This window comes from Acartia tonsa, chromosome 1 (genome assembly GCF_053477335.1).
Source record: "Acartia tonsa isolate MP-2025a chromosome 1, ASM5347733v1, whole genome shotgun sequence".
NCBI classification, from domain to species: Eukaryota; Metazoa; Arthropoda; class Copepoda; order Calanoida; family Acartiidae; genus Acartia; species Acartia tonsa.
The window spans coordinates 43,806,427-43,878,515 of NC_137260.1; the positions used below are offsets into that span (position 1 = coordinate 43,806,427).

The window sequence follows — 72,089 nt, forward strand, 5'->3', positions numbered from 1 at the left end:
ATTCAATAGAAATTCCCAAAGTTGTTACGGATAAGAAAACGTTATTATAAAACTTTGGGGAAGTGTAGTAAACAGCCTAATGTCCTTCCATCCTTGGAATTTAAGCTTAAAAGATTTTAAGTTCTAAAAAGTAATAATGACATTTATAGAGTGTCCTGGACTATGCCCCCTAGAGACCTCTAATGACACTTTAGGTGGGGAGGGGGGGGGGGGGGAGAAGAAGAGTGGTTCAACTACAACTTTAAATTTCCTAGAATCCTGCTATAAATAGATAAAAAAATTCCTTGGACCCATCAGAAACCTAACTGTAAAGGAGAGTTATATCCAGCGAATAGAAAGTTACACACGGACATACACACAGACATCCATCCTAGATTTTAGAAATACGTTGCTTCCAATTATGTAGAACAACCCAGGGAAGAAGGGGAAATTATACTGGTACCCAAAGATATATAAACATTAATAAACATGCTCTCTCATTCAAGGGTTTAACAATTTTGGGAACTTTTATATTACTTTAATTGATTAATTCCAACTTGAATTTTAATCTAAAGAAGGAGTAATTTTGACAATCATCATTAAGGATGTTTATAATTTTATCGTTCATTGTCTTATCCCTTAAGATCCCTGAGGAGAACCACAAGTAAATCAACAATGATTAATTACAATGAAAAGGAATTATGCTGATTCAGAATATGTCATCATAGTCACGGATACAGGGATAAATCAATGAAAGACTAATATTTCTTTATATAAGGGAATAAATGTACATAAGATGAATAACCTAGTCAATTACCTGGCCCAAGTAAAGGGGACCTTTTTAGTCTTCTAGGAAATTGCTTTCTGCTCTTTTGTGCTCCCTCTATTCTTTTACTTTAATTTTAAGGGATTGTTGCATACTCATAATTGGGGAAAGGGGATTGGAAAGAAATGGCTGTAGATTAATTAACGAGTCATTGTTCCTAAAAATGGAAAATTATGTACATTATTTATATACGAGGAAAAGATTTTTAATCTTTAATTGACCTGTCTCTACAGCCCTGTATCATATATATGTTTATTTAATGTTATATCTTTTTATTTTGGTTTTATATATTTAGTATATTTAATAGCTTGACGTGAAAAAGTTTAACATTATATAAATACTAGAGTTGGCTCGATATAATTATCTCCCTATTGGCTAGTTTTCTATATGCATATCTATTTCTCAATAAATCTATTTTCCTCACCCGGCATGACTATCTAAAAGAAAGTAAATATTTAATAATTTAAATGATTTTTAAAAGATTTTTTTAAATTATATTTTTTTCTTTACATTACCATCACCAAAGGGTTAATGATGATGATTACAATTTTAGTTTAATATTTGAACACACAAAATGTCGCCACAATCGAATTCTTTTAAAACATAGTTTTCTTAAATTTATCATATTATAAATTTAAATTTTCTTTTTTATGATTAGAAATTAAATACATCAATATAAGGTAAATAGCAACATGAAATGAAAAAAATGAATTTATTTTTAATAAAGTAAAATAATGGGTCTTATCGTTCTGGGCAATGAGAGTTTATTATGGATTATTGGAGCACTATGAGTTTTAATCATATATTCCTTGGAAAACTTGAGCTCGTTTATAGACATTTATTTCCTATATAGATCTGACATGGATCTTGAAGCAATTAAGCAGGCCGTTTTGTACATGTTAAAAATTGGAAGATTTCATTAAATAAAAGTAATCGCAAATATACTTAGTAAATAACAGGATGATGTCTGACCAATCATCCCAAGAGAAATCAAACCTATAAAAACCCCACCCTCTTTATAATTAGCCGCTAGTTTTAATGAAAGGAATAATTCCCCATACAATGTTTAAACAAAATGCTGCGTCTTTATATTTGTCACGGCATTCCAAAACCTTAACATGATAAAACAGTTTTATCAATAGAAGAAATTATATTGGGTAGTAAAGGGCTGAAAAATACCTTTTAAAACAACGCAACATTTAAATTTAGAAATTAAAATAAAGAAAACACCATCACGGGACTGGCGTGAAGTTTCCCAAAAAATGAGAACTCTTTGATTAAGAGGTTCAGTCAATACTTTAACGAAAAAACAAACAAAACTTTACAACTTTATATAATAAAATTTTACATATTTCAGATGATATAAAATGTTACGGCAAAAGCTGCTCTGGTGCCTAACTTTCATAAGCTTTGTACAAACAGAAATTATATCAGTTATCAAAACGGAAGCCGGCGAATATCAGGTAAAGACTTAATCAAGAACGATATGTTAGCAAGTGGCGAAGTATGATAGATAAAATTAGCTAAAATAACATATTTGATATTCTTATTATAGAAAGTATCAAGTTTTTTTCAACTTTTTGGTTTCAGGCTGTTTTATTTTTCAGCATAACTGTTGTAATTTTTTTACTCCTTCCTTCCTATTGCGAATACAGAGCCCAAATAGGATAGAGGCGAAGCTTCTAATCTTAAAAATAGTACTATTGATAAATGAGAAATAGTTATATATAAAGCTTGTTATCAAAGAAAAATATTTTTTTGATTAATTAATAATTATAGTGAATAATTATTTACCTTATTAATATAACAGCTTTTCCATGAATAGGGCTTGTCCGTTCATAAGTCCGTACATCTGTCTTATATGAAGGAATAGGTATCCAATAATTAAACTTTTATTTTGTCATTAAAGTTCATTCAGCTTGCTGGACAATGGCCTTTACTATTTGTGGACATGGGTATTTTTCTTAGAACAAAATTACCTACACCATTTGTTTGCTGAATCATGAGATATTATTCTTGCTGCGCTACTTAGATACAGTCTTCTTCTTGTTTATATACATTTTAATAATACTAATTAGGTGAAAAAAGGTGTAGTAGATAATTGGATTGTCAGAGCTAATTTTACTGAAGAATTTCCAACTACTGGATGGAATTTTTTAGGTAAGATATTCTAATACATAATATACATGTGCTTGTGTCGGCTCTAAAAAATCATGGATAGGAATACGGAAAGGGAGATTTAAAGATCATTTGTTAAATTCAAGAATCACGAAACCTTTCACACATATTATAATTTTTTTAATATTTATATTTTGTACTGACAGACTGAAATAGAAAGTAAATTCTAGAGTAACTTCACTACTAAAAATATCTGCATGAAATAATGATTGTATTGAAAATCAACAAAAATTTTCATGGACTTAATTTTTCTAAAAATAAACAGAGCTTCAGCTTTAAATCAAGACTCCAAGTCACTAATATGACGCCGAAAGGCCGCTTTTAAGCACCAAAACGCGAGACTGCCAGGTTTAAATTATATTTATTACAGATATAGAGAGCAATGAGTACAAGGACGACACAGACCAAGCACTATCTGCTGGTATAGCTGAGGGTTATCTCACTTCTACATTTATACTTCAGTATCATAGAGGTAGGTAATCCTATATACTAAAGTAACAGGATGTGTGTCTGTGTAATTGCACGACTGATATTGAACCAAGTTTTCAGTAAAGATCTTAAATTTCTATGCAGATTTTTAATGTATATTTTAGGAAGGGGATCATTCAGAAATAGCCTTTAGAAAAAAAATCGCCCACCCCATCCCACCTTTCAACCTTTTCTTTTAAATAAATTTAAAGGGGGGTAGGGGCGATTAATACAGTAAACCTCTCCTCTATAAAGAGACCCTATAATGATAATATCAATTATTTTCGCGAAAACATATTTTTCTTTAATTATCCTTCTTATACAAAAATTTAAAATACACCCAATTAAATCAAAATAGTGTCTGGGGTCATTAAAATTTATCTTTCAAATATCATCTTCAAAATATAGAGAAAAACCATTGTAAAATTTTAATTATGTCAAATATTGAATTAGTTTATTTTAATTGTACTATTTTCTTATAAATTATATAATATCATCTTTTTCCTTAACCATTTTGTTTTATAAGAATACGTGAAATATTTTGAAGTCATAAAATATAATTTTTAGAGTTTTTGGAGAAACCATTTTGTTGGGTAGATCCTACTTTCTGTGAGTGGGCTAAAGACATGCTTGGGACAAATAAGAAATGGGTTGATGATATGATTAATCTGCATCCTAACAGCGACTACTGGCGAATGGTCAGGTGTGAAATTTGGTGGATTCAAAACATTATAGTATGCATGATGTACTTGAACGTAAAGCTTGATAGCCCTAGTGGCCAAAACAAAAGTATCTATTACTTCTCCATGACTAGTTAGGTCCAAACACTAAGAAACAAACACACACTCACACACACTCACACACACTGGTGGTTTCGCCCATTTACTCTAGGGTCGAAGCGATGGAAAGTGTCATGTATGACGTCATAAAATTGCCTAAATCCATATCTTTTTTTAGGGCCGGGTTTCCTTTCCAACTCATTCTCTAATCCCTCCTTTTACACTCTTTTATGACGTCACTCGTGACTACTTCCAGCGCTTCTCTAGGTTCTTTTTTCTCTATGTGCTAAGATAAATTTGACCACCCTAATAAAAAATCAATTTTGCTCTAAAACAAAAAAAATCTTTACGTGATTTGGACAAATAGATAGATAGACTGACAGACAGATGGACAGTTATATGGACAGATGACAGATGGACAGACGAAAAACAGACAGAAATCTATATTTAAAATCTATTAATATTTGCAAGTATTAATGGGGGAGGGGTAACAAGAACACAAAAAAAGACGACAATTAAAAATTTAAATAGATTTTTAGTTATTGCATTGTTTATATTTAGATTATTTTACAAACAGCTTGAAGGTTTAGAGATGGGAATCAAGCAAAAGATGGATTTCGGTCTACCAAAATTTACAAGTATTTATTTTTGTAGACAAGTTCATATGTAGGTTAATTTGTGTCGTTTTTCATATTGGAGAGTTGGTTAGGGACTAACTGAGAATCTGATTTTGTACATGTAGTTTCTTTCTCAACTTTACTGGACAAAAATCATAAAATAGTGTATACAATAAAATGTAAAAAACAAAGATATCCTAAAAATTTAACTTTTAGAAGCAATATTTTATTGGTTATTTGCCACGAAACCTTTAAGTATTAAGCAAATTAAGCCTTCTACAATACGTTCGTTAAATAAGACGTTCTGGTGATTCGAAATAATTATAATAATCATACTCTGCTTTGAATATGTATTTTCTTGTTGAATATGTACAAGTATATCTAAATACTAAATGTTCTTGTCCTACTTTGATAAAACTTTTTCTCTTGATCTTGAAAACTTTAATATAAGAGAAAAAAGGCTCATTAATCATTATAATTAGCAATCAATTCATTTTTACATAAGAGTATTCTCATTTTAAAAACGAAATAATTGTTGATTGATTACTAGAATTTTATATTCAAAACACAATTCTGTACATCACATATGAGATTTTAAAAATATTTTTAAAAAGCTTTAGTTACCAAATGTTCATAATTTATTAGACTTTAATTTTAATTAACATTAAACATTTGGTCTCATTATCACTTTTTTATTTTTTTAATTGCAGAATAATAACGTGACAAGTGCATTATATAATTATAAATATACAAATTCACAATACAAAACTATTTGGATCAAGTAAACAAAGATTTTGTTTTTAGATAAATTAGATCTTCATGCTGTTGTTATGATGTCCAACTTTTATCCAGACTTAGGTACAAAATTATTAATATAACAAGGATGACAACATCCATAAAAGCGAAGCACTGAAACGGTAGGACAAACGGACATTAACATTTGTATAGTATCTGAACTGAATAATCAGAATTTAAAAGTATAAGAGTCGAAGCAAAATTGTAAGTAAATTTGTTGAAAAACTGCTTGAAGCAGAATAATGTTTATGGACATACTTACATTTTTGGACTTGATTATAGAGTTGCTTCGCTTATAATATTGTTCTTTGTTGTCCCAGGAATCAATATACCAAAAATCAGATCAAACAGATAATTAGAACACTTAAAAATTTGTTGTTAAAAAAGTAGAAAAATCAACATGTTTAAAATGGACGTATTGACATTCTGGTAATGATTATAGAGCTGCTACGCTTTCTAAATCGTACCCAACTACTACAGGAATCATCATGCAAAGTTTGAAATCGATAGGACAATTCTAACATGCCTAAATTAACGAATAAAAGCTATCTATCTCGGACGGACGTACGGACCGACGTACGGACCGACCCTAATTATAGAAAAGCTTCGCTTTTAAAAATGAAAGTAAGAGAATAGAGTTGGCACTAGCTTTATCTAACTCTGCCCACAGGGCGGGGACCATTTATTATTTAACCCTAAACTTAAAGTTGAAAATTCATTATCAAACAGGGAAATACATAAAGATTTTAGATTATGGAACGAAAACGAAGTAGCGGGTTCCGTCGTTTTTTTCACAGTGGCTTTTGTTATATTAGGTTAGGTTAGGTAAATATTAATGATTGCCCCCGGGGTTAGAGCCCCCGCTGAAAAAAAACGGCGATACCCGCTACTTCTTTTTCTTTCCATGAAAAAATATTTATTTCGAGGATAAATATTGCATAACAATATATTATTTTAGGTGATTATATTTACAAGTATAAATCAGAAAATATACAGGTAAACATTCATACATAAATTCAATTCTATGATAAGTAGTAAGCTTTTTTGTCTGTAGCGAAGAATATCGCTAACGGCGGAATCGATATGGTTTTCCTTTAAATTAAAGGTTCTTTTAAGTAAAGAGAAGGTTTTTAACTAAGGTTTCACAACCACGACATCCCCTATAGGCAACCAGTAGATACATGATATATGGATGCAATTATACTTTAAATAAAACTTATAAACTTTACTGTAAATTGTAATAGTATTTTTTGTAAACGGATAGACTAACAATACGCACAGTGTTTTTACTCGATCCGTATAGCCACATGGCTATTTTCCATTGTAATCATTGTATTCTTCTGTTTTTCCGAAATAAAATTATTATTATTATTATTATTAACTACTGTTTGGGAGGGTTTTTTCGTCCTCCCGATAGAAACGACTCCCCTTACCAAAAAAAATATTTCATTTTTAAAACTCAAATTGAAAATGTGGGTGGGTCGACTTTTACCCCTTCACCTTAAATACCCCTAGAGAGTTTGTATCAAGGAGACAAAAGTAAACTTTTAAAACTTTGGTAGGTTTCCTGTTGAACCTATTTAAAAAGGTTACGTAGATTAACAAATAACGTTTCTACAAAGTATAATAAGCAATATTTTTGATAGGTTTCGCGACCTTCATGCTCTGTGTTAATAAAGCAAACAGTAAACAATCTAATAACCAGTCATTCTACTTGGCATGAATATAAAGCTATACCATTCAGGTAATTATTAATATGTTCAAACAGATTCAAAACTATTCGAAAAGTTTTAATGTTGGTTAGTATGTCATGTATATTCTAATATTATTTATATGTACATATTAAACAGAATAACAATATCCATAAGGTGTGTTTAATTATAGACTAGATGTTTAGTTGTCATAAAAAGAAAAAGAAAGAGAAAATTAGATAATTCATAAAAATCATAAGTTTTTCGGTCTTTAAGCATGAACGACTGACCAAAGTAAATTTTCTTACTGGATGTTTATAGATAAAAGAGTCTTCACCAAAAATTCCAGCTGTCTGTCTTAAATAGAAGCCGAAAATATAACTTTCTCCCAAAGCATGGTAATGGATGAGCGAACTGACGAGAGTTCAATGTTAGCAAATTAAATTTACGACAATCTTTCCCCTGTCATAATATCCACGTATATTTTATATCCATTTGTAAACTTTATTTAGAATGATGAAAAGATATTCCTTGAAGTATGTAAGAAATGAACGTGGTATAATTCCCGGTCATACAATATCCATGTCAAGTTATTCAGGTACAGAAAAACATTGTGTTGAGAAGCTTTGCTTCTGAATTCATGCATTAAATGCAGGGATCTTAAGAGAAAAGACAATAGACGATACATTGATTAATGATTATACACAAAATTACCCCTTCTGTAGATTACAATTGGAGGTTGAAACGTTTTGTCACTCAAATTAATGAACCAATCAAAATTCAATAATAGTTACAGAATTGTAGAGCTAATGAATAAGAATACGTTCTAAAATAGCCAAATGTCTCCTCCCTCCCTGATTAAATGAAAGTTTAAATGAAATATTTGTTTGAATATATCTGATTTAAGTGACAAGTTTGAGTAGCATAGCTACTCTTTAATCAATTTGTCCGTCTGTATTTCTCTCTTTGTATATCTGTCTATCTGTATTAATATTTATATGTGTATGTTCTTAGTTTATAAATCTATCTGCCTTTCCGTCTTTTTGATTGTTAGTCTTCCTTGTATATCTACTAAGAAAATCAGCAAAAATGCATTAAACTTTTACTGGATATTTATAAAGCTTCTCTAAAAAGTTCAAATTATTCGGACCTAGCATCTAGGAGTAAAAAAACACCTAAATCATCCTGGGACATTTTTGTGTTCATCGAAAACTTAAGCTTCAGATGAAAAACCTTACTACTTTATATAAAAGGATTATTAAATTTTTGAAAAAATCTAGAAAATAAAAACTATATTTTTTAGTATAAATCTATAGCTACGCTACTTGTGAATATAACCATTCCTGTTTGTAAAGGTTTAATCTACAGCCTGGATGATTTGTATCAGATCTCCTCTGGTCTATCTGTTATGGAGACAACACTTCCTGTTTATAATACCCAACTATTCTCATTTCTTGGCCCATCAAAACAGTTATTCACTCCTGTACGGTAGGTCACATGCATGGATAGATAAATGGAGCAAAACAAATGTTTTAAATTTTCTTCAAAACGTTTCAAAAGGGGAATGAGAGACTATCTGCTTAAAATTAATTTATTTGTTATTTTAAAGTTATTAGCTTGATATATATAGCTACATTAGTCATTACGTATTCATTTTTTTTCTTATCCTTATACTAAAGTAACAGGATGTTTGTCTGTTTGTGTATCTGTGTGTCTGTGTGTACCGAAGGATCTTGCTAACCGCTGAACCGATCGGGTTCTCCTTAACAGGGTAGCTTCTCATAGGTGCCATGAAGGTTTATAACTATTTTCTTGGGAGGTGGGACAACCCAAACCCCCCAAAAGATAAAAAATACCCCCCCCCCCCAAAAAAAAAAAAAAAAAAAAAATATTTTTTTTACTTTTTCTTTTTAAATCTAACATAAGAAATTGGGGTATCAAATTCGACTACCCCTCCTCAAGTGCCCCTAGAGGCCTCTAGGGGCGTAGCTGTTAGTAATTTATATATTAATTGGTTAAGAAGCCATACTGGAGAAAGTTTAAGTTACAATATTCACTAAATCTAGCCATCTCAGAAAACATTGGTCAGTCAGTCGAACAAACCTTAGTTAAAAAGCACATAATCATCTAAAACTATATGTTTATTTACTTGTTTAGAGCAATGGTAGCTAACAGGCTGTCTACAAGCGGCAGAGATTGGTGTCAGCTTTTCAAGGTAAAGCTGTCCATCTGTATTATGGACCGGACGAACCTGGGACATTATACTGCAAATAATCAGCCTATAATATATAAAATAGGGAAAGGAAAGATATCTCTTCGATTTGCCTGACCAAATGTGATTTCAATATTAAATGGAAAAAAATCAAAATAGTTATCACAGAATCAATTCTATGTGTGCTTAGTAACATACTATAGTATGTTGTTGATATTAACCGATCAAGAAAGTAATGAAAAAACAAACAAATAAGCACGGTTGTATTTGGGTAAGATAGTTCCCTGTCCCTAGAAAGTGAGCAGCTATAATTCTTTTCGTACTTGTTTCTATCTTATTCATTTTCATATTCAGGATTTTAACAGTGGCACTTATAACAACCAATGGATGGTGGTAGATTATAAAAAGGTGTGCAATTAAAGCTAACGCGCGACTGTTACACATTCGCATCCGCTCGTTGTACAGGAAGGTGAACAGTTCGAATCTCGGCCTAAAACTGCTTCATAACAAAGGACGTTAAACTTGGTTTCTACTTCTGTTATGTCAGGTGCACGACATTAAAAGTTAGAGTAGTAGGAATGGCTTGGCCCAAAACAGACGCAACTCTATTTTATGTCTTACTATCGATTACCTTATAGGGACTGACTGGGGAAGGGGTCCACCTTACACTTTAAATTTTAGTTTTCCTTTGCTACAAACACAAATACACACACATACACATCTTGCTACTTTTATATAAGAATTGCATTTATTTACATTTAGAAAAATGCAGAGTTGGGGTTACTGTATGTTCTAGAGCAACTACCAAGACAGATTCTTTACGAGGATGTTACAGACACACTTACGCGCTCAGGTATGGTGATCGTTCTTGTTTTACAAGGTGCTTTTTTGAAAGCAAAGCTTTTCTATAAGAAGCTACATTCTAGAGGAAAACTATATCGGTTAAGCAGTTAGCGAGATTCTTCGGTACAGACAGACAGACACACACAGATCGTCTTACTTTTATATAAGGATTAATTTGCATGTTGATAATATGCCAGGCCATAGAATTGACAGGCTACCTGGCCTTATAACTATAAATATATCTTTAGGTTATTGGGCCTCGTATAATCGTGCTTTCTTTCCCTCAGTATTCCAAGATTCAGGAGCACAAGTAAGTAAACACATTCTTAAAGCTACGTGTATGTTTGTCCTTCTGTAACGCCTGAGAAATTTTTGCCAGGAAAGGTTTATTTTGGGGGAGGGTTCCTATTACCTGCTTAGAGAAATCGCCCCCAGGAAAAAATCTCCTATTTAACAACAAAAATTAAAAGGGAAGATTGGACCCCCCCCCCTTCAAGTGCCTCTAGAGGCCCATTGGGGGGGGGGGGGTAAAGTAGCAGGGTGTTTTAGGCTATTTCTACATGTAAGTCTTGAGTTAGTTTTATGCTATTCTTCTAGAAAGTTACTAGTTATACATAAAGTGTTATATTTATCTATACAATTAAATAATTGTGTTTGAGTTAAATATTATTTTACTTTAAACATTATTTAGTTAATACGTAGGTATAAATCCATATATCAATATATCTCTTTGATTTATCAGTATATGTTGTCATCCTTGTAATTCAGGAGATGTATGACCGATGGGGTGACTGGTTCTCCCATGACAAGACTGCCCGAGCTAAATTATTTGAATCTGGCCATATGACAGTTACAGAGAAAACTAGCATGTACGCTCTTTTTAGGTACATATATACATTTTTTCGGATCAGAAAGAAAACAAAGTAGCGGATTTCGTTGTATTTTCACAGAGCTTTTCTTCTTATTTCATGCCCCTGCGGGGAAGGGGGGGGGGGTACTCTAACTCTGCAAGGCAATCATTAACATTTACCTAACCTAACCTAAAATAACCTATTAAAAGCTACTGTGACAAAACCCTCTACTTTGATTTCTTTCCATGATTCCATTTTTCTTGTTAATGTTAAATATTTCTAGTTTATTGAATTTTTGTGCTACTTAAGTAAAAACAAGCGGCTCCTTCACTGGAGGCCTCTTGATGGAAAGGGGGGAGGGTCTATCAACCCTGCGTATTACATTTAAGTTTTCGAAAGAAAAAGAGTGTTTTATTCAGGGATGGTTTCACTAGAAGCCCTCAACATAAATATGAATTTTCCCTGGAAGTATGAGAAGCTTTACTGTATAGTAAAACCCTTTTGATACATAGGGTAGCAAGATCCTTTAGTACAAACACAAAGATAGACATTCTGCTACGGTATAAAGATCATTATCTAATTATAAATTTTAGGTTTAACGATTATTTGAATTCATCTGAAGGAAAACCGCAGGGATGTAATGGTTCTATTCCTGTAGCTGCTATCAATGCACGGTAAAATTATATTCAGGGCTCATAAGAGATATGACTATGGTCGATAAATTGGGAGTTGGGTAAGGTCATAAGAGGTGTGGGAAATAAGGGGTATCGTTATATTAACCAGCTGGAATAATCCATTTATTCGAGTAAAAGAAACGGAGACCATATTTTTGTAGGATTAGGTAAAAAGTCTAATAATATTTTCTACCATTTGTAGAAGTGACTTACAAGATGCACGTATTGGGTGTACCTGGAGCCAGCTGGATCCTATGGAGGGCAGGAGGGACTATGGAGCCATTGATATAAAAATTATTGAAAGGTTATTTTTAATATGTTCAATTTATTTGTTTTGAAACCCAAAGTTTTTGAGTTTATCTACTGTTGTATATATTTTTCTTTTTTAATTCTGGTCCTGACTGTGTTGTACTAAAGAAGTTAAAAAGATAAACACTACAGTTATGATATATTTATACAACTTTCATTTTAGATTTCATTTTAGTTATGAAGTGTATGTTTTCCGGAGCGATTTAATTTGGGAGGGTAGAGGTACCCTCCCTCCAAATCGTTATTAGTTAAAGATACATACATAGCTTCAAAGGAGAACCACAATAGTTGAGCAGTTTTGAGGCCGTAAATTACAGCCAGACAAACACAAAGACATCCTGTAACTTTTATTCTAAATCGTTTTTTAATGTAGGGATGACATGGATAAAGGTCGGATGTATATAGAATCAGGACCAACTCATTTCAACCTGAAACCATTTTCTTGGATACGTACAGGTAAAGAAATTATTTTGTTATTTAGGATAGGGGTTTCTTATGCAAAACCCCTATCGGGGGCTCAACCATTCCCTGTCTATATATGCGGTGCCCTAAGTCTAACCCCCCTGGGCTACCAACTATTCAAAATAACCTAAACTTTTCTGACCATAAGTAACACACAAACAAAATTACCCTCCATTATAGTCATTTTAAAAAAAGTGGTTGGGGTTATGCTCAACAAGTTACTTTGTGTGAAAGCGAAAAAAAATAAATATAAAAAAAAATTATTCAGATGGAACCGGCCAAGGCCCACCTTCAATGTACAGTGAAGTCACCACATACAACTTTAGTGCTCTTCATCTATCCTGGGACACTTGGCAAGCTTTTGGTCCTACTGCTCAAAATCAAAAGTCGTCATCCAATACTGTTTCATTTGATATTTTGTTAATATTTGTATTATTTTTAGTTTCTGGATTATAAATTAGTACTTATATCCACGTGACGAAATAAGTTAGTTATTTACATAATTCACCCTTTTACTTAGATAGGTTAACCTATGATATAGATTAGCACACCCAAAAAACAGCGTGCGTGTAGAGAAAAGTATGAAGTAGTCATCTATCGCATTGTATTATAGACAGCTCTTTGCGGATATTAATATTGAAAAAAAATTAAAATATAAACCAGTTTTGTTAGAACCAAAGGGCTTTTTTAAAATTTATTTTTTAACATGATTTTTCAGTATGTCTAAAAACTGTTTCTTGTCCAGCGGATTTTAATCTGTTTCGAAGCCATGCTGGAAAACAACTTAAATTTTTCAAAAAAAGCTTAGACATAGGAATGTTATAATTAAAAAGCTTAAAAATATGCTTGAAGCTTTATTGCACTTACTTTGGTTAAAATAGCTTTGCTACATAATGTTTGTATTTTAAGCATATTTTTGATTAAATGCACTCATTCAAATTCTGTGATATGTTGTAATTAGGCAAAAGAGATAAAGATTCTGTTGAAGTTGCATTATATTCTTATTAATTACCACAGATAGTGTATATCTACAGAAGACAATTCTTAAACTTTCCATCTTAATAAATATTTATCTGTAATTTAAAGGACATTTTAATTGACCTAAATATAATTTACATAATCAAATATTTTTTGTTATTGATGTGATTAAAAAATGATTTACTTTGTACATTTTTCTGTCTTATCTATGACTAAAAAATACTAGTAATGAGATATAAATAAAATAAATATTAATATTAAATCCTGTATTAGTTTAAAAATGAAGTGTTTCATGTTATTGTTTTTGTTTGATATTGTATTTGGATTGTTTCCAGATTTGCCCTCAGATTGTAATAAATTTATTGTTGGGCATTGTGAACCTAATAATGAAGAAATTATAAGTAAGTGTTCATAAAAAGCGTAGTTTTTCTATAATAAGGATCGGTTCTTCCTTACGTTACGGTTAGCTTGTTCAAATTGTCCTGTCGTTTCCGATGTTGATTCCTGAAGGCAAGGTTTGGAAATTATAGCAATTCTATAATCGTTTTCTGAACGCGCATTTAAATTTTAAACATCCTGATTTAGATTTTTTGACAAAATGTTATCCTATTCACCTGTTTTCTGAAATAATGACTCCTGGGACAACACGGTTTAGCTCATGAACAAATTACAAATTACAGATTCATTTTAACATCCGCGAAAATCTGTCTATATTAAAATACGACAAATACCTATTTTAGGTGTAATTGAAATTGGTAATCTTGATATCTCCTTGACAATCTGTCAGGGACTTTGCAATGCGCAAGAAAACTGTAATACCTTCAGGTAATATTTGATTATTTAAGTACAAAGTAGTTTCGTTTAAAGGCGTTCACAGGATTTTAACTTAAAAGTGACATAAAATTAGGCCTTTGTTGTTTTGCTAAGGTATTGTTATTTTCAACTCCTCTTAAGAGCACCATTCAAATAATTGATATACATTCATAATAAATGATTTATTCTTTGGATACAATATTATTATTCAGATTTGATTCAGAAACAGGAGAATGTACTCTTCTACACTACAGGTAAGAAATTTAATATCATTATTTACTACATCAAAATTTAAAGATCTATGATGCTTCTTTAGATCAGCGTAATGGAAAGATGACCAGTAGTAACAATTGTCTCTTTTTGCAGGGATCTAAAGGGATAAGATAATGGCCGATAAATTGAAGTACATCCCCAATAATGATACACAGAATTACCCTTTCTGTAGATCAAAAAAAGTGGTTCGTGCACTCAACTTAATGAACCAACCAATCATGTCCCCAAAGTTGTTAAGTTATCCCAACAAATAAAGAGTTATTATAAAACTTTGGGGAATTGTGTAATAAACAGCCCAATGTCCTGTCCCTCCCTGTTTTTTTGTGTATAAAAACAAGTTAACTTATTGTTTAGATAACTTTTTTTTGGATAAATTATATTTAGATACACCTCTAGCTGTGATCAGGTTGGAGGATTGGAATCTCCAGACCTGGACACCTGTCTACATTTCTTTGATCAGGATCCACCCGGTTGTGATGGTTTTATACAGGAGGATTGCGTTATCAGGTATCACAGAGTTTTTACCCTAACTTTTTGCTAGTGAAAATTCTAGATAGTCAAGTCAAAATTAAATTAATTGTAAGCCCAATATCCTATATTATTACTTAGTTATTAATTAAGATAACAATATTCAAAAGAAATTTGTATACCTGAATGATGAGAAGGTTGTGTAATTTTGGGGTAAAGGAGTTGTGCTTCAGATGACCTATCCATTTTTTAATATGATAGATTAAGTTACCTGGATTAAAGTTATTTAAGGTTAGGTTTTCCCAACTAGATATGTAGATAGTGAGTAGAATACATTAATGAGTTAATTTCAAATAAAACTGTGACTTAAATTTAAATTCCTTGTCAATGACATTTTAATTTTAGTTCAGCGATGGTATTTAGCTTAGACTCTGTGAATAATATGCACTCTTGTCAAGTTTATCTTCAACTATTGGCAGCAACTTCAGGAAAACTAAAAATTAAATAGACAAAAGAGGGGTTATACCTTAAAGTGTCTTGTTGAGCAAAAATTCCCCTATCCTTTTATTTGTAAGAAATGCAACATAATAAGGGGAGGGATGGTTTACTTTCGTTTGTTTTTTTTTACTTTAGGTCAGGATAGGTTTGGTTATATTGGGTACTGTTTTCCCCTCAGGGGTAGGGCACTCCGCAGGAGTTAGGCATAGGGAAAAAAACGTCCCCCCTTATTTTCAGTTTATTTAAAAATAATGAAGTAGGTTATTAGTGCCATCATGATCTTTGTAAGAAACTGAGTTCAAATATACTATTTTTGCGTATTTACCGTCTAGTAAAGTTCAAAATCTAATTTTGAGTTTTTTGAATAGGGGCAAAATTTTTCACTTTTGATGTAGCCGAACACAGGTCAGCATACATTATATACACTTTCCAATAATCAAGGACAATTTTGTTTATAAGAAGCGCAGCTAGGCAAATAAATAGAGCCACTGTAGAGTAAGACTTGTATTTGTCATCAATATGTAAAAAGTATCTGACTCTGATTATGACGTAAAAAAAAATTAGCCAATGAGAGGCCAGTTTACACTGTTATTAACCAATCGTAAAATTTATAGTGGCCTCTCATTGGCTAATTTTGTTTACGGCATAATCAGAGTCAGACACTAGGTTGCATATTGCTTTATACTTTTTATATTTTCCTGACTTATTTTTTTATTTTCTTAATGTTAGAGTAAATTGTCACTCTTTCACAAGCCCCTGAAAAAAAATGACAGACTAAGAAACAAAGCATGTAAAGTACCATTATATGAAGTAGAAAGATTTTAGGTAGAAAGATCTACCTAACCACAAAACTGATTGTGTTATAACTTTTAGGCTATTTATCTCCCTACTCACCTTTTCCCCATAGAATCGAGATACAGATGCTAGGGGCGCATCCGCTATTGTACTTATTTTACCAAAATTAGTTTTGACATATTTGCATGTCATTAGTAAGTCATAAGCATAGATATGCAAGACTAAGCATCAATTAAAACTTAAGAGTAACAATAGATATATTATTACTTGGATCTTACACAAAAATTTTAATTTTTCTAATAAAATGAATGACGCAGCGGGCTAAAATAAAGATTCCTCCATTCGACACCCTCTACCCCATCTCCTTCCTTCCTACTGGATGAACGAACTGACCAATAAAAGACAAGGGAAATAGCAACCTAAATTGACTCCAATTTTTCCCAAATCATAATATCCATGTATATTCTACATCCATTATTAGTGACCTATATCTAATACAATGAAACCTTGTTCATTAAATCTAATTGCAAATCTTTAATAAAACTCTAGTCTATATGTTGCAACGTAAGTCTTAATTATCTTTTACAAGTAAGAGGGACAGTAATTGTCTAATTTAAAGAATTATATATAAGTGCAAAAGTGAGTATGGAATAGATCAATAGAAGAAAACTTTTAAATTTATCCTTTCACTATTTAAAAGAGGCATATTTTTTTATGTAGAATGAAATAGATATTTGTCATTTTTATCAAATCGTTTCCAATCTTTTCAACCAATAACTTCATTGTACTGAAGAAATAACAATGCTTATTATCATTGTAGATGAATATCAATCATCTTCCATTGTCTTATCCCCTAAGATTCCTGAAAGAAACCGCTGAAACCAGAGCTCGATCTTTAAATCGTTTATAGGTGATTTAAACCGGGGCGATTCATTTGGCGCACCATCAAATTATTAATATCAATCTTTAAATCGAATTTGCATGGGTGATTTGAATCGGGCAGTGGCGCGGGCCCGGCGCGCCAATGCCACTCACCGAGTGGCATTGGCGGTTTAAATCGGGGTGATTTATTTAATAGATAAATTTTTTTTTTTAATTACTTTAATATTTTATTGCAAAACTATCGTGAAAACATTTTTATAGTTATTTTTAAAATAAATTATATATTAATGTTTTATATAAAATACTATACTGACACGGTATTTTATATAAAATACCTTACTGACACTGCTTAAGTAATAAAGTTGTACTGGCGCGGATCGATATTTTAGTGAGTGCGCAAGCGATTTAACAACACCGCACCGAAAATCTTTTAAAAATCAGGTGCGCTGTGGCTTACCACCAGCGCGCCTACGGTTTACCTCTGAATCGCCCCGATTCAGCGCGGCATAAAAACGATTTAAAGATCAAGCTCAGAACAAAATGACGGAGTTCATTTATTTTGCAGTTACCTATCCACCTTTTATCTGTTCAATATACATTTTCCTGTATATCAAAATGATGAATATATTCAAATTAGTATTTTAACACTTATAGCAAAAGACAGATCATTAAAAATAAGCAAGGATGAACAAATATTGAAATTCAGCGATTTTAATTGTTTTGCTCAGAAAATGTTTATTGCTCAATTTGCTTCTAAAATTCTTAATAACACTGGAATTAATAGTAACTTAATTGATAAATTTATTGATTATTTGATGCTCAGTAAAAATAATGTCCACTTATTTCGCATTAGTTAGATATTATAATTTACAATATTGTATTATCATAACATGATAATTATACCAAATATTAAATGTGTTTAATTTGTTTCATTGAAATAAATTTTAAAACAACAACCTATCCACGTATAATTATACGCACAAATCGATATATTATTACTTGGATGTTGCATCATATTTTCATGTTCTGTGATAGGGACACTTGCAGATGGTTAATATAACTATACCCCACATCCATCCCCTCTATCCCAGCATATCCCTTTTATTTTATAAACGAACTGACCAATAAATGAGGGCCATATAAGCAAGCTAAATTGACGAAAACTTTTCCCATGTCAATATATTCACGTATAATATATCCTAAATTCATTTACGCACATTTATAAGTGTAAGAATTCACTAATTGCCTACAAATATTCCTCACACAAAATTAGGAAATTTTTAATGAGCACTTAAACGAACAATTAACATTGTTTCTCACATAATAATTGAAAAATTTATCTAGGTACAAATTCATTAAAGAAAAGGCTTACTTATTATAATGAATTTAGTATTACTTGGATCTCACACCAGATTATCATGTACTCTAATAAAGTCAAACTTGCAGATGGCTAAAAAAGACTCCCCTCCCCCCCATCCACGCCCTTTACACCATCCCCTGGATGTACGAACTGATCAAAAACGAGTTTCACCAACCAATCACAATTCTATAAAAGTGCCCGACGTTTTTGAGCCAATGAAAAAAGATAATGTGTTTATGAAACTTTGGGTAACAGTGTAATTTACAGCCCATTGTTCACCCCCACACTGAATTAAATAGCAATATACAATCTCAAAAAAGATGAACTCTAAGTGATAATATCTACTTTTAGATGTAATCTGTACGATGGTTTGGAAAAATCATGTACAAAATTTCTTGGACCAAAAACCCCTACTCTTCAATCCTGTATGTCTGTAGGTAATAAGATAAAAAATAACTATAGCTATTTCAATTATAACATTTAAACAAGAAACAATTTTTTTCCGAGAGTAGCAATTCTAACAATGAACAAAATAGTTTAATTTTCTAATGATTGTTTTTCTAAAACACTTGATCTTAAATTATATCTAGAATATGAAAAAATCTCTGAATAAAATCGATTTAATTGTCTACAAATAATTTATTAGGATCAACAACAACCATTTCAACATCAATTGCAACATCAACAATAATAACATCCACATCTGCAGCAACAACTACCACAGCTGTGGGATCAACAGATGGAAGCTCTACACAGTCACCGTCCTGTTCTGTACCTGAAGACATTACTAATGGTCATTGGGACTGTTCTGTTCAGGTAGTTATTAGACTATTCATTACATTATTAAGCAATAGGATGTTTGTTTGTCTGCCTTTGTGTGTACTGAATAACCTGTTAGCCACTGAACTGATATGATTCTCTTGTACAGTGAAGCTTCATTTAGGTTTAGGTCCAGGAAAGGTTTATGAGGTTTATGAATATTTTGGCGAAGGATACCTACTCTACACCAATCCAAGAGAAATTTCCCATAGAACTCCCATCTTTTTCAATCCTTTCCAATCCAATGCCCCTAGAAGCTTCTAGTGCCGTAGTGCACTAAAAGTTTATTGAAATTAAAGCTAATAACCAGATATATCTGGAAAATTCTAGTATTCTAGTACTTTAGTTAGGATCTTATTACCAAATTATCTCTGTATTCATCGTTTAGGAAAATGAAGAGGTTGAGACAAACGGAGTGTGCCAACTTTTTTGTAATCCTGGTTACATTGCCCCAGAAGGTTCCCAAATCATCTGCACTGCTGATCAAACCTGGGATACAGATCCTGGAACTTTAACTTGTGTTGATACAGTCCTAGCTGTAATTGGTGGAGATGTCAGTGCTATCAAAACTATGGAGATACTTGATCTTGATGCAAGTTGTGGAGATTCCTTGCTTAAATTGACTATCCTGCTGCTACCAGTGTTGCTCAATTATTTGGTACTGATGTTATCATGTGTGGAGGCAGTGTTGACTACATGAAGAACCATTGCCTATTGTTTGATACGCAAACATTAACATGGTCCCCTCACTCAACTCTTCTTAAAGATAGAACAAGTTCAGCAGGTGTAAGGGTTGGTAATAAATTCTTTATCATTGGCGGACTCCTACAGAGATCCAGTGAAGTTTTAGACCTGGATATGGACAAAACATGGAGGCTGATGGATACCCCCTTGCCAGGCAATGCCCAGTCAATTATATCACATTGTGTTGTGCCCTATGGAACCGATGCCTTCCTTCTAATTGGAGGATTGTATGATCTTACAGAGTCAAGAGCTGATGTTTATATGTTTAATGTCACAGAAAATGCTTGGTCATACTATGCTAATTTAAATAATGCCAGGTAAACATTGCTCCATTGAATGGCAAAGTTATAAAAAAAGTACTTAATATAACTATATCAAATCTTAAACTATATTGATGGCTATGATCCCTAAGAGATAAATAATATTAAGAAATAAAAAAATAATGAAAAATATTATTTACTCTGCTCCTTTCAATCCCCCCCCCCCTGTATCGCTACATAAATATTCATTTTGCTCTAGCTTAAAATTGAAAGTGAATTATATTTTAGATCAAACCATGCTTGTATCCACGTTGATGGAATGGTCATAGTAGCTGGAGGACAAGATGGAAATGAACCTACTGAAATACTAGATGCTGATTCTGATACCTTTAGAGTCATTAGCCCTCTGAATGTGGGTAGACAATCTGGACAAATGGGAGTTCTGCCAGGAAACAGGATTATAATTACTGGTGGCATAGCACCAGGTACAATATAATATTTGTTGCTGAGACTTTGTTTTTTCTTTAGTCACTTATAGCTACGAACCTAGAGGCCTCTAGAACTCTTTTTTGAGAGGGGTGGGGGCCTAGGGACGATAAGAATCGGTTCTCAGCCATACTGAAAAATCATGTATAGAATCGTATTACAGACAATTTTCCTCCAGTCATAAAATTGATAGCAAGTCTTAATCTTGTAATTCATCATTTTAATAACCACGAAAAGCTGACTAAAATGCTATGCTATGAATAACTTTTAATACTTTGTTTTTTTAGGTGGGGGACTAACATACGATACAATAGAAGAGTTTGATATAGAAACAGAGAAGTGGAATATTGTTGAAGAAAAGCTGGTGGTACCAAGAGCCGCGCATGCAGTTGTACCTGTACCTCGTTCTGTTTGTCATTAATTGTAATTTAACTATCTATACTATAAATATATCAAATATTTATTTCATTTCCTTGTATTTTTAACTTATTTAAATCAAATATATAACTGTAGATTTTGATTTTCATCAAAATTATTTTGTTTTTCTATGAGCTACTTTACTTTATAACAAGGACAATTATGCCCATAAGTGAATTTCTAAAATTAGACGTTATTACAAACGACCATGAAAACTTGAAGAGTGTCAGAGCTTAATAAGCAGCATATTAATATTTAAGTCTAAATCCAATTGTATATAAATGAAATGAAATGAAAATTACATAACATTATTAAAATAACGATCGGAGCTAACCGTTACGTACAGGCGGACGTACAGACAGACCCTAATTATTCAATTTTAGAAATACCACGTATTGTACATGTACATATATGAAGTAAAATTATACAGATAAGGAGAGCTGAATTAATAAACAATTAATTTAATTGACTACAAAAGGCATAATTTTACACATACAAATTAAGGAATAAAGTTGATTTTTTGCCTATTATTATTGTGTCTTTTAGTTGTGTGAATTAGAAAGCAGGTTAAAATTTTTTATTATACTCTACTTACAAAATACCAAGGGCATTATGGTTGAACTAAATCAGACGGCTTTCTCATTATTTGATTTCTGTAATAAACACACAATTTAACAATATTTACAACAACAAAAAAGTTTTAAAATGAGTTTAGAGGAAGAAATTGGTGATGTTTTAAAAGCTTTAGTTCATTTACAAGTAAGATAATTTTATATAATATAATCTTAAATGTTAAAGGTCTTTAGAAAAAAAAGTTTATTAGATTGAATTGATTAAAACTTTATTACACATAATAGAAGATGCATATATATATACTTGAGATACCAATGATGCTTCAAATAATTGAGTGTTTGTATATCTTTTTAAATTATAAAGATCTCATAAACAGTAGGGCCATGGTGTGAATGGTTTTCAGGGAAGCATTATGTTGGTACATGGAATATTTTAGCCTGGTGGTGTAAAGGAAAAATATAGTAAAACTATGTTGAAAGTTATATTGAGTTCCATAACACAAAATCTTTGGTCAGCAACTTAGAAATTGTGGATGCTATTAGAAAAGGAATTAATCTATATTTTTTTATTTTCCTATCCACGGACAACTGTCTATGATTTGAAATATTTTAGGATAATTACCTTACTCTTGTAAACAGTGAAGATGAATCAGCCTCAAATATACTTCAAGATTATAAGTAAGAATCATTTTAAAGGTTAAAATAAAAAAAAAGCATAGATATAAAACCTTAATACAACTTAAGGTTAAACAGACTGGCTGCGTTCATAACGCAAAAATTAGATGTAATAAACGTCAAGGTATAGAAATAGACTAACATAGGAACTTTAAAAAGACATACAGAGTGTGGGATGTTTGGTTTTTAAAAATCAACCAATTTATTGGTTGAGTAAGGAAAAAATTTGATGGAAGAAGAATGGCAACATCCATAAAAGCAAAGCTCTAGAGTTAGAAGGAAGGAAAAGTCCTGTAGATTGTCAGAACTTAATATGCAGAGCATTAATTTTGAGACTAAAAGAAATTGCAAAGTTTGAAATCAATGGGAAAATTCTAATATGTCTATTTAAACGAAAAGAGCTAACCGTTACCGATGTACGGACGGACCGACCCTAATTATAGAAAAGCTTCGCTTTTAATTAGGTAATAAAAAAATATTAAGGATAAAGTTGGTCCAGTTTTTTTTAAATTGACAAAATAAGAATTCCTACAATATTATGTTTTTATTGTAGAGTTTTGGTTGGAAATATGTTGGACTGGTCAAATCAACTGGATCAGGATTCAAAATTATCACTCTTTAACAACAGGTATTAATAAACTTGAGTTAATAGTATTCTTTATTTGAGTCAAACATTTATACCGTTTATACTGTGACCATTTATCCTTATATAAATAACAGGATGTCTCTCTGTCAGTGTGTGTAGCGAATGATCTCACTAACCACTAAACCGATATGGTTCTCCTTTTTTATTGAACCTTTTTTATATGTTCAGGGAAAGTTTATAATTATTTATAGAGAGGGCACCTCAAACCTTTCAATAGTCTCTAAACCCCCCCCCTACTCATAAAAGTGTTTTTCTTTTCTTTTTAAAAATTAAAAGTGGAGGGTCGACTTCCACACTCAACCCCGTTTCTAATGGCCTCTAGGGGCGTATACGCTAGTATAAAATGCATGATTTTGATCTATCTTTGCCAATATAATTTATTTAACTAGACTGTTTGTAAAGCTGTTGAGTGTGCGTCCTGCTTCCCTGTTAATTCCAGCTTTAGAAATTCTCCAGGCTTTTTCTGGTATCAGGTAAAATTCAAGTCAAATTAAATCCAAACACTCCAAATTAAATTAAAAATAAGGGGCGTTTGTTTGTTTAGCAAGGGTCAGATTATACATTATTATACATGTATTAGGGTCTATGTAGTTCTGCAGGGTTAAGAATGAAAGCATCTCAATTCTTGATAATGTTTTTTTTTATAGCGAAGATGAATTAGCCAAAGGAAATCTGAGATTAATGTACAGAATTAGTGAGAGGTTGGCCAGCACAATGACGTGGTGTGTACAGTCTTTACAGGTGAGATTAATGTACATAATTGGTGAAAGGTTGGCTAGTACAATGGCGTGGTGTGTACAGTCTTTACAGGTAATATTAATGTACAGAATTGGTGAGAGGTTTGCCAGCACAATGACGTGGTGTGTACAGTCTTTACAGGTGAGATTAATGCATAGAATTGGTGAGAGGTTGGCCAGCACAATGCCTTGGTGTGTACAGTCTTTACAGGTGAGATTAATATACAGAATTGGTGAGAGGTTGGCCAGCACAATGACGTGGTGTGTACAGTCTTTACAGGTGAGATTAATATACAGAATTTGTGAGAGGTTGGCCAGCACAATAACTTGGTGTGTATAATCACTACAGGTTAGTTCCGGCCGTTTCAGTGATCTAAATAGACACACATACAGATAGATATGATAGATATGTATACAGTCGAAAATATATTGTATAGGTATAAACTAAACAGAAAAAAATCATGCAGAAAAAAAATCCTTTAATTAAAGGACATTTGTCTGTAGGTCCTTATTGTGCATAGTACTATTGATATAGCACACAGTGGGTGGAATTTTCAACATCTTTACTTATGACCCCAACTTACAAACTTTGCGACAACGAGTTACTTCGTTTACTTTTCGATAATATGTCAACGATGATTTTAAAGCTTTCATAAAACTTTAAAACTAAAATCAACACAATGATAATAATTCCAACTAAATGAACTACGATTAATTTTTCCTAATTTTTAAAAACAAACAATTTTGTGGAAAAATTATTGTTTGCTTAAGCTTAAAAGGATGTAAAACTTACGTACTAAAAAAATTCTGATTAAAACAAATAAGTAATTAAACTGAATTGTAAATGATACTTCTGTTTGATACAATTTAAAAAAGCGTAGCATTTCTAATCATTATCAAAAAGTTTGTTAATAAATTTTTGAAAATATGTTTTTATAATTGTCCAATTATGATTACTATGACGATAAAGCTAAGCTTCACCATAATCAAGTCTTGAATGTATTTAAGTCAATATTAGGCATCTTGTTTGTTGCAGTATCTGACATTATGATTTGGTAAGGTTTCCTTTTTTGGATGCTGTCATCCTTGTTTTATTCTAAGAAATAAATACTATACCTTTTATATTTCTAGGGAACGCCGGATTCTCGCATATATTCTCAGAAAGATTCTAGAATCATATTTGAAAAATCTGCAAATATTTTGCAACGTTTTTGCGATGCTGATACTAATTTAACGAGGTAGGGTAATTCAATCTACGTCCCTTTTTATCTTTATATAAGTAACAGCTGTAATGCCCCTAAAAGCCTATAGATCTACTTGATGTGAGGGTTGGAGGGGAGAGGATAGGGAGAGAATTCTAAACACTTTTCTAGTTTTAAAAAGAAAATTAAAATAAAATTCTGAGGGGTGTTTTTTTATATTCTAGGGAACATTTCTATTGAGATGGCGGAGGTACCTTCCCCAAAATTAGTTATACATCTTCTGTTGACCTATTTAAAACTTCGCTGTAAAGGAGAAACATATCGGTTCAATTTATATTTGTTTTAGGCTATATAGTTCTTCTACAGAAGAAATATCGGACAGGACTTGTAACTTACTCTAAAAGTTCATTAAGATAAATATCAATCGTATTTTCAGACATATAATTTTACATCAAGAGGATATTAAGAAATCATTACAGACTTTCATCAATAGATACTCAGATAACCAATCTTTCAGGTAAAAATAGCTTGGTGCAATATCCGCTAGCTGTTTTATATACAAATCCGCAACCGATGTTATAGTTTTAATTTTTGACCCTCTGCTGACAAGCTGCAATACTTTTTGTACATTATAAAGTTGTATGTATAAATAAGAACATTATTTCCAGTATGGCTTCGAAACCGATTAATATCCGTTGGATTATTACTGAATTGGTTCTGATAAACCATGTATTATATAGTATTACAGACAATTTTAAACAAATAATAAAACAATAATTATTTACCTTTCCGTGGATATTAAAATTAAAGATTATAAAATTAATATTACGATTTTTATTTTCGTATTCGTGGAATATTGTCTGTTATACGATCCTATGCATGATTTTTCAGTATGCCTGAGAACCCGTTCTAATCCATGTGGATATTAATCGGTTTTGAAGCCATACTGGAAATAACTATTCTAGGTATTTGTATGAGGCTATAGATTCTGAAGAGGAATGTATCCGAGAAGAAGAGGCTAGGCTGAATGCTGTTGTTACTATACAGGTAAAAAAATAGACGAGGGGATATGCGAATAAGACAAGAATTGATTTATTATTACTTGGATCTTACACAAGATTATCATGTAATCTCTACCCACTTTTTCTCCAACCCTTCCCCGCCTAGTTGATGAACGAACTAACCAATAAAATCTTCTTAATTTTGATAGGTTAGATTTAATGTATAAATTATGTTTGTTATTTCATAAAATATTTAAGGCAACAGTTAAGATGTGGAGACAGAGAAAATTATGGAAAAAATTGAGGTTGGTATTTATATGAACTAAAAAATAATAGATTAAATTGCGAAATATCTCTTATAACATGAATTTGTTAAATTTTCTTTGTTTAAATCCAATATCTTTTGCTTCAGACAAAAAAAACTTCGGTGTTTTTGTGGTAAAGGGCTAAAAAGTAGTGCCAATAGGTCCAGCTATTACCGACATCTTAAGCTTCAGAAAGCCAGGCCGACAGACATCGTTCTATTATATAATATTTTAATTTAGAAACGGAATAGTTGCCTGCCAGCGATTTTATCGGGAGAAACGACAAGACTCTGATGGAGAAAAAGGAGGCAGCGGTGCTAAAAAATGTCCGGTCATTCAAACCCAGGAGGTAATGTTCCTCTCAGAGCTGAGAAGAATACAGAATAGACAGAATGGATTATATACTAGATACAGGTCAAATTAACATTTTTTTTCCAGTATGGCTTCGAAACTGATTTAAATCCGCAGAATTAGAATCAATTCTCACCCATACCATGCTTAGCATCGTATCATAGACAATTTTCCACGAATAATAAAATTTAAAAAAACATAAAATAATGCCACTTTTGTTAGCTTGGGCCTTCGGCCCCTCGGGTCTAACAAAACCTGTTTTAATTTTTCATTTTAATATCCGCGGAAAGCTGTCTATAATACGATGCGATAAATAACTACTAAACCACTCCCAGAGCATACATCCATACTTTTTAATTTCCCCTAATCAATTTGATATTTACCCGATTATTTTAGAACACTAGCTCGAGTAAATACTTCAGACTTCGGAGCCTACTTGGAGAAAGAAAAAGAAACTGCAGTTTTAAAAATTCAGGTACTACAGATACTTACAAGCTCTCAAACAATCAGCCTGTTTGTTTTTGTATTCTATGTAAAGATATTATAATTTCTAGCGGCTGCGCTCCTAGCATTTAGGAGCTCTGAATTCGAAAGAATAAGGAATATAGAAAAATAGCCTAAAACCATCCACAGACCTATAAGAAGCTGCCATGTAATGGACAACTCATTCGGTTCAGAAGTTATCGAAATCTTAAGCTACAGACCAAAAAACCTTACTGCTTGATATAATGGGATTTGCAAAGAAACTTTACTTTTGCACACACTCGTCCTTCCCTCGAAGTTTTTGTTGAGCAAAGACTCCCCCCCCCCCAACTTTAAAAAAATGCATTTGAAATAAGAGTAGCAGTTTATCGGTATTTCTTTAGAGCGTTTAGGTTGGGTTATATTGGGATATGTTTAAGGGGTAGGGCGACGAAAGGGTTATTCCTAAGGAAAATCCACTACCCACCCCCTCACACTGATTATTTTTAAATTAAGGGAGGAGGGTTTATCCGTGCTCAAAGGACACTTTAAGGGAAATCAACGGTTTTTCTTTATTACAGAAATGGTGGAGAACAAAGAAAAAATGTACAGGATCACATCTTGGAGGATTTCCAAAAGACATGGAAACTGTTATAACTGCTGCAATTATCATACAGGTATGATGATTTTTTTATATTGAGGGGGTGTGATAAAAGGATTCCTCTCCTTAATTTAACTTTTTTTTATAGGGGGGGGGGATGAATTGTCTCTAGAAGATTTGTCATTAAAGAGAATGGTGGGTACCCCACCCCCTTTAACATTTTTTCTTAAATTTTTTTTGTTGGGTTCCACGTCACGCCTAACCTAACCTGGAGCAATGTAAAACTTCCCTGAAAGCTATGGAATGATTGGTCAAATCATTTACGAGATCATAGCAGACATGCAAACAAACTGTGACTTTATGTTTAAATAGTTTCTTAAATTTATTGTTTTTATTGCAGCAATACAAACTTTGATTTTGTTAAATTTAGAATGCTACCCGAAAATGGTTACTCAGACGCAGACAGACACCAGTATGGAGTCAAATTCTAGCACCCAGGTATATTAAAAATATGTAATAATGTAACTACCGTCACGTTCTCCTATTCTTTGGCTTTACAACTTTTAGTTAACCATTCTTTGGTACCACAAACAAATATTATTCAAACTTTTCCACCAATAATATAAACTTATAGAGGGGGTAATATGGTTTATCGTGTTATGGGGTGTCAAAATATAGGACGATTTTTTGTGAGTTATATATCTGGACTTAATATTGTTTATTTGATAGTAATTAATAACATTTTATTTCCAGGATATTGACAGAGAGTAGAGTTAGAGAATTAAAGCTTGAAATGGATCTATGGCAAGAAAAAAATAAACATAATCCACAATTAGACAGTCAAGATGTTCATCAACTTTATAAACAGGTAATGGATTTAGAATATGTGGATATTGTGACAGGAGAGTGTTTGTCGTCAATATAGGTTTCTAATTTAGTTCTCAAATATTGGTCAATTTGTCCCTCCGTGGTCACAGCAGGGCTAGGGTTAAGTCATAAGGGGGGAGAATGGGAGGTATCGTTATATTAAACAGCACAGCTTGTAGGAACATTTTATCAGGATTTTCGAGGATTCTCTCACAATAACCACGTATATCTATTTAAAAAGTATACAAATTCAAATTGTCTTCCATTCCATGCCAGGGGTAAACTATTTTTTACAAAAATTTAACTCATATTTCCTAAAATTATTCCTATTTTTAAGAGCCAAGAAAAGTACAGAAAATTTCAGTCCAACCAAAGCTGGATGCGCCTTCTTGATCACAGGTAATTTGCCATGCCATTAATACAAAGTAATGTGATGCTTGTTTGGTCGGATGTCTATGCATTGAAATAGAGAGTTGTCAATCACCCATTTGAGTATATGGGGTCTGTCTCATGCATAAAAACGTGTGATGGCTTTGAATCTGTTTTTCCCACTGCAGAATAATTGTAATATCTTAGCTGTTTTTCATCTGTTTTTAATTTTTTTAAATGACTTTGAAATCTGATTTCTTGTCGGTCTATACATAAAGGGGAGAGTTGGCATTTGGTATCTGAAAAGGATTTTATTTATGAGAAATAATCTTGTAAACTTATTTATTTTCAGGTTGACAGTTTTAGGAGCCCAAGTAACAAACAATACTCAAGTTATTAAAGCAGCCCCCTCAATACACGAATACAAGTAAGATTCAGGGATCTAAAGGGAATAAGACAATGGCCGATAAAATTATGCACATCGCCAATATAGATACAAAAAAATTGTAAATTACAAATTATTTGGACACTCAACTTAATAAACCAAACAATCAATATTCAATTAAAGTCCCCAAAGTTGTTAAGCTAACGAATAAGAAAACGTTATGATTTAATTTGGGAACTAGTGTACCAAACAGCCTAATGTCTCCTCCCTCCCTTGTTAAACATGATAATTATAAAATATACTACTAAAACAACCTAAATAATTTGCAGGCCAGAAATGTGGAGCACTTATCATACCCTACCCCTGAATATTGCTGGAATGGCCAGGATTAAGCACCAGGTATAATATTAGTTTTCATTAAATTCCTGGAACTTTTATTAATAAAGGACAAATAAATCAACGAGTAGAATATGATAAACTTCGCCCCTAGCCTCGAGGGGCTTTGCCCCAAGAGGTTTGATCAAACCAATTTTTTGGATTTTATATTTAAAACAAAAATTTAAAACAAAAATTTCTTTGGGGGGGGGGGGAAATTCTTTTTTTTTTTGGGGGGGGGGGGATAGTCGACCCACTATTTTAATTTTAGTTATAAAAAGAAAAAGAAAATTTTTTTGGGGGGGTATTTTTCATTTTTTGGGGATTGGGGTGTCCCACCCCCCAAGAAAATAGTTATAAACCTTCCCAGGACCTATGAGAAGCTACCCTGTAAAGGAGAACCCGATCGGTTCAGCGGTTAGCGAGATCCTTTGCTACAAACAAACAGACAAACAAACACACAAACACACAAACAAACAGACAGACATCGTTCTACTTTGTATTATAGATAGATTATAACACTATCCTAATAGTAAGGTTTTTGTGGAAGCTTAAGGTTTCAGTAACTATTGAACCAGTTGAGTTATCTATTTGAGGAAATCTTCACATAGATCTTGAAATTTTTAGGCTATTATATATTTAAATTTGATTCTTGGAATACTAACTTCTGCCCTCCATATCCCTTAAAATACAAAGCAATTAGATGCTAGGGGCTCAGCTACTAGAATATAAAAAAGTTTAGTGCTGAAACGGCATTGTTCATTCAAATTATCTAAATTAACATTATCAAAAGGCAAGATAGTACTTTTGCTTCTGAAGATTTATATTTTGAAAATTCATAATGCTTCCTTTTTATTTTAGAAAATGTTGGAAAAAGCAAGTTGGCCAGAATGGAAAAGAAGACTTGATAGAATTGTCCCACTTGATTCAATTTCATAATTATTTCAAGAAAACAGAATTGTACGTGTTCCATTGTCTCAAATTTATATTGTAAACAAATAACACCTTTTTAATGATTTTGTTTGAACAGCTAACCACTGATCATATTGGGTTTTAAATGCTTCAAGTTTCAGTCTTGCAATGGATTTAGGCTAGCTTAGCTGTATGCACCCTCTCTCCCCTTGTAAATGATGACCTTCTAAAAGCTAGGGAATCAGTCACCAGTCTAACTTAAATATTTATAGGCGATTTCTCTTTGGAGCGTAGAGGTATCCTCCCCCAAAATAGTCATAAAATCTACCAGGAACATTAAGAAGCTACACTGTAAAGGAGAATTACATCGGTTTGGCGGTTAGCGAGATCCTTCGGTACAAAAACAGAGACAGACAGACTCACAAACACACAGTTAGACAGACTTACAAACATCCTGTTACTTTTATATATGGATTAAATAAACACACTAAATTACAAGTTCCTTTGCACACTTTTGTAAATATATGACAACAAATCAAACATCCTTCAAGGATGAAAAAACAATTATTTTCCAGATAAATCTTAAAATTCATTGTCTTATCTTTTTTTTATGATAAATTGTATCCTGTATTTGTACATGATTATAAGTCATACGTATTTTTAATTTGATATTTCAATTTTTGAAATTCTCTTTGAAAATTGAAATGTTAATGTAAGACAAATAACTTTCTGGCATGTATTATTTATTAGTCATAATTGATGTATTTAATTTGATATTTTGTTTACATTTGAAAATAAATAATTGCAAACTCGTTTAATGTTTACTATTTAGTCTACAAAAAAATTATAAAAAAAATGGTTTTTACTGGTTCTCTAATACAATTATACCTTAAAATATCTTAAAACAATTAAATGTTGGTAAAAAAAACTTCAATCTTAAAGTTAGGTTAACCTATTTAAAAAGGTAAACCTTTTTTTGCCTATCATGCTATTCACTATTAATAGAACTATTAGTCAGATTTTTTCCACAAATCGTTTTTTAATGCCTTCTTGTCTCTACGACTCTAAGGACCTCCAAAACGAAGGCTTTTAAAAATGTTGTGTGCGTCTGTTTGTCGCACTTTTTTCAGATATGTGCTCATCTGCCAAAGTAGTAGGAAGTATGATTGTCCTCTATATGGATAACTTAATTAGTTTTATTGAAGAGCAAACATGATGACATCATGTTACATAATTAAAAAATATTCAAGTCAAAAATTGAAAAAAAAAGATTTAATATTAAACAATTTTTAGCACGGGAAGGATAATAATAAATACTCGAGACTACAGATAAATCAATACAATATGCTTAGTAGTATCACAATCATAATTCAGAGTTCTATAGATTAAAATTAAATAAAATAAGATTTAAAATCTTTAAAATAATACTCAACTTTGTTTTACATACAAAATAAGAATAAAAATCATGCCGACGTACAATCTTGACTGCTGAGCTGTGCCTCATACACCAACATTACCGACAATTCCGACAGCATAACAAGCCGCCAGATCAGCGACAAGGTGGACATCTCCGGTGTATAATTTATATTCAGGTGCGGCCGTCAGGTCAGAGGCGATGAGAACAGCTACGACAACACCATAAATAGCGATAATACCAGCAATGACAACGAGTATGATGGACTTCATGATGTCCTCCGGCCTTATAACGGCCATGGCGGCGATACCGGTGCCGGACTTGGCGGTACCATAAGCGGCTCCCATGTCGCCGGAAACAAAAGCAGCTGTGGCTCCCATAACGCCATTTTGAGTTATGTGTGGTTTTTAGTCTCCTAGTGAAGGGAATCAAGCAAAGTAAGCTTGGTCAGTTTATATGGAGTTTTGTATATTATTTTGATCATTTTAAACAGATTTATATTTTTTCCGCTAAACAGCATTAGAAATGGAATAAGTTTTCATGAAAACTTGTTTTTCAAATTAAATGATGTACAATACTATTTCTGGTTGTGGTCATTCTTTTTTCCTAATAACTCACTATAGAGTAGTATTTTTTAAATATTTCTTCGAATACCACACGTTTTCTATATAATTAGAGATAACAAAATAATTTCCATATATAAACTGTATTGTTTTATCTATTTTTGAACAGTAATCAATATCCACTTGAGATTACAGGCAAAAATCATCATGTTTGTTACAAGCAGCAAGTTGGCAGCATTCACTTTAGCAGCTGTTTTACTGCCCAGCATGGCAGCTGCTAAGAGTATTGATATAGAGGACTTGCCCTCTGGTTGTGAAAAGTTTACAGTTGGCAAGTGCGATCCTGCTAAAGTAAGTTGTTTTCAAAATAATTTAGTAACTTTTGTGTGTGAATATTTTTTCTCTGCATTATATCTAAGAATATTAGGAGAACCCACCTTCAAAAAAGCTTAAAACCTGCTGTCTAAAATTAATACTTGCTCCCAGCTGTAAAAAAGAATGGAAATAATTCAAAACAAAAAATGTTTGGTGATTTCAGATGATTTTTTCGGGATTTTGGGGGCTACGCATCGTAGTAAAGACGTCCTTTTATCTGCCCTCCCCTCCCCCTCCCCCCGATTATTATTTTAAGTTTATTTCGCTTGTTTTTTTTGTACCTTATTCCTGACTTGCTTCCCTGATTATTCGAGACCTTGCTCACGCATACTCTTACATTTTATTATGCAGTTTGACGTAAAACATTTTATATTTTTGGAATAGTAGAACAGATTAACATTTTTCCCTTTTCTTAAAATTTGTGCATAGGAAAGTGATTTCATATAGGAGACATATGTATTAAGATTTGCCAAAAGCTTTAATATCTATCTATATTATCAGGATGAAGAGATAGCTGTTTACCACCTTCCAAACAATGAAGGAATGAACATGAACAGCATTTGCCAGGAGGTGTGCCAGATCCAGGAGGGTTGCAATTTCTTTGTTTACAATAAGGCAGCTGCAAACTGTACCCTCTATCATTACAGGTAAATAACTTAGATTTTGTGATCTTATTATTTAATTAGTTAAAAATTCACTTTTGAGTTAAGTCGCCACATAAAACATTTTGCTAACTCATAAGTATTATTAAAAAATCAACTGAACATTAAATACATTTAGAAAAAAATAATTTATGTTTATATAACTTTAAAGTAAGTTTATATTTTTTGAATTTCCTCCATCTGTAAGACAATGTTGTTTTTCTTTAACACTTCAAATATCTTATAAATAGTTACTTACTTGATGAATTTTTCAGATACCTGGACAGTTGTGCTCAGGTTGGAGGCACAGCAGAACCAAGCATTGATGACTGTGCAGCTGGCATTGACAGTACTTGTGATACCTTTGTCCAAGAAGACTGCCATTTTACTGGAGCTGATGTCTTCCATGAGACTTCTGTAACAGATGCCCATTCTTGTCAGAGATTGTTGCATACCATTGGATTTGCATACAATGCTAAATACTTTATTTATGATTCTGCTGAGCATAAATGTACCTTTTATGACAGCGATGAGTTTGACTGTGATAGTTTGAGTGGACCTGAGCTACCAGATCTGGATGAATGCAATGGTTCTCCCAGTTCCACAACCGAATCATCAACAGGAGAATATGAATTTTTATTTATGAGTTAACTGTTATATATTGTAATTATAGATAATGTACTTCACCCCCTACCCTTACAAAAAAGATAAAACATGACTTTAAATTCATCTTTATAAATTCATGCCTGTTGTAGAGACAACAACCACATCCATGCCTAACACCACAATAACCACAACCTTACCATCAACATCAATAACAACATCATGGCCAACCACCATATCAACAACTTTAATTCCAACAACCTCAGGAGCAACATCTTTCATTCCTACAACCTCAACAACAACTTTCAATCCAACAACCTCAACTGCAACTGTTATTTCAACAACCTCAACAGCAACTAATATTCCAACAACCTCAACAACAACTTTAATTCCAACAACCTTAACAACAACATCCACCACAACGATAACTACCCAAGGTCAGCTGAGACTAAATTTGTTATTTCTATTTGTATTGTTAGCTTATAAACCAAATAAACTTTTACTTCAAAGAATTGTTATTAAAGATTATTTTTTGAAATTGTATCAGCTTTATTTGCTGAATGTTACATTTTACAATAGCATTAGTGTTATTTTGTATGATTGAAAACAAATAGTGCACTATTAGGAATTAGATAAACTGGACTAATCCAAGACAAGCTGTGTACACTTATACTTGCTGCCTTTTTGTATACACTCAAAGGTATGGTGGTCTTATCATTTATTTAGTATTTAATAAGTTTGGATTGATTTTTGATGAAGAATATTTTGTTTTGTTGATATTTAATGATCAGTAAAACAAATTATTTTAATATTGGTAACTTTTTAACTTTTAGAATAAGTCTGCAATTAGGTTTTATAAAAAAATTTTGTGCATAAAAAGTAAAAGTAATATTTATTAAACATTCAAGAAGTTTTTTTTTTAAATATGAATTATCCTAATTGACAATTAAAGGTTAGTGATTACAAATCAAAGATAAGGAAATCCTGATTATACAAAGTTCATTAGCATTCCAAACAAAAGATTTTTATTATTTAATCAAAGTACACTATTAAATTCATAGATAAAGATTATAAATTATAGAATATTTTTCATCATACATATTTCATGTATGTATAATTACATAAATATTTTCAAATTATTAGTCCTTTTAGCCTTGATTGTAAAACTAGCAAACTATTGTAATGAATGCAAGTAGTAAATATTAGTTAAGATTTGAATGGACAAATAAGCCCCCCGTAGGGGTTAGGCATTTGAAACACCTAAATGATAGTCTAAAATAGGTCAGCTTAGGTTAAGTATCCAATCCTGCATTTGTCCACTCCTGCTTTTGTCCTGGGACCCAAATTTAATTTCATTTGAAAAAAGATGTTGTTTTATCTAATAACACGATGTTACTAAATTTGCTATAACATTCATGCTATCTGAAATATTAAAATATATAGTATACATCCGGTGCTTTCCCTCAAATTGTCTTGCGAGCACCAAACCTGACCAAAAACTTACACAAAAATATCCCTAACTTCAGTTTTTAATTTGTTTCGAAATTATAATGCTTTCTAGGCAGTTAGAAGAAAAGTGCCACATAAATAAATATCAATAATAGTACGATAAAAGAAAGTATTAAGAAATAAGGATAATTTTCATTTTCCCAACTTTTAGTTACTTTTCTATAGATTTGGACGGAAGTTGGTTTGATATCTGCTCCACAAAACAAAGCAGCAATTCTGTAGATCAATGTTGTAAGGTATTTTTATAAGTAAAGCTTCTCTACATTTTAATTAGCAACCATGTATTTTTCGTATTTTTTCAATACTCACACCAGCTAAATTTAATAAATAATTTAATAAGAAAGTCGGAACAAATTTCAGTATGGCTTCGAAACCGATCAAATTCCGCTGTATTAGAACCGGTGCTCAGCCCTACTGAAAAATCACTTATTGACTCATATTACAATCAATTTTCCACGAATTTAAAATAAAAGATTATAAAATTAATACCAGTTTTTTTAGACCGGGTCTTCGGCCCCTTGGGGCTAATATTTCATTTAAATATCTGCGAAAAGTTGTCTAAAATATGATATGATAAATAACTATACTATTTTAGTTTTATTGTTTTAAATTGAATTTTCATTCCAACATGTTTCTTACTTCTCTTTATTTTATTAGAGTTCAGAACTTGGAATGGCTGGCCATTTTTATAAGTTAGATAAAACATCCAGGTAAAAAGGATAAATAATGTTAACAAGGATGATAAAATACTTTTCAAGCGAATTGTTTAAAACGAAGTTAGGTGCTATTGATGACAAAAATGACCTCAAAAACATGTATGTATATGTATATATATATTTTGCTTTCTAATAAATTTCATTATTTGTAAATTAAAATCATGGCAGTGCAGTGTATAATTTTCTTCAAATTCAACTATGTATCTTGAAACAATTAATCAATATGAAATCAGATTTGTCAATATAATGTATGTAAAAAAGTTAGACCAGAATAACATGGATGCGGTCTAGTATATTTCTAGGACCTATGTGGATCAGACTAGGTCTAGTGTATTTCTAGGACCTATGTGGATCAGACTAGGTCTAGTATATTTCTAGGTCCTATGTGGATCAGACTAGGTCTAGTATATTTCTAGGACCTATGTGGATCAGACTAGGTCTAGTATATTTCTAGGACCTATGTGGATCTGACTAGGTCTAGTGTATTTCTAGGACCTATGTGGATCAGACTAGGTCTAGTATATTTCTAGGTCCTATGTGGATCAGACTAGGTCTAGTATATTTCTAGGACCTATGTGGATCAGACTAGGTCTAGTATATTTCTAGGACCTATGTGGATCAGACTAGGTCTAGTATATTTCTAGGACCTATGTGGATCTGACTAGGTCTAGTATATTTCTAGAGCCTATGTGGATCAGACTTGGTCTAGTATATTTCTAGGACCTAAGTGGATCATACTAGGTCTAGCATATTTCTAGGACCTATGTGGATCTGACTAGGTCTAGTATATCTCTAGGACCTTTGTGGATCAGACTATGTCTAGTATATTTATAGGACCTAGGTGGATCTAACTAGGTCTAGCATATTTCTAGGACTTATGTGGATCAGATTAGGTGTAGTATTTTTCTAGGACTTATGTGGATCAGACTAAAGCTTGCTTGGTACATGGCATGGAGGATCCTGCTGGAAGATACAGTCTGGTCAACTTTGAATCCAGGTAAAAAAATTTAAAAATTGAGTGTGGCTTCGAAGCTAATTAATATCCGCTGGATTATAACCGGTTCTGAGCCATACTTAGAAATCATGTATTGCATTGAATTACAGACAATTTTCCAGGGATATTCAAATAAAAATCATATAATTCAAACAAGTTTTGATAGCACGAGCCTTAGGCCCATCAGGATTACCAAAACGGATTCACCAATCATACATTATACTATATTTAAGGATTTTTGGGAATGATAATTTTATCTTGTTAAAGAATTAGTTCAGGTTGAAATATATTTTGCTCTTTTATAAAGTCAAGTGATTTTCAATGTTGATTTTTTAGAAGAGAATATAACTGTGTAATGAAATATATAGCTTCTAACAATAAGAGTAAGTTTTTTTAGAATAAAGATTATCAAAAAAGCCTTGTAATTTGCGAAAAATGTACAGGCAAAAAAATTATGTTCATCTTTACAATTGTATTGTACAATATCTATAAGTTTAAAAATTGACGTATAGCCCATTGTTCGTCTATAGAAAAGCTAAACAATACATATTATAGATTTTAATGTAGAAAGAAATAATTAAACTGAATTATATTGATTTTTAATAGATTTTTTTGCGGAAAGCTGTATATAATAATATTCTATAAATAACTACATGAAATAGAATGAGACCACTAATTCATATCTAAAAGTATAAATATTTTTTTATTGCAGATGTTGGAGCCATGTATATTGGTTTGAAGGCAGATTCTAATGACTATGCAAAAAATCTGTTTGAATGGGACAACCCATTATGTTAGTATTTATTACGATTAATTATAGTAAACCAATATAGGGAGAAAGGGTTAAATAACTGTATTTTCCTATTGTAATGAGCTTGTGCCGACTCTCAATTGGGTCTTTGAAAATCAATCAATGGTAACTGAAATATTAACACAGACAAGTAGCAGAAGGTCATTAGAAAAGGGGGGGGGGGGTAAAAGTTATCTGTAAATACATCTATACTATAGTATTACTACTGTTACTATTACTAGCGGCTGAGCACTTACATTTCTCTTAGGAATATTCAAATGTTTCTTTTACGAAATTAAGTACAACAAAAAATTACTGTAGTTTAATCACGAAACCTATCATAACAATTCATATTTGGAAAATCACGAAACCTTTCAGTTATTTGTTTAGAAATTAATTGTTATTTTCCGATTAGATGGTTTTGACGGAAGTTTGTTGTTTGATAATTGGTCCCCTGACAGCCCTAATGGAAGAGGGGACTGTGTTACTGTTCAGTTTGGAGAGGTTTATCAATATTTTTTTGAAATTTTCTTAAGACTAAATTTTTATAAATTTATACAGCTAAATGCCATTAGATTTAAAGATAATAAAGTATATATATTTATTAGATAACAACCCTAAATTTACTATTATGTACCTTTAATTTTGCTCATTTTGTACAAGCCTTTTTAAGAATATAGCCCAATTTTATTCTTCAAATTTTTCTAGGAGGGGAAGGGATAACAGAAAGTAAACCAAAAACTCTCTCTTTCTCTCTATAAATGAAACATAAAAAATGGCGAATTTTTAATGTTTTCATTCATGTTATATATTTTAGAATCTGTCCAGAAGCGGATTATGGGTAGACTCACCATGTAATCTTCAACTTCCAGCCATCTGTGAGAGAGCAAGAAAATAATTTCATATAGTTAATTTAAAAAATTCCTTGTTCATGTCATTAGAGCACCTAAATCAATCCCCCAAATTTAAAATTTTTTCTATTAGGCAAATAAGTTGAGTGTAAAGTTTGGAAACAGAGAGGTTGTCTTTGGAGATTCACTTACAAAAACAGAGATTTGACTAAATATTCATTCATATAGAAAAAAAGTTTTCAAATAAAATGTTATAAATAAAGTTTATTTTTTTTTTTTTTTAGGTCACATAGTAACAGTTTTGATATATTTTGTTCAACTTTTTATTTTTATTTTTGGACTATGCTTATTTAAAAAAAACATTAAGGGGCTACTTTCCATCATAGTGCCTAGAGATCACAGAACCCAACCCTTAATTTTTTCTATTACCAACCCTTACAGAAAGTTCTAACCCTTCTGGCATACCCTAATAAAAGCTAATATAACCTAGCTTAAGGTAAAATACTAACACTCGTTGGCGTAAGATAACCTCTATAATGTTTATTTATTTATCTATAAGATTAGAACGGAAAAATGGGTTAAACACAGGAAAACAAACAAACAATACTATCCAAAAATTTCTTAAATAAATAAATCAAAATCAGTCGTATTTAAACAATTTTACATTGTTAAATCTAACACTTCCTTAATTTGCAATATTATCTGCATACTTCAGACATTTAGGGAAAGGTTAATAGCGAATAGAATATTATCTAAATCAGTAATTTGATTTGTGATCACGCAAATTAATAATAAGAAAAAATATTTTAAAATGCATGTTTTTGGTCCTTATAGAATATGTAAGAGTTACACTGCAGGTTCGAATCTACACGCTCGCTAGGGCAAAAAAATAGGCACATATTGTACAATCTAAAATAAGTGAGCTGGATAATCAATGGTCCAAAAAGCTGTTGTTTAGATTCCTTACTTAAATTTATATAGACATATTCTTTCCGGTACTGCTTTGGAACCGATTAATATCCGCTGGATTAGAACCGGTTCTTAGTCGTTCTGAAAAATCATGCAAAGCATCGTATTACAAACAAGTTTCCACGAATATTAAATTAAAAATAAAGAGCTATGTGTGACAAATAACTGTTATTATAATCTTCCTTATTTATATTAACGCATTTTTTCATAATTATTGACATTCTATTCTTTTTTTCAAGCATAATGAAAATTTATGAAATATCTCACTTCATAACATTATCCCTTTAACTCTGAAATAATTGAAATAAGTTGAAATCCAACACTTCTGAGCTGAGCTCACCTAGCTTGCCTTTAAACACAGGAAATATCCTTCAATATTTCCTTATTCTCTTTAACAGCGGCTCAGTTTTTAAACATATTAACTTCAACAAAACGATATACCACTTTATTTAAAGCTTATTGAAATTTGATAAAATTGTATGCAAAATTAAAGAATTCATATTTTGATTTTTGTATTATGGTCTTTCAAATTTAGTTTACTTTCAAACTGCAAGAAGTTAGACCTTTTAACGAAAAAGAATTAAGATAGGATTGATAAGGTGAATAGGATTGGCTCTTTTTATATATTTTTTATATATTTTTCAAACTACAAGGTTACAATGAGACAATTCAAGCAGGCCTAAATATAAGAGCTATACATCCCAATGTACAAGCGATTTTAAAGACAAATTCCTAATCTAAAAAAGCATAATTAGAATAAGATAAATAAGCTTTAAAAACTGCTACCTAAGGGAATAGTAGAATAAATATTTTGGGTAGTAGAAATTGTTTATAAATCCCATACCCACCTTTCAAAGATCACTATGCAAAGTTTAAACTATCACAATGGCATCAAATTTAAATCATTGGACAAAATGTATATTATTCAGTAAATAATGAAAGTATCGAACTGTAAAATGTGTATTTTATGAATATAAAATTTTATCAATTTTCATTGTGACTTAACCTTTAGGGTGTATGTGTGTGGATGGGGGGTTATTTTACCACAACGTTTTTTTTATTGTCTTGTGTCTTGGGAAAAGAGCGGGAGGGTGGGTTCAAATAGCCTAAAACCAGCTATTGACCGGTACTAAACTTTGGAACGATGGGTGTAGCCTTTTACGAGATTTTAGCGAACAATAATAAAACTTACTTATATTTATGACGTTTCCTATAAACTCTACGGGTTTTTCTCAATGAATTAGTTCACTCAACCCTCTTGCCACTTAGGATTATTAGGATTACTCTTTATTGCCTTATTGATATATTTTTAAAAACAGGAGTTAACCCTACGAAAAATAGCCAAAAACATGTCTTAACTGTTTTCCAGTAAATTCTGTTTTAAAACACTTTTTAATTTCATAGTGATTTGTCCTAGTTATAAAAATGTAAACTTTTCAAATGTTTATGATCCAAAGTAAAGTAAGATTTTCTTTCTATAAATCAGTTAGGGATAGGAAATAAGTTTCCTTTATAGAAAAAAGGTTTAAGATTTCAGTTTCAAAAAGTTCCAGAAAATCCCAACGAAGAAGGGCAAAAAGGGTGTTTTGAAGTTATTAAACTAGTCACAAAAAAGGAAATAATAAGTTTTTCAGTTTAAAACAGCCTAAACCCACCCTAGAACCTATGTAAAGCTTGTCTAAAATGAAGAATTCAGTGAGTTTAGTTGAGTGCAAGTTCTCAAAGGACATAAAAAAACTTACTACTTTATATGAGGATAGGTTTACAAAGTAATGAACATGAAGGAACTTTATCTGCAAGGACCTAACTGTAGATTGTTTATAGTTTAAATTCACAAAGTCACACCGAAATGAAAGCAAACTTCCTTAGGACATATCTTTATTTTTATTAAACATTTGACTTAAAAAGGGGATCTTAAAAAATTTATTTATTTTCTTTATAAGAAGTTTAAAATGTTTGATGTTGTTTTCATAATATTAAATCATTTATTACATAATTGTTTTTGACTTTTATGGACTTGTTTTATTAAAACAAGGACGATTACATACATGAAACTAGAAGCGTGCAGAAGTGGGTTGTATACAGGTACATCTATCCCCAAGGCAAAATTAGGTGTTTACCACTTAACACCCTTTGACAGAGATCTTCATTCAGCTGATACATCCCCCTAAAGCTGTTAGGAGGGGTGTCAAGTTAAAAAGCCCCTCTTAAAGTTAAGGGTAGTGTGGAAAAAATTCGCACGCTTCGTCCATTCCCTACTACTTGAACAAATGAGAAAATCTAACATCTTTCATGATTTAATATGACCTATTTATTTGCCCTTCAAGTTACGTAAGACCAAACTACGTCTGCTAACCACTTTAAGAAACTTGAAGAGCATTTTTGCAACTATAAAATCTGTTGAAAAAGCCCAAATTTGGTGCCTTATTTCTAGAATGTATTATATTTTGATAATAAATCATTGAGTCTTTATATAAATTTAAACATATTTCAACAGTGTTAACCAGTGATAAAGGGATAACACAATAGATGAAATAAAATACTAGGAGGTTTCTCAAAAAATAATTGTAAAATCGGCTGTAACTGCTAATAACTTAATAAGGGTCAGAATAGTAAAAAAGAGTTTAAGGGCATACTTATCAATTTAACATTTTAAGTGCCGCTAGAGGCCTCTAGGGGCTCAACCGCTAATCTGTACATACAGTAACTTCATTCATCCCTGTGTTACTGATGCATCCACACACACACAAACAAACCAACATACACACACAGATGGAATGCCTAATAAGGCAAAAAGGTCGTTTATAAAAAGAGGCTCTCACAATACTAGGAATGGGGACACATAATCACCAATTTAAATCAAATAAATGGATATATGTAGATATTATGACAGCAGGAAAATGTTCGTCAATATAGGTTGCTAACATGGACATCTTTTTTAGGTCAGTTTGTTCATCCAGTAGGAAGAAAGGGGATGGGGTAACGTGGTAGAATGAAGGCAAATTTTAGCGTGTTTCACTTTATTAAATGTTTGATTAAGATATTATACAAAACAAATGTAAAATTTAAAATGAATCAATTTAAGTAAGTTTGAAAGTTTATGTTATTATTAATAACATTATTGATCAATTTAAAAATTAGCTTCGTTAAAAAACAAATATTGAGGTGTTATATGATTCAAATATATTAAAATTATGGAAACTTAGTCCCTGTATCTGCTCAAAACTCTATATAAAGATCTTCATTAACGGTTCGATTCATTAAATTGCTTTTTAACATTACAGATCAAATCATGTTCGACAATAGATAATTATAGATTAATGGTCAGGTAGTTTATTTCTCTCACCAAACTTATTCAAAACAAACAGCAGTCATTTTTTAAAGCCTGTTTCAATTTAATGCTCTTAGTTTTTTTTTGTTAAATAAGAATAACAAAACCAATAAAGGCAAAGCTCTAAAATCATATGGTAGGACAAACGAACATTAACACTTGCTGAGTGTCAAAAAGAAACACTTCGCACTTTCAAGTAACGATTATAGAGTTTTTTCTCTTTCTAATTCGTATCTTACTGTTACAGGAATTATCATGCAAAACTCGAAATGGATAGGGCAATTATAATATGCCTAAATTAACGATTAGAGCTATCCTGAATGAATGGACCAACCGACCCAAATTACGCAGAATCTTCACTTTAAAAATTTGTAGGTCATAACTTTTTGGTATTTTTACTGTTCTATGATGTTCTATGTAGACTACACAAAGTTAGCTCGCTCCAAAAAGATGTTAATTACTGACTAGATGTAGCCTTTTTTTTAAGCGAAGCTTCTCTAAAAGTTATGTACTGATCTGTCTGTGTTGTAATATATGTAAAAAAAACAGCTAAACATTTTCGAAAATATATTCTAGAACTGGATATGGAAAAGCAGAAAATAGCCTAAAACCATACCTAGACTTTTTATAAAAATAAAATGGCCTAAAACCACCCCAAGATCTATAAGAAGCTTCATAGTAAAGGAGAACCATACTGGTTCAGCGGTTAGTGATATCCTTAGCTACAGACAAAAAAGGATTACTAATTTATATAATAGGATCGGTGATATTATTGCTATGCTTCGCCACATGTGGAAAAAATGATGATTGTTTCAATATCTGATAATGATGGCTATAACAGTTACTTAGTTATCAGATGATTTTGCAAATATTGGGCTCCCTTCTGCAAATGGACAATTGTAAACAATTTAAAATTGCATTAAACTGATCATTGATTGATAATATTTAATGTTGATTCATTAATTAAAGTCCTATTTACTAGCAATAGGATGTGTGTTTTTCTATCATTATGTAAATTATGATATCTTAAACTAAGAAAATGTTTCCTCTGGCGAGCTTGGTGTTAGTCTTGATATGTAGATATGTTCGTGCCTTAGTTATATGACCTCGTAAAACACCTACCCTTTGAATATGTAAAAAAAAGAAAAGTTAAGAATTTGTCTAATAGCAAATGGTTACTATTGATGTAAGAAGCATTAGGGAAATGTATTGTACACAAAAAAATGTTCGAAATTTACATTTTTTGAGCAATACAGTTATACGAACGAACGTACGGCAAGTAGTTATATATCAAATACCATAGGCGTCCAAGGGGGGGGTAATGGGGCGATTAGGAGGGGGTATTTACCCCCCCCCAAACAATTTTGGGGGGGTAAATCCCCCCCCAAAATTGAAAATCTCTAACAAAAAAAATTTTTGCGCGCTTCGCGCGCATTTTTAATACTAAATTTTTGATAAAATTTAAATTACACCCCCCAAAAATTTTACCCCGGGGGTAAATTTGGGGGGGGGGGTAAACAAATTTTACCCCTGCCAACAGATTTCAGGGGGGGTAATTACCCCCCCCCCAAGCAAATTTTACCCCCGGGGTAAAAATTTTGGGGGGGGGTAAAAAAAATTTGCGGCGCGCTTCGCGCGCCATTTTACCCCCCCCAAAATAAAAAGCTTGGACGCCCCTGTCAAATACATAATGTAATACAAATGTAAGGCAACGGATATTGAACTTTTAGTGTTGTAAAACGTTTTATTTTTTGTACCGTATAGGTCTCTACAATTTATTCATATTCGTCTGTATGCCTACAGCTTTTTTTCAATTAAAGCCAAACATCTAGATTTTTGCACTAGTTAAGGAATTATGCAAATTAAAACAGCGTGTAGTGTCCAATAAAAAATGACGTCATACAATACAAATGATAAATGATAGTCCAATATACATTGTAATTTACCAATGGTAAATTGTATACTGGCCTATCATTGGTCATTTGTATTGTCTTCCTTGCTGTCTGTAAGGTTGTAGTCAGGGATCATAAGGGGTACGACAAAGAATATACTTTTATTTACAGCTCCATTGACGAAAGACAAAATTACCACTTATGTAGATTGAAATAAGTGATTTAATAGATTGGACATTGCTAGTTTAATTAAAATTTAATAAAATAACCCATTTTTTTGTTCAATGATGAGAGGACGTATTTAAGAAACACATTTAAATGGGTACCAGCTTAATTTATAGGCCTATGTTCCGTCCCTCCCCGGGTTGTAGTACATGTGATGACAAGGAACTTTAATACACATTTTACATGACACATTACACACATTCTACACTAACAGATACAACAGACATTATCCCCTGAAAACCACATTGAACCCCCTCTTATTTACAACCTCCCTTCTCCTTCAAATCATTGGCATGCATGCAGAGGGTTTGAGAGAGGTGCAGGTGGGTTCGAGGTTTAGGTTTTTATTTTTAAGACTACAAGAGGAGTGTTATTTTAATGTCTGTTCAAGGTGTTCAAGGTTCAAGGTGTTCAACCTCCTACATAATCAAAATACTTACACCCACCCGAAATTTAAGGGAGTTGTGACTAGTTTAACTTGACAACCCCATTAGATGTTTAATGGTAGGTAGATCTTCGAAAAGGGGGGTGAAGAGGGGGTTAGGGGGTGGAAACAAACGATCGGGCTTGTTATGGGGGCTCTAACGTCAATTGAAGGGAAATTGCCGTTACAAATATAAAGTGAACTTCATTACCATGATTCCAAGTTGTAAAACATTCAATCTAAAAAAAGCTGGCTAAATATCTTATTATATCATATTGGAATAAATAAAACTCCCACCCTCTCACTCTAAGTTTCTATAATTATCTCAGATTAGTTAAAATTGCATTATTCCAATTGATTAGGGCCCAAAAAAAACGAAAAGGGGGATCTAACGTTTTTTTTCTTGATAAATTAGAGATTGTAGTTTTAAAGATCTGTAAATGTGTTAAGTAACACTTTTTGTAACGGCTTTTTTTATAGCAGCGAGATATTTTTTTTAGATTAGATTAGATTAAATAAACACTACTACAGATAAGAAAAATATCGAAAAGACATTAAAAACTTCGCTAAAATGCCCCAAAATCTTTCTTGTTTTTTTTCAGGAACTTTTTTTTGAGACTTAATTTTTTTGGTCTTTATGTAATTAATGATAATTTTATTCTAAAAATGATTGCTTTATCTATCAGAAATCTTTTATAAGAAAATATAAAAAGATTATATAGACCACAACTTTGCATAATGATTCTTAAAACTGGTTAGTTACAATTTTGATGGCGTAGCAACTCTTTAATCGCAGGAATAGCCAACAAACGAATTAAATATAAATTAATATTTGGAGTGCAGATAAAAAGTGTTGCCCAGCTGAAAATCACATAATTTTTGGATAGATTTCTAATAGATCTCCTTTAATATTCTAAGTGCGGGTACTAAACTATTGACATCCATGATTTTGTATGAAATTAATCTTAAAATATCTGCCCATCCTTCCCTAATTGTCCATATGTAGGAAAATAATTTGGTGCTGCACCCTCCTACAGAGATGATTGATATTAATAGAGTTTTATTACAGATACAAAGTAGTTGTAACATGGACGATCATGCGCCAATGTTAGCCTCGGATAGCCTTTGAAGACGGGATACACCACTAGATCTTAATTAAGTTTAGCTCTAAATCAAACCATGCTTAATTATGTACATAGTTCAAAGTTCCTTCAGACAAACAACCCTTTAATTGCACGACCTTTGTCTAGAAGTTCTAACTGTGCATGATAAGGAGTTGTACTTGTTTTGGATAAGGCATTTCCCCTACTCCAACTATTTATGCCCTAAACCATTTTTTATTTAGTTATGACGCGGCTTCCCGACAACGAGCGGGTTTGCTACGTGTTACGCCGCCACAGTACTTAAAACTAAACATAAATCTTTCATGGTTCTATGAGAAGCTACACTGTAAAGGAGAACTTTATTAATTCAGCGGTTAAAGATACTTTAGTACACAGACAGACTTATACCCTTTTACTTTATAAAAATATCATAGAAGGACAGAATTACTTACAAACTAACAGACCAACAATATTGACAGTCTATAATTACTTCTATTATCCATTTAATATATGAAATAACAGTTTTAATTAAACTAAAACATGTCTGTCGGCAATTTCCCTCAAAATACTAGTGGACCCCCACCCCCTTTCTCGTCTCTAATCTTGATTTTGACTTTTTGTAGGAGAATCTTTATTATACCTTTTAAAGAAAGGTTTGTTAAAGTATCATAGATTTTCCGCAGGGCTACTCTTACCCGCGGGTTTAAAAATACCTGAAGGGGTTTAAAAGGAAAAAGAAGAAAATGGAAGGGAGGCTTTGTAGGGTCTACTGGTCCATAAGAGGGATATTACCCCGTATGTCTATACTGTTTAAAAGATGGTCAATTTTCGCCACTCCTTTTTTTCTTGTAGTGAGTAGGAAGAGGGTAGAAGCATAAAATTGATCCTATTTCAAACAAATTATCTTTTATATTGGTTTTTAGGCGGAGCCTCTCCTTAATTAGGGTTTATATGCAGTCATTTAAATAAACCGTCTTATAATTTCGTTGGATAAATTAGCAAAAATAAAGATTTATTAACTCAATCGATAAAATATATATATCTCTGTTCTTCTATGTATATATATGTTATTTAATGTAAAATAACTTATGCTTTTTAAAAACAACAGGATAAATAACATTGATGACAACACCTATTAAATTAAAACTTTAATATATTGAAGTTTATATAGTTCTTCTGATGAAATTATATTTATTTCATTTGATTTGAAACAATCTTGAATTCATAGATGTACGTACAATGCGTATTTAATAAATAAGGTGATTTGATCATATTAAAATATAGTTCAAAACGCATTGAAATCAACAAGGTTAAAAATGATTATCATAAACTAATGAAACCAACACAAACTCTCTAATGACAGACTATGTTGGATATAGAAAAGATTTGCATGTAAAAAGAATGAATATGTGTCCATATTTCACGCCATTGAAACTTAATAACCTCGTTAAGGCCCTTGCCGTACCCTTATTATACACTATCCACGTCGAATTTAGTTTTAAAGCGAGGCATTTTTATAAATTAAGTTAGCCAGTATGACATTCAATAATATTAGGAAACATTGGTTAATTAAATAAACTTAATTATTTTATCTTATTTTCATGTCTGTTAATGGTAAGGAAAATACTACAAGAATTGCATAGGCTTACCTAGAAAATTGGGTTTCTACCCTTTCGTAAGATGCTAACAATAATTAGTAAAATCCTACTATAAAATTTCTATATAAAGCTACCCTTAGAATTTTTTAACCTTACATAGAAATAAAGAAAATGTGCAAGACTTAGAGCATACGAAATTTATGAGATTGACCAGTTATACTTCAAATCATTGGTTTCAGAATGACTGATGACTAGAAGTATAGAGGATCTCTGCTACTAATCAAAGTTAAATTGATGTAATCAAAGTCTCCCTTTAATGGGTAATTTTATGCTAGTTAGATGTACTTCATTTAAATTATAATTTAACACTTCCTTGTTTATTCTAGATCTTATTATTCTTAAACATCATACAGAGTAATGATTATGCTAATTAGAACAACAAAAGGAACCCTGTTAAAATGCTGTGCAGTAGTATCCTTCTGATAAAGTAATAGGATGTTTGTTTGTCTGTCTGTAACAATGGATTTCGCTAACCGCTAAACCGATTTAGTTCTCCTATAGGGTAGCTTCTCATGGGTCCTGGAAAGGTTTTCAACTAATTTATTTTTGAATATAGGGAGTGTACTAGAAAAATCCCCCCCCCCCCTAAAACAAATTCCACCTTTAATTTTTTTTACTTTTTTTAAAAACCGAAAATAAAACAATTGGGATATCGAATTCAACTACCCCTACACAAGTGCCCCTAGAGGCCTCTAGGAGGAGTAGCCGCTAGTTAGACATTCTTGTAGACATTAGAGTTTATTATTAGAATAAAACTCTTTTACATATCCAAGAAATTCAATATGTTTAAATCTTTAAAACTTTTTTGACATTGGTTGTTAATGCAGATTAACTGCTGTTTTACTTTAAAAAAAACATTTATTATGTATGAGAGTAGCTACGTTTCATGAAAAAGAAGTTTAAGACCGAAGGAATTTTAATATTCCACTAAATTTAAGACTCAATGTTTTCAATATTGGATTTTTAAATACAAATTGTATTGGATTCAAAAGTTTTACTGGCTTTCTCTTTCTATAAACATAATAAAAACAATGTATATCTTTTCTACCAGTCATAGATTAATCAGGTATTTCTTAATTATTTTGCTTGCAATGCTATTTTTTATTTTACCTATGATATTATTATTATGATAATTGATTCAATTTCCGGAATATCTGATATAAATAAATATCTAGTCTATGGTGACTCTGTATGAAATAGTTTCCTTAATTATTAAATATCTGATAAAATAAATATCAAGTCTATGGTGACTATGCATGAAATAGTTTCCTTTATTATTAAATATCTGATATAAATAAATATTTAGTTTAGTCTATGGTGACTATGTATGAAATAGTTTCCTTAATTATTTAATATCTGATATAAATAAATATTTAGTCTATGGTAAATATTTATGAAATAGTTTCCTTAATTATTTAATATCTGATATAAATAAATATTTAGTCTATGGTGACTATGTATGAAATAGTTTCCTTAATTATTGAATATCTGATATAAATAAATATCAAGTCTATGGTGACTCTGTATGAAATAGTTTCCCTTATTATTGAATATCTGATATCAATAAATATCTAGTGTATGGTGACTATGCATGAAATAGTTTCCTGAATTATAGAATATCTGATATAAATAAATATTTAGTCTATGGTGACTGCATGAAATAGTTTCCTTAATTATTGAATATCTGATATAAATGAATATCTAGTCTATGGTGACTATGCATGAAATAGTTTCCTTAATTATTGAATATCTGATATAAATAAATATTTAGTCTATGACGACTATGCTTGAAATAGTTTCCTGAATTATAGAATATCTGATATAAATAAATATCTAGTGTATGGTGACTATGCATGAAATAGTTTCCTTAATTATTGAATATCTGATATAAATAAATATTTAGTCTATGGTGACTATGCATGAAATAGTTTCCTAAATTATAGAATTTCTCATATAAATAAATATTTAGTTTATGGTGACTATGTATGAAATAGTTTCCTTAATTATTGAATATCTGATATAAATGAATATTTAGTCTATGGTGACTATGCATGAAATAGTTTTCTTAATTATTGAATATCTGATATAAATAAATATTTAGTCTATGGTGACTATGCATGAAATAGTTTCCTTAATTATTGAATATCTGATATAATTAAATATTTAGTCTATGACGACTATGCATGAAATAGTTTCCTGAATTATAGAATATCTGATATAAATAAATATTTAGTCTATGGTGACTGCATGAAATAGTTTTCTTAATTATTGAATATCTGATATAAATAAATATTTAGTCTATGGTGACTATGCATGAAATAGTTTCCTTAATTATTGAATATCTGATATAATTAAATATTTAGTCTATGACGACTATGCATGAAATAGTTTCCTGAATTATAGAATATCTGATATAAATAAATATTCAGTCTATGGTGACTATGCATGAAATAGTTTTCTTAATTATTGAATATCTGATATAAATAAATATTTAGTCTATGGTGACTATGCATGAAATAGTTTCCTTAATTATTGAATATCTGATATAATTAAATATTTAGTCTATGACGACTATGCATGAAATAGTTTCCTTAATTATTGAATATCTGATATAAATGAATATTCAGTCTATGGTGACTATGCATGAAATAGTTTCCTTAATTATTGAATATCTGATATAATTAAATATTTAGTCTATGACGACTATGCATGAAATAGTTTCCTGAATTATAGAATATCTGATATAAATAAATATTTAGTCTATGGTGACTGCATGAAATAGTTTCCTTAATTATTGAATATCTGATACAGATAAATATATAGTCTATAGTGTCTATGCATGAAATAGTTTCCTTAATTATTAAATATCTGATATAAATAAATATTTAGTTTATGGTGACTATTTATGAAATAGTTTCCTTAATTATAGAATATATGATATAAATAAATATTTAGTTTATGGTGACTATGCATAAAATAGTTTTCTTCATTATTGAATATCTGATATAAATAAATATTTAGTCTATGGTGACTGCATGAAATAGTTTCCTTAATTATTGAATATCTGATACAGATAAATATATAGTCTATAGTGTCTATGCATGAAATAGTTTCCTTTATTATTAAATATCTGATATAAATAAATATTTAGTTTATGGTGACTATTTATGAAATAGTTTCCTTAATTATAGAATATATGATATAAATAAATATTTAGTTTATGGTGACTATGCATAAAATAGTTTCCTTAATTATTGAATATCTGATATAAATAAATATTTAGTCTATGGTGACTGCATGAAATAGTTTCCTTAATTATTGAATATCTGATACAGATAAATATATAGTCTATAGTGTCTATGCATGAAATAGTTTCCTTAATTATTAAATATCTGATATAAATAAATATTTAGTTTATGGTGACTATTTATGAAATAGTTTCCTTAATTATAGAATATATGATATAAATAAATATTTAGTTTATGGTGACTATGCATAAAATAGTTTCCTTAATTATTGAATATCTGATATAAATAAATATTTAGTCTATGTTAACTATGCATGAAATAGTGCTGCTGTTTCCTCAATTATTGAATAAAACAAAGACAAATAATAGCCGGGTCCTGGATTATCAGGCATACAAGGATATTTCAATATAAGATAAATTTATCCTACTTTTCATTTTTAATCTTTGACCGCTTTTCTTACATAAGAAATTTCCTTATGAAAACCCTGCGGGAACTAGCTTTAGATTTTAATCTTACATGACAAACTAAACCTATCCGTGGAAAGCTGTCTATAATAAGATGCTATAAATAACTGCTATTGATATTAATTTATCTTACGATTTTGGATATATTTTCCTTTTTCTCTCATTGACCTATCCCTGTATCCCTGCAGCAAAACAGAGAGCACGAAACGTTAACACAAACAATTCCAAAATAATTTCCAACTGTTTCTTTACCAACAAAAATAAGAATAATAAAAAAAACCTACGGTGACTTGAGACCGGTGCAGTGCAGGTTGGGGTCTTATTCTCAAAAATATGGTTAGTAGCACATCTACTCTATAACTCTTTATCCATGCATACAGTCGTTATGATGCATAATTAAAAAGTGACCGGAAAATAAACATTACAGAAAGAAATATCCTTATTGCTAAAAAAAAGTAAAAAAAAAATACACCAGTTTCCAAGTTAAAAGGACTAAAAACACAGATTGCTAAATCAATTGTCGATGGATGCAGAGTTAATTTTTTTTAATAAAGAATAACCCATTGACAACTAAAAAGCAAAAGCATAAAAAAAGGAGTTAATGACTAGAACAGACTATACACATATAAATATTTTTTCATAATTCTGGTAGAATACAGAGCCAGGCAAAAAAAGTCATTCTAAGGTGCTGCACAATAAATAAGAAAAGTCTAGATGATTAATTCTATAATTGTACCAATGCAATGGTACACAATGTTGAAAACATATTTGTTGGAAAGTTTATACATTTAATTACAAAATGCAGGTATTTTTTTATTTAAACAATAAAATTTTAGAATAAAGTTTTGCTTTGGGAAATTATATTGTCTAAATATTTCAGTGCTTGCGTTGTGTTGTGGCATCCTATTATATGAAAAAGTAAGTTTTTTTTTGTCTGTAACTTCAGATTTCGATAACTAATAAACCGGTTAGGTTCTACATTTTATGGAAGCTTCTTATAGATCCATGGATGGTTTTAGGCTATTTAATTGTTATATCTAAGTTTTTTTTGGGCCATTCTACTTTCCTTACTCCTTCGCAGCCACTAGTTGAACTACATGTGACTAAAAATCTTTGTTTGCTAGAAATTCTTTTAATGTTGGAGGTTTATATTGTCTGTTTGACCGTCTAGGATAATAGATTTATTATCTAAGGTTCTGCAGAATTGAAACAATTGGCTATTAAGCTATCAACACAATCTGTACCAAGATTTATAGCCAACACGCAGGCGCTAATTATTTGCAATTCCATCAATTCTTTGCTTGCATTCAGACCAATTAAAATCAACGAGGTCTTGCATTATTTACACATTTGTTTTTGTTAGCGAAGCTATGCTTCAACATTCTGCCAGTAGGAAGTAATATTTTGACTACGGCGTGGATAGCCGTAAATTTTCTGTTTTTAAAGAAATAAAGATCTACGAAGACCCTGCCCTGTAGGGGACGGGGTGGTTCTCTAAGCCTGTGGACTCCTTTAGGGGTACTATTCCTGCAAGACTCCACTACCCTAAAATAAAAATTAAACGCTAGTTTTAAAAGTTTTTATTATTATATGATTCAACTGAGATTTATTGTTAATTTGATGTAAAATTTAATTTTAAAAATTCAAGATACTTAAATGACCGTACTTGTTTAGCTTCAGTTATGTTATCATGCCTTATAGTTATATGAATCATCATTTTATAGAAACGGGAATAGTATAGTTGTATTATGGCATAATTTAGCTTCAAAATATCCTAATTAACCTGCTACAAATAGGAAGTACTGACCTTATTACAACGATAATTGAGTTCTTTCGCTTATCCATTCCTTAATCATCACTGATGGCTTAAAATCAATAGGACAATTCGTGTATGCCTATAATACGGTGAAGGTACTGGCTTATATCCGGTACACTCTAAAACTATTTCTTAATATTTATTGGAAAGTTTCGTTGCTATTGAAAACTGGCTTCTCAGTTTTTTAATAGTTTTAGAATTTGACAGAGGTAGTGCATAATACGTTGTGATTAATTTAAACAGTGTCGTCAAATCAAATTAATAGCAAATAAATTTTGAATTATCACACAAAAGTTTAAGTTAATTTTTTTGAAACAAGGCCGGATGACAACATCCATAAAAGCGAAGCACTGAAACGGTAGGACAAACGGACATTACAACTTGTATAGTGTCAGGACTGAAGAATCATAATATAAATGTATAAGGGTCAAAGCAAAATTGTAAGTAAATTTGTTGAAAAAAACTGTTTGATTCATTCAGGATAATGTTTATGGACATACTTACATTTTTAGGACTTGATTATAGAGTTGCATTGCTTATTACATTAAACTTTGTTGTCCCAGGAATCAATATACCAAATCGTACCCAACTACTAAAGGAATCACCATGCAAAATTTAAAATCAATAGGACAATTATAACATGCCTAAATTAATGAAAAAAGCTACGGACGGACGGACATACGGACGGACCGACCCTAATTATAGAAAAGCTTCGCTTTTAAAAATAGGTAGAATATAGGAAATATACATAGATAGAAACACATCTTATATTTTTCTAATTTTATTGCCTTGACTTTAAGATCTTTGATTAAAACTAGTTACAGGAATGGATTTTATTTTAATCTTACACCAGATTTTCATGTTCTCTAATAAAGTGAAATACAGGCTAAAATAACAATCCCCTCCCTCCTACCCCTTCCTTCCTACTGGTTACACGAACTGACCAATAAATGACAGGGGAAACAGCAACCTAAATTGAAGACAATTTTTCCCCAGTCATAATATCCACGTTTATTCTATACACAAACAGACTGTTAATATCACACTTATATAGCAACTTTGCTTTTTAACCAGCCTCGTAAAGATGATACATGAAGAAACCAAGGAAATTAACGATTTCCTCAAATTTATCTCTCTTCAATTGTGTTTGCCCTTCTCTCTTCCTTTCTATCTTTCTTCATATCTCTCTCTCTTTCTTAATTGTCCCTGAACTTAGCTCTCTCTCTCTATAATTGTCTCTCTCACTCTCTCATGGTATCCATCTCAGGGAGAAAGGGGACATTGGACTGTAAATAACAACGGTACCCAAAGGTTTGTAACCACACTATCTTATTTGTTGGCTCAAAAACTTGTACTTATATTAAATTTTGATTGGTTTGTTTCATACTAGTAGTGTCCAATTTATTCATCAATAATTTTGATCTAAAAACGAGTAATATTTCCTCATCTTTGGGATTGTATATCAATTCATCGTGAATCGTCATATCCCTTAAGATCCCTGAATCCCACTCTACAATTGTCCCTGTCCTTTGCTCCCTATATTTGTTCTTTAGCCTTCGCTTCATCCTTCCTTTATTATACTCAACAACCAGACAAAATATTCTGAAATTTTTTTTAGATAGAATCTAAAAAGTTAGTTTCGGTTTTGTGATTTGGCTCTTTACAACATTTTAACATCCAAAATGGAAGAAAGAAAGAAACTAAAAAACTCAACAATACCAAAGTTTAAATCTAAGATTAAACAGAGAGAACTAAATCAATTCAGAAGTTATTGAAAAGTACCCTCCCAAGAAAACTTACCAATCTGTCCTATTCTGCCTTTACTTAATTTTATCTTGAGAATATGTGTCTCTGACCTTGTCCTCATCCTATCTTTCCTCCAATTACGGAAGCTCGTGTCATACATAAAAACTAAAAAATGTTATTTTCTTACTTTTCAGTTGGGTGGCATTTATACAACAAACAAGGATGAAAACTTGATTAAAAGATAATTTTATTTAATAATAAGATATTTTATGCTATTCCATTATTAGCAACATCATTTATATTCAACAAAAATGTAATAATTCACAGAAATCTTCATGCAAAGTTTGAATTTAATAGGAAAAATAAGACGTAAGAACATAAACCAAGTATAGAAAATTTTTGCAGAAAGATAGCTATCTGAATTTGACAACGTATATGCAAATATTTTTGTAAACCTGCAAAGTTACCATGTAGGTAAATAAGGATACTTTTAATCTTTTATCTAATTAACACATTCCTTAATTAAAATCATTCCCTTTTTTGCATCCACACAACATTGCTTTTAAGAAGTTTTATTTCATTTTATTAAATTACAATGATAAATGTGCCCATTATCCGCGCAGCAAAAGAAAATACAACAAAGTTATTTCAAGTAAAAATACTAAAATCATTGACAAATTACAACGACTGTCGGTCTAACTATCGGAGGGATGGTACATTGGACTGTAAATTGCACTGGTACTCAAGGTTTTGTAGTTGCGTTACCTAATTTTTTAAAAATTTATTTCTTACCAAACTAGTAGTGTCCAATCCTTACCAATAATTACTTTGTTTCTTATAATTGGGGATGTTCATCAATTTATCGTTTATTGTCTTTTTTAAAGATCACTAGTTGTTACGTCATTTATGACAGTTAAATCTAATGAACGGACTTAGCTTTATCACAGAAAAGCTTTGCTTTGCAAAAGTTTTGGTGCAGTGTGTTTTTCAATAACCTCTGCAGTAAAAATACCAGAGTGCAACTTTTTTTTATACATTTTAAATGTTTGCAATGCATTCCATTTATTAAGAGCGTGGCTACTTAATAATTTACTATTTTTGTAAGTACATTAAATACAAGTAGTTTAATCAGTAAAAAGCAATAAGTTTTGATTATTAATATAGATGTTTTTACACTGCTTTATAATTAAACTTTTGTAAGATTTTACATGGCCCAACCATTACCCTATAATAACAGACAATTAGTTGATTATTTGCACGACCTTTGTCTGAAAGTATGTAAAGTGTAAGAGCAATCTCATAACAAGTCCTAGCATCACACCTTTGACAAAGCAAATCTAGGTACAATATGCAAAATAATAGTTAATAATAATTGTAAAATCAATCCTTTTTAAATCATCCAAACTACACTTAAAGTGAATGTCATTGTCCTTGTTATTTAAGAAGCTCTATTAAAAAAATCTTGTCATATACAAAGCTTGTCTCAAACTAAAGCTCATATTTTAATCTAATTCAACCCACTTTATCAGAGAAGCTCTGTGATTTAGCAGATTCTAAACTTTATTAAATATATATTTTTCCTTTTTTTACAGGTATATTCTTCAAAATTAAAATTTTTTAAATCTTTATTATTACACTATGGCACATTACAAGATACCTTAGTTTGAAAAATTGATAAAGAATCATATATGTAGGTGTAGTATCTGCTGCGGATGGAACTGTACTTGTTTTTAAATTGAATTGACAAGCTAAATTAGGACATTACAGGGTTTGCAATCATGTTCAATTTTTGGTAGCAAAGATTCTCTTTATATTGTACGTTTTCCTAATTACATTTATCTGTAGTTCGGTAATTAAAATTTAGCAATGCATGGTTAAAAATCCCCGAATATTAGCTAACCAGTTTTTGCGTTAATCAGAAAGATACATTTTCATCGCCCTTTTTTCGTTACCTGTAACTGGATTTTTTATTACTTGTAATTGTGTGTGTTCAGTGGCATGCATTAAGGGGGGTGACAACAACCACCTTGATTTGAAATTGGGAAGGTGTAATCTCCCCTTTTATTCACCACCTAATGCTTCCACATTCCTTGGTGAATTCCTGTGCACGTCATTTTTTTAATTATTTGTAACTGTGGTTTTTGTTTTCCACAAATATATTTAGGAAAGGTTATCATCAAATTTAGGTTTCGTTGTCCGCAAAATTTGGCTTTATTATCCGAAAATATGGGTTTTTTTACATGTAACTCATTTGTTAAAACTTATGGTTTTTCATCTTTCATTTATCAAATCTAAAAAAATATAAACAAGCTCCGCTACTAATTGAGGCGATTATGCTTGTTTTCAGTCATAATTTAGAGGATGTTCAAGCAATCTACTCAATTGAGAAAAACTATAATTTAATTTTGCAATTTAGGCATCAGTTTAAAAACAATCATATTGATTTACGGCAATTTTAGAAAGGAAACATGGACTGTTATGTTACTCAGTAGAGCGTCTGTCTGTTTTAACATCTACTCTTGCAATTCTTACAAAAAATATATTTTGATATTGTTAAATCAAATCTAAAAATAAATTGAAAAAGGTCTACAACTATTCAAACTATGAAAAAAAAGCTGAAACCATTTTTATTCTCGTCAATTTAACACCTCTCAAAATTGACACGAGAAAAAAATATATTATACATAAACAAGAAAGACTAGATCCGATACAAGCGAAACCCTGGCAATGTAATAATTTTCATATCAAAATTTTTGCTGTTGTTCTATCAACACAAGACTAATATCAACAAACTGTAAAAAACGTATGTCATGTTAGTAATATAATTGTAATAAAGAGGCATAATGTTGGATGTAATGTCGATGGAAATATAGTGATGATAGTGTATCTTAATCAATTATTAAATGCAAAACATTTTGTTTTAAATTTGTATATCTAATTTTAAGAGAAGTAGGGGTCATCGGACTGTAAATTAGACTTGTACCCAAAGTTTCATAACAAAGTTAAATTTTTCATTGGCTCTAAAACATTGAATAATTTGATTTAATTTTGATTGGTTGGTTCAAAACTAGAAGTGAACAAACCTTTTGACCAATGATTTTAATTTATTAGAGGGGTTATTTTTTTTATCATAATTGGGGAGTGGAGATTAAACTAATTCTCTTTTGTTGTTATAATATAACGTCAGAAGTTCATTACCAGCATATTTATTATGTAGAGTAGCTTTCCTGGTAAAAATGCACCATGACAAATAAAAAAAATTCTCAGAGAATAATCCATTTAAGACTTCTGTAACAAAACCATAATTACAACGTCAATTTTTAAAACTTTTTACTGCTTCAGTTTGTGTACATAATATAGAATGGAAAAGGGATATTTTAAATCATTTTATTCATTTTAATATTGGGATATCTAAATCTTTAATAACGGCTACGCCCCCATAAGCATCTTAAAGGAAAAGGAGGGGAGGGGAGGTCGCCCCTCCACTTTATTTATAAAAAGAAAGCAACAATTATTTTTTTTTGGGGGGGGGGGTGGGGTTGATTTTTTACAGGAATCACGAAAACCTGAAAATATAGGAATCGATCTAGAAACCCATAACAGACAGATGGACAAAACAATGTATAGATTCGAATTTAGATGGTCATATGTCATAGAAATCTTCACTAAAAATTTTAGCTGTCTATCTTGAATAGGAGCCAAGAAAATCACGTTTATGTCTCTTACGGACAGACGGACGGTTATTGTGAATTATATAGTAGCTTCGCTACTAGAAAGATGTATAACTATAAAAAATTTTGACTATCTGTCCCTGTTTTAAATATAAGTATGTACATATTATTTATAGCCACATAAATGGGTGCTGGAATGTATTCATGTAGGAATAGGTATATTGAGAAAAAATCTACTAAATTCATTTTCTTAAATACTATCTTCTAATAATGGAGAGCGTGATTTGGGTGCAATTCCAACCTTAAAGTTTTGGCAGTTCTCAGAAAATAAAGCCAAACAAAATCAAACGCCTTTAGTAGTTGTGCAATTTTCCCCGTTTTGCAATTGTCTTGTGTTAAACTGCTATACCATTAAAAATTTTTAGTTTTTTCTGTTCTTCTAAAATAGATAACCACTTTATCCTTTCTATAACTGAGTCTTTTTTTATATTTAGTTATATTACACACTATTGGATACGCTTAGAGGACTCTATGAGCACTTGTGGTAGAGGGAAACTTTTAGTTTTTAAAATAAATGTAAAAAATTAGGAATGTGGTGGAATCCTCCCAAAAATAGCTATAAAGCTTCCCAGGACCTATGAGACTAGCTACACTGTAAAGGAGATCAATATCGCTTTAGTGGTTAGCAAGATCCTTCGGTACATATAGACAGGCCCTGTTACTTTTTTGTTAAAATTACATATTTATACTATTACAAGTATCGTTTTCTGATTCCTTCACCCACGGATGGAATAGGTTGCTGGTATGCATTTTCATTTTGGAGTGAATCTTCACTTCCGCATATGCATTACAAGAATATAAAATATATCCACTGGTTGGGGACCGTGTGTCGAATTGCAATTGGGTCTTTAAATTTTAGTTAATAGTGGCGGAAATATAAAAAGAAAGGAAAAGAAAACAATTTTTAGGCAGTTGTCTTGATTATACAATACATCTACTTGTACATTTATTACGTTATAGTAGCTAAAGAGCAAAAAGAAATAACCAAAAAAGTACCAAGTGTAATAAAGTAATGAGACAGTAGCAAAGAAGGAGGGGCAGTTTACATTGGTGTGACAATATGATGTTCTGATGATTGGCTAAAGACATGTGCGTAATTGATTACTCACCTTATTTTGCATCACTTTGCTGCCCCATAGAAAAATATCGAACGTACAAATGTAGTTTACTCATTAATTCAGTTATTATTAACAGCAATCTATATATTATTACTTGGATGTTGCATCATATTTTTATGTACTCCTAGTGATAATAAAGTAATACTCCCAGCTGGCTCAAATAACGATACTCCGGGCCCCTATCCACCTCCATTACTCTATTCCCTCTCCTCCTAATAAATGAACGAATTGACCAGTAAATGAGATCCATATTAGCAACCTAAATTGATTACAAATTTTTCAATGTGCATATTGTTCCAGCATAAGCCATATGTCAATAAAATGTTTTAACCACTGATATGCATTGCGTTTGATAACAAAATTAGGATTTTGGGGGAATGCCTTGTCTTGTTATCAGGTTCATCCATGTTAGCAACCTAAATTGACGACAATTCTTCCCCGTTTATTCTATATTCATTAGTTTAAGAAAAGGCTGCCTGATTTTATTCTATAATTATCTATGTATCTCACACATAATTTTAAAACTAGTTTCAACTTTCTATTCTGTTAAAGTGCAAAAGTTCTTCCCCTTTTAAGATAGCATAGCTTCTCTATAATTAGATAGAGCATGACATTTTAGGCCACTTTGTTCATATCATGAAGAAAGCAATCAAAAATAAAATAAAATCCTTCAGGCTTCAATGCTATTTGTTTTAATCAAACCAAAATCAATACTTCTTTAGGTAAGGATCTAAACTACTTTCAATTATCAATAATTAGGCCTAATATTTTGGGATTATTTTAGGTATTAATATAATAATTGCTTTTATGGATATTTTTGTCCATGTTTATAAAATGAGCCTAAATCTAGTTAGGAGCATGTCACAAAGATAACTTAAACAAGATAAACTAGGAATTTAATTAATTTACTTGTGCTTTTAATTATTGTTCAAGTATAGGTTTTTAAAATTGCTTATTGTCTGTCAATTTGTTTTCAGTATATAAGGTGAGGTATAAGCCATAATCAAATCTAAGGATAAATTAAGCAAAAATGAATTAGGAAAATGTCTGTGAGAATAGAATATGTTTACTGATGAACCGCTCGCATTTTTACAGAACTTCGTAAACCCCTTGGAAGGTTTTAGTCTTCTTATATGTTTTAGAAGAAATTTTCCTTATTCTTAAAACTTTTAGGAGTAATTTAAAAAAATTTATGAATTTATCTTAATACAGATATATTCATAATCAATGTATATTTTTAGTAATTAAAAGATATGTTTTCTTCATATAAGTATAAAACAAATTTTAAAAAATTAAGTTGACCGAAACAAAGTGCTTTTTAACCTCCCCGCCCCCTTTTTTCATTAATCATAATTGTTGTTCTCCTACTTTTCTACCTCCCAAGAACCCCTCCCCCCCCCCCTTCCCTCCCAGCCCTAATTTGACACCTTTTCCCTCATGTCTTATAATAGCTCTAAATATACAAGAGTTAACAGATAAGTAAAGGAACCAAACAAGAACAAAAATTCAAACATGATATAAAAAACGAAACTTTAATAAGGACCTACAAAATTTATATTTCAGTTATTTATATTTAATTGATAGGAAAGTTAATGGCATAATACATTTTATATGTGTATTTGTGTGTATAAGTTTTAGGGAGCGATGTAGTTCTAAAACCAATAATTATTACAATAGAAATAATTACTCATAAAGTTAAAAAGACATATTGATAATAACATAACCGAGTTAAAGAGTAGCTAAACAGTCAAATAATTTTTTTTTAAAGTTACCAAACCCTATACCTGACTCTCCTAGTTTCTCATATCTGGGAGAAGATCTCGGAGAAGGAAAGGATTGAATTTCACTCCATGTGTGTACTCTAAATTTACCCTTACTTTTACAGGGTGATTCTTTTAAAAGTTGGTGGATTTTTTTAGTCTTCTTGTAATTTGTATGTTCATTTGAATTTAACATAACAAATTTTTTTTTTAAAAGTATGTTTTAACATCCAAGTAGTTTGTTTTTTTCTTTGTTAGTTGTCTTGATAACTACTTTGAACTTATTTAGTTCTACATTTTAGAGAAGATTTGCATAGGTCTCTGGATGATTTTAGGGTATTTTATTTTCAATTTCAAGTTTTTGATAGTTTTAGGTTTTTCAATTCAAATAAATAGCCTCCTAGATATTAGAGGCACAGCAATACTAATCTTATATTTAGTTTGCAGCATTTTAAGTAATACCACACCAAAGCTTTATTAAAACCGGTTCTAATCAGAATTGAAAAAATCATGTATCGTATTGTAATATGATTAAAGACAATATTTCCTGTAGGCTAACAAAACATAACTTTTCCATCTATTTTCCAAACTGTCTGTAATGCGATGGAATTGATGTATTAAAAAAAAAAATTGACACCCTGTTGAGTATTATTTTGTTGATTTACAGATGTTAACATGTAAATATGATATGTAACATATTGATAATTTAAAATAAAGATGTTATTTTTCATAAATTTTGTAAATATTATTTAGGATGAAGTAGGTTCTAATAATGTTATCTTCAATAAACCTTGCCTAATCCGATGAAAAATCTCCATTATAATTTAATTTAAAACTCTTTTTGTTATTTGTTAAACTTTAAATACTTAACTAATTCTGGAAATAGATTTTCATAAAAAAAGTTTTACAAAAACCTACAGACGATCTTATCATTTGTCTCTGCGACTGTCTAAGAAGGGAAGCTACTCTATGTTTCTGTATGTCCGTCTGTATGTCAGGGTGGTGCGAAGAATGGATATCTTCAAAGAATTTACTTTAAAAAACTAGCTAGTTGGGGAAGATTTTTTGAGAAGATTCCCTGGTAAATGGGTATATATGTTACTATCTTTGTCCTTGCGTCTGTTTGTCTTTATAGATCGTTTTGTACTTTGTAAAGTCTAAATTTACTTTTGATCTACATATATATATTTTTTTTATTCTTCCTTGTTTTAACATGTCTATTATTTAAGAGTTAAGCTATTCTATGAAAGTCGACGTTTAAGTATTCTCTATATATACTATCTGAATAATTAAAAGAAAAAAGGGTTGTAGACGAATTAAAGTCTTTCTTCCTGCATTATTTTAAAACATACTTTTATATTGGCACGTTTATGTTGCGTCACTTAGGGCAGGATATGTTCTTTCTTGTTAAATGTGTGCTTCAATGAAAATCATGCAAAAAAACTGGTAAAATTTGTTGAGACATCACGAAATTGTCTTCTTTCAATTATTAACTTGTTTTCATTAAGGAATGTATAACTTTACAGAGATGAGGCAATAGTAAAAAATGTTATTCTATTAAAGATTTTGACCTAATTACGTTATATATTGCTTCCTTTCTCTTACAAAAATATCTTACAACCCTTACAGATCGGGGGGGGGGGGGGGTCATATTGACCCCCCCCTCTAGTTTTTTCAATGTCATTTTTTTTATAGGTAAGATGGAGAGCTGTGACTTCATGACTTTTTAAGTTTAGTAATTATGCGTCAGCAAGAGTTGATTTTATTAGGATATCTGGTCTGTGTCGGTCGTGGTGTCCGGTCAAAGTCGGTTGGGTAGCACCAAAATTTTAAAAAATTCTAAATACTTTTGTGTATAAGGTAGAAACCTATATTTTTTTGGTGAATACTAAGATATCAATGACCTTATGAGAAAAGTGGTGTTATGACCGTTTGACCGCACCCTGACCGACTTTATGACCGATTTTTGTCCGGCTTTTACTACAGACATATATCCTGAATATCATGGCTTCTATTGCAGCTAGAGACCTAAAATTTTTTTTGGTAAATTCTTGAGGAACAATAAACAGATAAAAATATTAATTTGCGCCGCCAACCGCCGTTTTACCGCCGTAACCGCCGAAAATGGCGGTTTCCGTTATTTGCCGTTTTTTGGCGATGATCAGAAAAAGTAATTTTTTTGTTATGAAAAATAAAAGTTCGTCCTAAAATTTGGTCATCCTAGCTGCAAAATTGGCCGCTCTACAGCTGTTTTAAAATTTAGCGGCTGGCCGCTAAAAAGCGGCTAAGGAGCGGCCTGGCCGCTATGACTAAAAAAAGTAATTTTCTCTAAAAATACACATGAACCACCAGAAAAAAATTTTACGTCTTTATCTGTAACAGAAGCTGAGATAGAGGGGGGGGTCAATATGACCCCCCCCCGATCTATTAAGGTGGGAATTGGGGCCCGATCTGTAAGGGGAAGGTATGAAAATTCAAATGTTTAAAGTTTAAAACTTTTAAAATTAGTCAACTTTTAAGAGTTGATCATTTTCCATGATAGTTTTCGATATAAATTTTAATCATTTAATGCTTGTGTAATGAAATAATATTTTTGTATGTACATAAAACATACATTTTATCTAATTTAAAATCCCCTAAACAGACAGTTAGATTAGAGATAATGAGATGACAAACATAAGCCTGACAAAATAAAAAAAAAACAGAATAAAAATGCCCATAATATTAAAAATGAAAGAAAAAGTAACAGTATGTCTGTAGCTTAATATCTGTGTTTTATTGGACCGATATGTATCTCCTAAACAGTGACGTTACTTATAGGCCCAGGTAATGTTTATGACTATTCTTTTTTTGTGGGGGAGGGAGATGGAGTTGAGGAGGTACCTCTACTCTCCCAAGAGATAATGCAACTGTAAAATGTTCCCGAAAAATTATTTTCTTTTTCAAACCATGATTTAAACTAGAGGGTGATGTCTTGATCAGTAAATAGATTATAGAGATGTTATGCTATGAAAACAGAATGTAAGGAAAACCGGAGACAAACAGGCACAGCAAAATATCTGGACTCAAGTTTCACATATATGAGATAGGTTCCAAGGCGTGCACAGTAATTTTTAATAAACATGCCAATCACTATGATTTTTAATTCTAATATCACATATCACAAAATATCTATATCTAAATATAGCATTTTTATTTTTGTAGCCTGACTGACAGTCAATCGGACCAAGTAAGTTATAGACTGAATTATTTTTGTTCACAAAAATCGTTTGTTTATATTGAATAGCCACATATTATCCTTACCATTAAGACTTACAGGCAGACGGACAAACAAAGAACTTTATTGAGTAGCTTCGCTACTAAACAAGGATGACACCATACAAGCGAAGCTTTGAAATGGAAGAACAAACGAACATTTACATTTACTATTAACACTAACTAGAGTGTCAGAACATATATAGCAGAATATTAATGCACAAGACTAAACAAAATTGTAAATATGTTGCAAAACAGCTTAGATACATGAAACTATTATTGGACATACTTACATTTTAGGACTTGATTATAGAGATGCTACGCTTATAACATTGTACCTTGTTGTAATAGGAATTCTTATACCAAAAATCAGATGAATCGGATAATTCTAACATACAAAAATTTGTTGTCAAAAAAGTAAAAACTCTTCATGTTTTAAATGGACGTATTGCATTTCTTGTAGCGATTATAGAGTTCCTGCGCTTTCTAAGTCGTAAAGGAATCATCATGTAAAGTTTGAAATCGATAAGACAATTCAAATCTGTTTAAATCCACGAAAAGTGCCAACCGTTATAGGCGTAAGGACCGACCCTAATTATAGAAAAGTTTCGCTTTTAAGAAACAATATTTTCCCATAAAAAAGTGAATGCACCCCTAAAACCTTGCAGACAACCCCTGAGTACGCCTATCACTAAGTTGAATAGTGATAAAACATATGATGGCAAATGTCATGGATGCATGAATTGAAAGCCAGTGGGTTGATGTGCCCAGGCAGGGAGGTGACAATGGTGATTAAATTTTCTTTCTTCCCCTACTAATTACCAGCTACTAAAGAAAGAACTTTACACTAAAAAATTTGGGGGAAGATTTTAATGGCGTCCATTGTCCAATCCCTGAATTCTTAGCATATACGTGGCATAGGTTTAAAGATCAAATCTTTATTTGTACAAGGATAAATATGTCCCTAAGTAAGAGAGAATATGTTAAATGAAAAAGAATAGTTGATTTTAGTCAGATTTTGATATTGATGGTTTATCTTTACACTATCTCCAAAATAGGTATGTAGAAAACTACCTATCACACTTCTATTCACATTTATAAATCTAACTAACTGGAGATGCATGACTTTTATGTTAGTTTACTTATTTTCCAAGTCTTTAAACTTAAAAGTCAAATTTATCTTTACACTATCGTCTAAATAGGTATGTATAAAATTACCTATCGCACTTAATAGTTAAACCTAACTCAAGAATGGTGACTTTTATGTTAGTTTACTTATTTTCCAAGTCTTTAAACTTGAGTTCATAATCCCCCCTACCCTTCATATGCACAAAATTTTATATTTGCACATTGTATTTGCCACAAACATCATGGTATAGGGACAGACATTACTAATTTTTTTTAATTCATAGTCTTTTAAATATTGAAATAAGACTGAAATGCCTTCCTATTGCTAAGGAAACAGCAGAAAAAAACGGCAAGACCAGTCGTTCCACAAGAAAGGTTTAGGTAGTTGGGCGGAAGGAGTGCGATATTTCTCGTAAACGCGAGAATAAACTCTCCACCTTTTTTTAAATTAACAATTGTCAAATTCAAGCATTAAAAAGTCGACGCAAACTATTACGATGGCTTATTATTTCAAAAAGAGCTAAAAAAGCTGAATACCTGTACCTTTTCTCTGACATCAACAACCCAAGTCAAACTAACCATAGACAAATAGGTAATTCATTAGTAGCAAAGTTACTCTATAACTTTATTAGTTTATAAATCTGTAGGTACGTTAAAATAGAGACGGCATGACAACAAGTAAGTTAAGTAGCTCTGCGCACAACCAAAAACTCAAAAAAATCTTCAAACCAAAAATCATAAAATAATGAATTTATTATTACTTGGATCTTAAACTAGATAATCAAGTACTTTAATGAAGTGAAATTTGTAGCTGGCTAAAATAACGACCTCCACATTCAAACCTAATACCCTTCTATCCTAATGGGAGGACAAACTGACCAATAAATGTCTATATAGCAACCTAAATTGACGAAATTTTTTTTTTAGAAACCACGTGTATTCTATATCCATTCATAAAATAGAAATAAGAAACATAAAAAATTTAGTTTGAGAACTATAAACCTGCAAAAACAAAGATATTAAATTATTAATTAAAAATCTTTTTATTTTATTTTTGTATTTATCTATGAAACAGAAGCCTTGACTTGTTAAGATGAAAGAGAGAAAAGAATATTGCATCAATTTACTCAGAACCATAGCTAGCTATAGACTATTGGGCATGTAGCTAATTATCGAAGACGAAAAAAGTCGCTCAAAAAAAATTCTCACGTTATAAAAATGAGGGATGAGGAGAGGACGATAGGGAAAGAAACCCCCTGAAAGCGAGATGGATAATCCCTCATTTTTATGACGTCACATTGAGCGACTTTGGTCGTCTTCTTTTTTTCTGGTGTTTAAGAATTCAATAACTTCCAGTATTGATTAAGTTCTCCTTTTTAGTAGGTCCCGGGATGATCTCTGATTCTAGCTATTCTTTAAATACCCCCCCCCCCCCCCCACCAAAACATCCAATTACAGAGCTGCTGTATGCTAGGTGCGCATACACTAGTTGTAAAAAAGAATATAAAATAAATCATTCTAATCTTCAATTTATTTATAAGAATTTCTAGTTTTAGCATGAATAATTAGAAGACGACGAAAGTCGCTCAATGTAACGTCATAAAAATGAGGAATTATCCATCTCTTTTATAGGTTTTTTCCCCACTCCTCCTTCTCTACTTGTCTCTAATTTTTATGATATAGATATTTTTCTACTGACTTATTTTATGGTATGAAATGCATGCAAACTGCAAAGCCCCTTTAATAAAAGGTACATTTTTCAACTGCCAATGCTATTCTACTTAATTATTCTATGTTATGAAGGAGCAGGCAAACTGCAAAGCCCTTTTAACAATAATTTGATCCACCTCATATTTGCCAGGCAGCACAGGGATATGGTTAAAAAGAATTTCAATTTTTTAACTGTTGTGTTTAGTGGATTGTGTTATCTTGTTTTAGGAAGACCATACTTTAAGTCAGTTTCTTTTGGAGTTGGCAATTTTTAAGGAAAAATAGCTTTGAACCCTAAAATGACCAAAAGGTATAATCCATGAAACCCAGTCCATGAATCTTTAAATGGACACATATCGTTTTTCTATGCATATTATATAGGTAGATTTTAGTGGGTTCGCACTTTTAATATTGTTACATACAATAATTACAAACATTTGCGACTAACCAGGCGATTAGGGCAGTATGAATCTTCAAAGAGATAAACATAATTATATTTTATTATGTAGATACCAGAATAAAGTTTATCCTTTGAATTCCTGCAAAGTTTAAACTTCCTTCTCTTCTTTATCTACCCTTTCTAATCAACACATAAACTTCTGGGATCTAAAGGGATAATACAATGCCCGATAAATTGATATACATCCCCAATGATGATACACATAATTACCCAATCTGTAGATTACAACAAGTGGTTCAAACGTTTGGACACATAATGAACCAACCAATCAAAAATCGATAAAAGTCCCCAAAGTTATAAAACCAACGAATAAGTAAACGTAATTCTAAAACTTTGGGTACTAGTGTGATAAACAGCGTAATGTCCCCACCTTGCCAGTATAAATATATATATCCAAATAAAAAAAAAATAAAAAACAAGGACGACAATATCCATACAGCTAATATTAAAAAAATGTGTCTACTAAATTTACTGAGTAATACTGTTTAAAATTTTACTGTTCTCTACTTGTTGGCTATTGTTCGTCCTTCGTCCTTGTCCTTAATACAATGGGAGGGAGAAAAATTAAATTGACACCCTAAGTTTTATAATCACGTTTATTCATTCGTTAGCTAAAAAATTTTGGGTACTTTTATTAAATTTTGATTGGTTGGTTTCAAAGTAGAATTAAGTGTTTAAACTTTTCAAACAACACTTTTAATCTACTAAAGGGGTAGTTCTGTTTCTCCTAGAAGACAAAGAAAGTTGCTCAAAAAAAATTCTGACGTCATAAAAATTAGGGATGAGGAGAGGGGGAGTGGGAAAGAAAACCCCTAAGAAAGAGATGGATAATCCCTCATTGTTATGACGTCACATTGAGCGACTTTCTTCGTCTTTTTTCTCCTCATTAGGGATTATATCAATATATCGTCCATTGTCTTATCCCCCTAAGATAATACAATTTACTTATCCAATTAATTCTATAAAATACTCCTTCCCTTGGTAAAACAAATTAAAAGATGAAGATTAAAAATTCCCACACTATATCAAATATGATTAATTAAACATATATTATTATGTGTGTGTGTTCAAGTTAATTTCTTTACATAATAGAACAAGAATATCAATATCAATAGTACACGATTCTTTTAAACAAATTACGATTTAACAAAGTCATAATAAAAAGCAAATATATTTAAGGACGAGGTGAGATTCAAACCATATGCCTATTGTTTCTAGGAATCTTATGTATCTTTAATAATAGCTGAGAAAATCAAAAAGGTCTACCACACCCTACCCTCCATGAAAGTAATCTTAAGAGGGTGGGTGGAGGGTTTAAATAACAGTAAAAGTGGGGAAAACTATATTTCGAATGCCCTCCCTTTACACGCCTTTGGTGCATTACATGATTCAATTATCTGAATATGTCTCAGCATTCTTGATTTATGTCTATTACAATGAGCATGCAATGTTGTATCTAGACAATTGACAGCCTCACTCTAATTTATGTCTATTACAATGAGCATGCAATGTTTTATCTAGACAATTGACAGCCTCACTCTAATTTATGCCTATTACAATGACCATGAAATGTTGTATCTAGACAATTGACAGCCTCACTCTAATTTATGTCTATTACAATGAGCATGCAATGTTGTATCTAGACAATTGACAGCCTCACTCTAATTTATGTCTATTACAATGAGCATGAAATGTTGTATCTAGACAATTGACCGCCTCACTTTAATGCATATTTCATCTGCTAGACGTTACATTGCAAAAATAATTTACACAAAACTGCAACATAAATAAAGAAAATGCATTAATTAATTTTAGATAAAAAAGTACAGTAAACTGATATACAGATATAATTGATATGTGCTTAAATCCTTGGAATAGAGCTTTTTAGCGAAGCTCAGAAGAATAAACAAAATTTAGTTTAGAACAAGAAAAGTTGAACTTACGGACGGACAAAGTAGATAACAGAGTTTTTCATGGACTAAAAGAATCCAACACAGCAGCTAAGAAAATCAAATTTTAAAACAGATGTAGAGTTAAAGCAAAGTATAATGTAGAATTTCAGAGAGAGCATCACAAAAAACATTTAGTCGTCTATCTTTAATAGCATCAGTATTATCACATGTATTCATTAAGTATATTGAAAAGTAATATGATTATTTCTGTCACTGCCCATGGCCCTAATCAAAATATGCCAAAATAAGATCAAGAGATATAATGCTAATGACTAAAGACACGATTAAAATCAATTTTTGATTTTTACATTTTGGTCATTCAAATAAGAAAATAAGAGTGGGACAGCTTGATTTCTTTTTAAGACTTTTTTCTGTAATAAAAGTTTTTAAAAGAACCATTCAACGGAAAAAATTACTTTTCAGTAGAAGGCTATGCGCTACTTTAAAAGCAAAATAAGATCTGATTTTTAAAAATACCTTTTTTACAAATTGATTAGCTATTTCAAAATTTTTGAGTAAGCTATTAAATATATAAATCTATGCAATGTGCACAGATAAAAAAATGACATGGTCCAAAAGATTATATTCTAGATAAATGTTTAAATTAGTTTCTAAACAAAACCTGTCTAAATAAGTTTAATTTCTGTTTAAAGTTTAGTTTCCTTTGAAATCCCTTTTATGGTTTTTAGTTAAAGGAAGGAATTAT

The 72,089-nt window shown here is 31.2% G+C and overlaps 5 protein-coding genes and 1 pseudogene across 5 annotated transcripts; 5 read left to right on the top strand and 1 right to left on the bottom strand.

Moving 5' to 3' along the window:
* Positions 1 to 2,166: 2,166 nt before the first annotated feature.
* Positions 2,167 to 13,917, top strand: LOC145320675 (putative aminopeptidase PLBD2). The gene is made up of 19 exons (XM_080162827.1): positions 2,167 to 2,268; positions 2,884 to 2,965; positions 3,354 to 3,455; positions 4,019 to 4,154; positions 4,792 to 4,868; positions 5,652 to 5,705; positions 6,601 to 6,638; positions 7,289 to 7,386; positions 7,846 to 7,931; positions 8,689 to 8,821; positions 9,491 to 9,548; positions 9,900 to 9,953; positions 10,308 to 10,398; positions 10,637 to 10,698; positions 11,157 to 11,272; positions 11,833 to 11,913; positions 12,116 to 12,217; positions 12,596 to 12,678; positions 12,953 to 13,917. Exons 1-19 carry the CDS (start codon positions 2,173 to 2,175, stop codon positions 13,138 to 13,140), a joined length of 1,737 nt encoding a protein of 578 aa, XP_080018953.1. The 5' UTR covers positions 2,167 to 2,172; the 3' UTR covers positions 13,141 to 13,917.
* A 20-nt stretch (positions 13,918 to 13,937) lies between these two features.
* Positions 13,938 to 21,578, top strand: LOC145320691 (uncharacterized). Its single transcript, XM_080162828.1, has 11 exons — positions 13,938 to 14,063; positions 14,403 to 14,487; positions 14,688 to 14,729; positions 15,133 to 15,255; positions 15,622 to 15,702; positions 16,081 to 16,119; positions 19,103 to 19,188; positions 19,398 to 19,567; positions 19,959 to 20,631; positions 20,863 to 21,059; positions 21,348 to 21,578. The coding sequence occupies exons 1-9, from the start codon at positions 13,943 to 13,945 to the stop codon at positions 20,268 to 20,270; spliced, it is 1,059 nt and encodes a 352-aa protein (XP_080018954.1). The 5' UTR covers positions 13,938 to 13,942; the 3' UTR covers positions 20,271 to 20,631; positions 20,863 to 21,059; positions 21,348 to 21,578.
* Positions 21,579 to 22,109: 531 nt separating this feature from the next.
* Positions 22,110 to 31,110, top strand: LOC145325145 (IQ calmodulin-binding motif-containing protein 1-like). Its single transcript, XM_080168385.1, has 18 exons — positions 22,110 to 22,236; positions 22,663 to 22,727; positions 23,278 to 23,352; positions 23,760 to 23,843; positions 24,018 to 24,111; positions 25,239 to 25,345; positions 25,746 to 25,826; positions 26,275 to 26,356; positions 26,569 to 26,615; positions 26,856 to 27,029; positions 27,363 to 27,441; positions 28,010 to 28,105; positions 28,460 to 28,527; positions 28,783 to 28,897; positions 29,234 to 29,295; positions 29,618 to 29,692; positions 29,980 to 30,049; positions 30,887 to 31,110. Exons 1-18 carry the CDS (start codon positions 22,183 to 22,185, stop codon positions 30,962 to 30,964), a joined length of 1,506 nt encoding a protein of 501 aa, XP_080024511.1. The 5' UTR covers positions 22,110 to 22,182; the 3' UTR covers positions 30,965 to 31,110.
* A 1,255-nt stretch (positions 31,111 to 32,365) lies between these two features.
* Positions 32,366 to 32,731, bottom strand: LOC145327640 (V-type proton ATPase 16 kDa proteolipid subunit c pseudogene; annotated as a pseudogene).
* Positions 32,732 to 32,973: 242 nt separating this feature from the next.
* On the top strand, positions 32,974 to 35,042 carry LOC145320792 (uncharacterized). The gene is made up of 3 exons (XM_080162834.1): positions 32,974 to 33,265; positions 33,791 to 33,936; positions 34,206 to 35,042. The coding sequence occupies exons 1-3, from the start codon at positions 33,122 to 33,124 to the stop codon at positions 34,579 to 34,581; spliced, it is 666 nt and encodes a 221-aa protein (XP_080018960.1). The 5' UTR covers positions 32,974 to 33,121; the 3' UTR covers positions 34,582 to 35,042.
* Positions 34,673 to 39,657, top strand: LOC145327653 (uncharacterized). Its single transcript, XM_080171192.1, has 8 exons — positions 34,673 to 34,970; positions 36,208 to 36,278; positions 36,700 to 36,752; positions 37,669 to 37,755; positions 38,089 to 38,135; positions 38,465 to 38,545; positions 38,958 to 39,046; positions 39,360 to 39,657. The coding sequence occupies exons 1-8, from the start codon at positions 34,673 to 34,675 to the stop codon at positions 39,438 to 39,440; spliced, it is 807 nt and encodes a 268-aa protein (XP_080027318.1). The 3' UTR covers positions 39,441 to 39,657.
* The last annotated feature ends 32,432 nt before the right edge of the window (positions 39,658 to 72,089 follow it).

What these genes read in the sequence shown, in the direction of transcription:
- LOC145320675 (XM_080162827.1), top strand. Translation starts at nt 2,173, where the DNA reads ATGTTACGGCAAAAGCTGCTCTGGTGCCTAACTTTCATAAGCTTTGTA. An exon ending in ATCCATGTCAAGTTATTCAG is followed by an intron (nt 7,932 to 8,688) that starts GTACAGAAAAAC and finishes CTGTTTGTAAAG; the next exon opens with GTTTAATCTACAGCCTGGAT. An exon ending in AGACACACTTACGCGCTCAG is followed by an intron (nt 10,399 to 10,636) that starts GTATGGTGATCG and finishes ATATATCTTTAG; the next exon opens with GTTATTGGGCCTCGTATAAT.
- LOC145320691 (XM_080162828.1), top strand. Translation starts at nt 13,943, where the DNA reads ATGAAGTGTTTCATGTTATTGTTTTTGTTTGATATTGTATTTGGATTG. An exon ending in TAATAATGAAGAAATTATAA is followed by an intron (nt 14,064 to 14,402) that starts GTAAGTGTTCAT and finishes TACCTATTTTAG; the next exon opens with GTGTAATTGAAATTGGTAAT. An exon ending in GAAAACTGTAATACCTTCAG is followed by an intron (nt 14,488 to 14,687) that starts GTAATATTTGAT and finishes ATTATTATTCAG; the next exon opens with ATTTGATTCAGAAACAGGAG.
- LOC145325145 (XM_080168385.1), top strand. Translation starts at nt 22,183, where the DNA reads ATGAGTTTAGAGGAAGAAATTGGTGATGTTTTAAAAGCTTTAGTTCAT. An exon ending in CTGCAGTTTTAAAAATTCAG is followed by an intron (nt 27,442 to 28,009) that starts GTACTACAGATA and finishes TCTTTATTACAG; the next exon opens with AAATGGTGGAGAACAAAGAA. An exon ending in ATGCGCCTTCTTGATCACAG is followed by an intron (nt 29,296 to 29,617) that starts GTAATTTGCCAT and finishes ATTTATTTTCAG; the next exon opens with GTTGACAGTTTTAGGAGCCC.
- LOC145320792 (XM_080162834.1), top strand. Translation starts at nt 33,122, where the DNA reads ATGTTTGTTACAAGCAGCAAGTTGGCAGCATTCACTTTAGCAGCTGTT. An exon ending in GCAAGTGCGATCCTGCTAAA is followed by an intron (nt 33,266 to 33,790) that starts GTAAGTTGTTTT and finishes CTATATTATCAG; the next exon opens with GATGAAGAGATAGCTGTTTA. An exon ending in TGTACCCTCTATCATTACAG is followed by an intron (nt 33,937 to 34,205) that starts GTAAATAACTTA and finishes TGAATTTTTCAG; the next exon opens with ATACCTGGACAGTTGTGCTC.
- LOC145327653 (XM_080171192.1), top strand. Translation starts at nt 34,673, where the DNA reads ATGCCTGTTGTAGAGACAACAACCACATCCATGCCTAACACCACAATA. An exon ending in AAGTTAGATAAAACATCCAG is followed by an intron (nt 36,753 to 37,668) that starts GTAAAAAGGATA and finishes GTATTTTTCTAG; the next exon opens with GACTTATGTGGATCAGACTA. An exon ending in TTACTGTTCAGTTTGGAGAG is followed by an intron (nt 39,047 to 39,359) that starts GTTTATCAATAT and finishes TATATATTTTAG; the next exon opens with AATCTGTCCAGAAGCGGATT.